The following is a 55,000-nucleotide window of genomic DNA, read 5'->3' on the forward strand; positions in this document are numbered from 1 at the left end:
CTTTGAAAAAAAATGCGTGATTGGAAACTACGTAACTTGATGACTTACTCATAGTTCAGTGCGATGAGAAACGTATTGGACAGGCAAATGCGTAAATAAAACCCGTAAAGTAGACGATCATAACCGAAGGAAAATAAAAAGTGAACAAATACCAGCAAAACCATGATCACATCACACAGTTATCAGTAAATCAATGGGGAGGTACAAAAAAAAAGTTAAATAAGTAAATGAATGCATATAAAGGGGTAAAAATGGATAGAAGAGGAAAGGAGCAGAGTGAAGTGGAGAGCCAAGAGAGGGGAGAGAAGGGAAGAAAGGTGAGGGGAGAGAAGACAAGAAAGGTGAGGGGAGATAAGTGGAGATGCATGTGAAAGGAGTGGAAGAGGATGTGGGAGAGGACAATGCAGCGTGGGAAGGAAAGGAGGAGAAAAGAGTGTAGACAAAGAAAGTGTTTAAATAGAAGCGGATAAAAAACAGAACAAGGAAGATTCTAACAAAGCAGAAGAGGGTAAAAACAAAATGTACACTTTCTTTGTTATCATTGGTCAAGAGCGTCATTTATACTAGCACAGAATGTAAAAAGAATAAAGGAGGATAACAAAACTACAACAAATAATAGGGCGGGGCCGCCGTGGTACAGTGGAACCATGTTTGCTTTGGAGTTCGAGGGTTCTCCAAGCGCACTGGTTCGAATCATGTCCGAGTGTAGGTTGGGCTTCCTCAGTCGGGGCAACGGTTTCTTAGCGGGTGGGCTTTGAGATAGGAGATACCCCAAAAAATATCCCCTTTAGCCCAAAAATTCCCGTGAAAATCCTGCATAGTATAAAAAAAAAAAAATACCAACGGAATACACCAGAACACAATAAATCTAAGAAAACAACTCCTTTGCTATCAGTGGTCAGAGGCATCACTGGTGGCCACGGTGATCACCATACCTGGGCGAGCTTGGCACTGTATACCCACCACTGTGCCAGGCCGAGACACCCGAGTTAGGCCACAAGTGGTGATGGTACTACCCCCGCTCATCCTCTCCCAGTGCCTCGGTGCATTACTGCTTCTTATGCCAGATACTTATGCCTGATATTTTTCTTCAATTGGTCACGCTTTTGTGCACGAGTTGTGTTGTGATTTGCTGCCAGTTACCTATTTTATTTGATTTATTTCATTAGCAAGGTGATTCTCTCTTTCTGTCTGTCTTTCTGTCTGTCTGTCTGCTTGTTTCTCTCTCTCTCTCTCTCTCTCTCTCTCTCTCTCTCTCTCTCTCTCTCTCTCTCTCTCTCTCTCTCTCTCTCTCTCTCTCTCTCTCTCTCCTTACAAGTAAACTAAAAGAAGATATAATATTTTCACTATTTCTTTCACTGTACACTTACAGGTGTGTCTTGGAAAAAAAAAAACTCACTTAAAAGCCAGCAATCAAACAACACTAATACTGCATCACAACACAAAGCACATTAAACCGTACTAACTACAACCCACGTAAGAGTAACAACATCCACCGTGACTCACTGAAACACCAAAGCCAGGATCAAATTAGGACAATATAGGAGGAAAAAATGAGGCAAGGTAAGAGATGAGGGCCGTAATGTTCCCGGCTCGAGATAAGAGACGCATCCTCGCCTTCACCTCACATTTACCTCTTATTTACATGCCGCCTCATTTCCCTAAGAGGAGCCAAATGGGGCAATGAATAGCAGGGGAATGCTGGCTGGCCGGCCGCCGCACACCCCGCCTATCCTCCTTGGGTCCCGAGCAGGCAGCGGCTGTGACTGTTATCTTAATTGGTGCAAAAGACGGCGTTCGAGGCAGAGCTGGTTGAGTCTCTAAGTTTCCCGGCTTTCCTTTCCTCCTTTCCCCTCGCTGATGAGAGAGGAGGATGAAGGGAAGAAGAAAAGATGAGTAGGAGGACTCGCACGAGGAAGTGAGAAATATTTGTGAGAGAGAGAGAGAGAGAGAGAGAGAGAGAGAGAGAGAGAGAGAGAGAGAGAGAGAGAGAGAGAGAGAGAGAGAGAGAGAGAGAGAGAGAGAGAAATGCATGACTGAAGTGGTCGATCAATGAGTTCCTCAGGAGAATTTCTTTCTCTCTCTCTCTCTCTCTCTCTCTCTCTCTCTCTCTCAACAACAAGTCGCGGAAGTTGTATTGATGGCATCGATTATCTGAGTATTCCATGAAGCAACAAACACGCCTGAACACACTCCCACCCACCCACCCACCCACCCACACACACACACACGCACACACGGCTCATCTTCCCAGGTTTAATTAAGTGTGAAACAAGATCTTCCCTCAATTGGTCTCGCTTTCATGTGATGGACTGCCTGCGTGTGCCTTCGTCTGGAATGAACGACCTTGACGGAGACTTCTGGGGTGATGCGGACGGGGTGGGCGGGAAAGGACGCCTCGCCACACCATTACCGCTGCTGGTGGGCGGGATGAACCGAATCGTGAAGCGGCAACAACTCTCCAGCTTCCACCATGATATATTTTTTTTTTCACCTCAGTCCTCACCAATGGCAAAACTTTACATGAATTAATTTTTTCCCCTCAACTTTGTATATATAGTTTTATGCCTACCGCCATTATTAATTATGCTACAGAAAGTTAGTATGGTAAACAGGTGAATTTTCCGCGACGCAAATGGTATCTTTAATTACGGAGGTGTTTTCCCGCCTGGACCTGGCAGGAGCAAAAATCTGAGATGAAGCTGTTAGTGGGCTGACTGATGGCGACCTTCAGGGAACGATGAGATAATGACAGGTATTTATCCTTTTACGAAGTGAGAATGAACTGTTGATGCCGTGGGAAATAGACAGAGAGAGAGAGAGAGAGAGAGAGAGAGAGAGAGAGAGAGAGAGAGAGAGAGAGAGAGAGAGAGAGAGAGAGAGAGAGAGAGAGAGAGAGAGAGATCACCCTCATAAAAGCTACGAGTGTTCTTTTATTTTAGTGTAGGAGGGACACCGCTCAAGAGCAACCATAAAACAACAAAAAAATCAATCAGCAAACAAGCGAATAAACACGCACACACCCAAACACTCACTCACTCACTCACACACACACACACACACACACACACACACACACACACACACACACACACACACACACACACACACACCACGTGCTTGCCTTCCTGAGTGGACGAGCGTGCAACTATAAGAAAAACAAAGCGGGCTCCACTGAACAAGGTTTCCCTCTTACCACTTCCTTCAGCAACCCGGGGGACCTCTCCTTCTCACCACCATCACCACTACCACTACCTCCTCCTCCTCCTCCTCCTCCTCCTCCTCCTCCTCCTCCTCCTCCTCCTCCTGCTGCTGTTGCTGCAGCGACAGTGGGGCTCCAGGGCGCAAGGATGAACGCTCGGGAAGAAAAATCATCCGACCTTTTCTTCTTTTTCATATCAAACTTTCCTTCCAAGGGAATGAAGTTTCACTGCCTCTCGATATACAATAATGGTGGAGTTCACTCGCTTGCTCTTATCAGTTTTGCCGTGTGGCGCGAGGAGTCGAGCGCGAAACAGGATGACTGAGGAAGTTCTTAGAGGAATAGACCAAATAAAACACAAATGAATATAGAAGAAAAACATGTGTATAGGTTAAATGAATAAGAAGTGATGTAAATGAATATGTACACTAATGCATATATTAATAAGAAGATAGATAATTGCATAGATTAATCGATCAAAATAAAAGAAACTAACAAATAAATAAAGCACGTGTCACTATGATTATAATTAACAACAAATGCCCAATATTCACCTAAACCTAATAAACAAATAAATCAATCAATAAATAACATCATATATAATCTTAAATAATTTTCAATAAAATAACTTCCTTACTCCCCTCTACGTAAAAAAAAAAAAAAAAAAAAAAAAAAAACATTCCCTCAGCTACCTCTTTATTCGCCACCACCACCACCACCACCACCACCACCACCACCACAATGACCTACAACGTGAGAAAGCGAAGGCATCCTCCTATGTTAAGAAGGCATTTGCTTAATATTTCTTTTATCGGGAGGTGGAATGGCAGTGAATGATGAACGACGGGAAGAAAAGGAATTAAAACAATGAGGAGACAGGAGGACGGGAGAGAGAGAGAGAGAGAGAGAGAGAGAGAGAGAGAGAGAGAGAGAGAGAGAGAGAGAGAGAGAGAGAGAGAGAGAGAGAGAGAGAGAGAGAGAGAGAGAGAGAGAGAGAGAGAGAGAGAGAGAGAGAGAAGAAGAAAGAGGGTCATGAGGGTAATGTGTGAGCTAAATTTGCAGACCAGGCACGTGGTGAGGATGACAATGATGCGGCCTGTGTGTGTGTGTGTGTGTGTGTGTGTGTGTGTGTGTGTGTGTGTGTGTGTGTGTGTGTGTGTGTGTGTGTGTGTGTGTGTGTGTGTGTGTGTGTGTGTGTGTGTGTGTGTGTGTGTGTGTAAAGTAAAGTAAAGTTTATTACCATCATATACATATACAAATAAATAACAAAATAGAGAATTATTGGCATGATCCGTCGAGCCGAGCCTCCCTGACGGAATATACTTAATTTATAGAAATTTCAGAATGGCTGGGTATGGTTAAATTCTACTTGTATTTTTATCTGCATACACTTATTATATATATACATATCTAAATATATAAACTACTTATTAGGCATATGCATACATACATACATACATCAATACATAAACTTATGCACCCCCATATTTACTCCTATACATATAAGCTACATGGCATACATTTATATATTAACCGGTATATCCCTAAGAACTTTGCAATGTACGTAAATGGTTTTTTTTTACTTTCTTTTTAAATTGATCTGGACTATCTGAAATAATTGTTATATCTACTAGCAAGTTGTTCGCATAGTTGTGGACCCTAAGAGAAGATGCTGTGTTTGAAAAGAGTTGTGTGATACTGTGGACATATTATATTGACATCTTGTTGTCTCGTGCCGTATCTTGATTCTAATAATATGAAAATTGGAGTTCCCTGTCTGTTTACAAAATTTTTAAGGATGAATAAAAGGACGAAAACATTTATGTATAGAATAAAGATTAAGAAGACTGCGTTCTGCGAAAATGTTGCCAGTGGAATCAAATTTTCTCAAGTTAAAAATACATCTTAAAATTTTGTTTTGGGCTATTTTTACCTTGTGTGTGTGTGTGTGTGTGTGTGTGTGTGTGTGTGTGTGTGTGTGTGTGTGTGTGTGTGTGTGTGTGTGTGTGTGTGTGTGTGTGTGTGTGTGTGTGTGTGTGTGTGTATTGTATAGGTATAGCAGAAAGTATGTTATGATAATGGCACTGGCACCTGAACAAGAGTGTCACAGCCAGTCACCAAATCAAAGGAACAACAACAACAGAGAGAGGATCGTATTGTGGCACCGCTTTTTTTGGGAGACATCCACTAATACAAACACTCCTCTGTCACCACAAGACCTCCTCCACTGCTGGCCCCTCAAGCTTTCTTTCTTTTTCCTCATTGTCGTCGCTTTCTTGCTTGTGTCAGTGCCCTATCTGAATTCCTCTTCCCCTCTTCTGTTTATTCATTTCCCAAGCCGCACCTACGTTTATGTTCATATTGTGTGATTCCAGGAGTAGTTTTCATTCATCGTTATTGTTGTATATTATTTCGTTGCATTTGTTATTTTTCTGTACGGGTTTCTTCTCTTCTCTTTTATTCATTTAGTTTTTAAACGGCACTTATAAGGTCCTGTCAAGTTTGTATTGTTCCCAGCTGCTTCCTTCCTTCTTCCTCACTGTTTTTTCTTCTAATATTTTGTTTGTGTTCTTATTCTCTCAAGTTTCTCTTCTCTATTTATTCCATTCTTAAACTCCATTTAGACTGGTGTCCTGTCAACTTTGTATTTTTTTCCCCAGCAGTATTCTTTATTTTTCATTGTAGTTTATTTTCTCTTTCAATATTTGAGCCACTATCCCATAAGAATTCCTCTCCTTCCCTCTTTCTTATTTGCAGGTGCTTCTTATTCTTATATTTCTTATTCACTATGAATAATTTCTATATGTGGTATTTGTTTTTTTCGCCTGTCGTCTTTTACATGGTTGCGCGTGTCACTTTCCTTTAACAATTCATCCTTTTTTCTTTTACTTGTTTAATTTTCAAGCGGCACATATTCTTATGTTCTAAACTAAGTTTGTATAATTCCTACCATATTTCTTGTTCTTTTCAGCTATTATATTTTATTGTAATATTCGTGTCATTGTTCTTTCTATACTCCTTCAACTAATTAATTTTTTCAGGGGCGTTTATTCCCTTTCAAATTTAGATCAATCATCTTTGAACCTATAAGTTTTTTTCACATATATTTTTTGTTCTAATGACTCATCAGTACTTCTTCGGCGTAAGAAGACAAAAAAATTACCTTCAATTTTCCAATATTTTCTCATCTGTGTCAGTGTTTACACAGCTAGAAAGATTGAGGAAGGATAATCCTCGCAACAAAAGAGTTAATGCTTATAGTTGAGTTTGTTTAAGATAGCAATATACATAATTCACTTTTATTCTTATGTTTCTTGCACGTCATCTCTACTTTCCTCACTCATTTATAAATCTTTCATTCTTCTATTTTCAGCGATACTTATTTTCGTATTTCTGTTTAAGTGTCCCTAATTTCTTGTTTTTTTTTTTTTTTTACAGTTCCTTTACGTCATCCCTTCCTTTGCTGCTCATGTCACTGTCCTTTCAAACGTTTATTATCTTTTATTTTATTTTTTTTACTTCTTCCTCTTTTATGTGTAAAGAGTAATTTTGTATAATATATTGCTGCTATTCTTCTTTCATGGTTCATTTACTAAATTGTTATTGTGTTATATTTATTTCTAATTTTTTTTTCTCTATCAGGCTAATTATTCGTTATTTGTGCTAACTCATTTATCATTAGCCTTTCTGTCTTCTCTCTCCCACGTTTGTCTTTTTCCTATTCGCTTCTAGGCAATTAGTATGTATCGTTGTGCGTTCATTCAACTTTCTATAATTGTAATGAGTAGTCTATATATATATCTCTGCCTTTCATCTCTAATAATTGGCACGCCTGCATCCTCTCGGTGATCTCATAATATATTCTTATCTTCCTATCTATCGCTCTACTAATTCTGAATGGTCCGTCGCAATAAATTTCGACAAAAGTTAGATTTTCTTCTGATCTTAAACAGCGTTCCTCAGACTTTTCTGAACGCACCATCACTGTGGTCAAAAGAGGAAGGGAACTCAACACTCCATAGTTGGGTGCTGACTCACCAGCACCCTCTTCACATGCTCATTAAGACCACAGCTGCTTAAACAGTTACGAGGAATAATGAAAAAAGAATATTACTGATTCTTTCTTTGCATTTCTTTGAACTAATCATTCTATTCCTTTTAATTTTGACATATATTTTGAAGTATATTAATTGAATAGATATATTTCTTAATTCATTCTCCAAAATAATATTAGCACGTGAACCACAGAAATTTCACCATCTGAGGATACATGTAAAGACACTCCATCCTTCCAGGCTTCTCCCCACCTCCCAACTCTCTCTCTCTCTCTCTCTCTCTCTCTCTCTCTCTCTCTCTCTCTCTCTCTCTCTCTCTCTCTCTCTCTCTCTCACCGTACTACATCGAAGCACACACTTAAACGCACTTTTTACACGCATTCCTTTACCGTTCACTCTCCCTCTCGCATTCCCACTTCGTGAAAAACACAGCGGTACACCGAGGCTCAAAGCAGAACTTGGGGGATCCAGGAGTGCTTTCAATACAATGTTCGCATGGCACAAACTCTTCTCCCTCGCCTCTTCCCACCTAACAATCACAATCACGTCCAGAGAAACAAAGCGCGACACTTGTGCTCAGTAAAACCAATAGCCGAGAGAGAGAGAGAGAGAGAGAGAGAGAGAGAGAGAGAGAGAGAGAGAGAGAGAGAGAGAGAGAGAGAGAGAGAGAGAGAGAGAGAGGAGAATGGATAACTAAAAATAGGTAAATAAAGCAGTCAATCAGTCAGCCAATCAATTCCTTCTCTCTCTCTCTCTCTCTCTCTCTCTCTCTGGTTCCGACCTACCGCAAGGAGAATGACCCGCTATTTTTTGGTTTATGAAAGAAACAGAGGATGGAAAAGAGAAAGAAAAATGAGAAAGAGAAAAGAAACCTCAAAATCCTAAACCTCTACCACCACCACCACCACCACCACCACCACCACCACCACCACCACTGCGAATACCTCTCGAAACTCAGCGCAAAAAAGAAAGACGAAGAAAAAAAAAAAGAAAAAAGGAAAAATAAAGAAACATTCACAAACTCGGAACGCTCCCGATACTTCCTGCTGCCTGATGGTCTTCTTTCATCTGCCTGGATTACTGGAGGAGGAGGAGGAGGAGGAGGAGGAGGAGGAGGAGGAGGAGGAGGTTGTGGTGGCGGTTGTGGTGGTGAAGGATAAAAGTAAAAGGGAAAGTAAGAGGTGTCCACTAAGCAAACACGGACACGAAAGAGTGACTGAAGGTGTGTGTGTGTGTGTGTGTGTGTGTGTGTGTGTGTGTGTGTGTGTGTGTGTGTGTGTGTGTGTGTGTGTGTGTGTGTGTGTGTGTGTGTGTGTGTGTGTGTGTGTGTGTGTGTGTGTGTGTGTGTGTATGTCAGAACAAACAGTGGTCACAGCTGCATCAACAACACATCGTTTGTCTTGACCATTCTCTGGAGTTCTGTTCTTTTTTTTCTTATTTTTCTCCCAGCCTCTCTCTCTCTCTCTCTCTCTCTCTCTCTCTCTCTCTCTCTCTCTCTCTCTCTCTCTCTCTCTCTGGTTTGTAATCCGTCGTGAACTTCTTCTTTGTCATGTTATATCTTCATTTATCTTTATTGTCCTCTGTTTACATTTTCCTTTTGTGTCTTATTATCGTCTTACTTTTACTGCTCCCTCTCTCTCTCTCTCTCTCTCTCTCTCTCTCTCTCCAGTCGATCCCTGAGACTCGCTTCCCGTTCGCTCATTCTTTCACTCTGCTGTCAGAAAACGGGAAAATCATTAACTTCAAAGCATGAGAGAGAGAGAGAGAGAGAGAGAGAGAGAGAGAGAGAGAGAGAGAGAGAGAGATAAAGAAAGAGGAAAGGGAGGAAGAAATTAGCCTCGGCAACCATCCTATCTCACCCCATACAGTGGTGCGACATTAATGAGTTGAAGAAAATGGAAGAAAATTGCGAGGAAAGGGGAAGAGAGAATCATCTACAAGGGAGGACGGGACAGGGAGACGGAGAGAAGTGGTGTTTGAATTTGGGTCGACTTATCCTGGCTATTCACAGCTTCGTCTGACCCAAAAATGAGACAGACAAGCTAACGGATGCGCTTTCTTGTATACTACACGCAGAGGTGGAGAGGAACAGCACCAACACGAGTGGGAGGAATTCATAAGGGAAGGAAGGCACGAGATCATTTGGGAGGTTGGAGGGGAAAGGGAACGGAAGGTGAAGAGCAAGGTAACACGGTAATAATAGACCGAAGGGTGCCTGGAAATATCAAGAGTATTTCGAAGAAGTGTAAATGTGAAGATGTTTGCATCTTCGTGGCTCTCGATTCGTAAGGTGTCTGTGCTGCGTGCCAAGTGGTGGTGGTGGTGGTGGTGGTGGTGGTGGTGGTGGTGGTGGTGGTGGTGGTGGTGGTGGTGGTGGTGGTGGTGGTAGAGAGAAGAGAGAGAGAAAGAGAGAGAGAGAGAGAGAGAGAGAGAGAGAGAGAGAGAGAGAGAGAGAGAGAGAGAGAGAGAGAGAGAGAGAGAGAGAGAGAGAGAGAGAGAGAGAGAGAGAGAGAGAGAGAGAGAGAGAGAGAGCAACACTTCATGATATAAATACACGTAACACTGACCTAAGTAGGATCTCTATAAATAACCTCCCCCAAAAAAAAAAAAAAAAGATGCACAATGTCCCTGTTTTCCTTCATCTTCTCCGGGTTTTTTCTCCCTTCCTTCCCTGACATCATTCCACAGCAAGTTACGATCATCAAGTTAACACGTAAAAAGAATAACTAAATGCCTGTTGGTACATATATACGCTGAACGAGCAATGATAAAGAGGATAAACCCTCATTTTTTTTCCCCTTCTATTATATATATTCCCCATGTCAGTAGGTACTAACATCTGACGTCACACAGTAATCTCCTCAATGAACACATCAAAGGCCGACGCTCATAGGCAACTAAAGGAACATTCTGAAAATTCCGACCATTATTTAGGAGACTATAAATTGTAAACCTTATCCTACTGACCTCGCTTTGGAGAGAGAGAGAGAGAGAGAGAGAGAGAGAGAGAGAGAGAGAGAGAGAGAGAGAGAGAGAGAGAGAGAGAGAGAGAGAGAGAGAGAGAGAGAGAGAGAGAGAGAGAGTGAGAAAGGTTCCCACGCATACATTAAGCAGGATCCGGCAAATCACTTAAGGCAGACATCTGGGAGCCGACCACCTTCTTAGCCTCAACCACCTGTAACGCTCACCACACACACACACACACACACACACACACACACACACACACACACACACACACACACACACACACACACACACAGCCTGCCCAGCTCATCACCACATCACTAGTCGCCTGCACTTCAAAACCTCACTTTACTCTGCCAACCCTCTTCCTCTTTTTCCTCAACAGCCTACCCAGCACTCTTTTCGTCCCGTCTCGTCTCGTCTCTTCGCCTCCCCTCGCCTCCTAAGCCTTCAACTCACGTCCTCTACTCCGCACTCCACACGGCAGACTCCAGCACTCCACCTCGCACCGCCTCTTGCAAAATACATGCACGCACACTTCCCTTGCCATGCACGTGTCCACTGGAAGCAAGCACCCTTACTTCCACTACGCCACTTACTTTCACTTCTCCCCTGCACACCCACACACTCGTCTCTTAACCCTCTCCGTTATTGCTTGTGCAGGACGCGGGTAACTTTCCAGGTAAATGATGCTAAATCCACGGATACACTTACTCCAGTCTCCCTGATGAATTCTAGGCACGGGGCAGATTGAATGAATTGAATAATAAAAAAGAAAATTGTGTTGAAATGTTGTATCTCTTTAGGTACAGTCGCTAACCCGATTATCTTGCATGTATATCTGGATGTAAAGTGATTATATATATATTTTATTCCACGGTTTGCACAGACACACCGCCTCTCCCCCCCAAACCTACACACTTTTTTTTTTACAACTAATCTCTTTGTAATTCTTTCGAAATAATTCCATAGCGTTCCCTCGAGCTGTCACTCTGTATTTTGTGTTTCAAATCTGATTATAGTTTCCTTTTATATCTGGCTATCATTTAAGCGCTAATCTCCTTAACGTTGAATAACCCAAAGAGAAAGAGAGGAAACGCAGAGAGAGAGAGAGAGAGAGAGAGAGAGAGAGAGAGAGAGAGAGAGAGAGAGAGAGAGAGAGAGAGAGAGAGAGAGAGAGAAACTTTCGTTCTCCTCCGGGCAATCTGTTCTCCTCGGCCACTCCCTCCTGCAGCGTTTCCTCAACCTGTCAATAATCCCTCTCCCTTCAAGCTGCAAAACCCTCGTCTGCTGGCGCCCAAAGGAAACTGCCTCATTCGCTCCAATTCCAATCCAATCTAACAACACAGCGGTTCACAGCAGGAGGGCAACAGGTACAAATCCACGGCTACATATACATATACAGTATACACACACACACACACACACACACACACACACACACACACACACACACACACACACAAGATCTCCAGTGACAGTTGGTGCATGCTGTATCATTCCAATTAGATACATGAGAAGTGTTTGATTGTGAAGCATGACGATGAGAGAGAGAGAGAGAGAGAGAGAGAGAGAGAGAGAGAGAGAGAGAGAGAGAGAGAGAGAGAGAGAGAGAGAGAGAGAGAGAGAGAGAGAGAGAGAATCACATAACCTTCTCAGAATTTTAATGTTAGTTGACTGTGTTTACTTCTAACTTAAAATTTCAGTGTTTGATTTTGATTGAATTTTTGTATGTGTATCTCTCTCTCTCTCTCTCTCTCTCTCTCTCTCTCTCTCTCACACACACACACACACACACACACACACACACACACACACAAGACACACATATGCGTATCAAAGTTCCGTAAAATGAATATAAAAGAAAGAAAAGTCATGTTCCTGAGGCAATCTATACACCCTCCCCGGCCTCCACACACGCGCAGATTAAAATAGTATTTAAGAACAATGTTCCCTAGGCGACTAATAAAATTTCACAACCAGATACTAAAGACTCTCCTTTTTTTTTAGTATACATTTTTGTGGTAGTTTTATATGTATGATTTTTTTTTTCTATCTCTGTCTATTCCTCTTTTTTTATTTTCCCTTCAGGCGTTTTCCTTCGAAGCAAGAGTAGCAGAGTGATAGTTTTACCACTCTATTGAAATTAAAAGTAATTTTCTTGTTTTTTTCCTCAATAATGAAACGGTTGATGGATTGACAGATTGAAGGAGAGATTGAGACCAACTGACTAATTGACTGATTGATAAGTTCCCTAAATAACTGACTAATAAATCACAGGGAAACACCTAAAACAAAAAGACTGTACTGCATGAGTTTTTAACCTCTTCGCTTAGGATTGCTAATAGTAACAAAAATATTTGAGTAAAATAACGACAACGAAACAGCAACAAAACTTTAAACACGTCCGGAAAATCATTATTGCACAACAACTCAAGGGAAACAGTGACATATTTCATTTTATCTTATCTATTTCTTTTTTAATTTGACATACCACGAATTCCAAGTCACCGCGTTCCGTCACAGCTGAGCTAATCTTGGACGCGTTACTTGCCATCCACGTAGCGCCAGTAGCGAGATGTGCTGCCCACTGAACCCCTAGAAATTTTTCGTATGCCTCTCCCATAACCTCTCTCTCTCTCTCTCTCTCTCTCTCTCTCTCTCTCTCTCTCTCTCTCTCTCGTTTTATCTCTTTTCAGCTATATCTCGCATTACGTAAGCTTCTTTGTCATGTTATATCTTCTTTTATCTTTATTATTCATTGTTTGTATTTATATTTTCTTTTGTGTATTGGAATATCTCTTTTCCCCTCACTGTTCTCTCTGTTTCTCTCTCTCTCTCTCTCTCTCTCTTGTTCGCTCGCCACGTGTCACCAAAGCCTTTCTTTCTTACACAATTTTACAAGAATCCTTCCCTCTGCAATCTTCGCCCTCCCAGGCATCTTTCCAATCCCCTCCACTCTTACCGGCTCTCCTTCCACTTCTTACCAGCATCCCCTATTTCACAATAAATCCCCCTTCTGTCTCTTTACTCTCTTCCTTTCCATCTCTATTTGAACAACACTGCAATTCCCCTTTCCCTTTCCATCTCTTCCCGCTCTCCTCTCTTCCCTATTAGTGTTCCAAGTCTCCCCTTCCTTCTATCCATGTCATCTTCTCTTCCATCTCCTCCCTGCTTTATTTTTCCTCTTCCCTTCCATCTCTTTCCCAACACAACAATTTCCTTTACTCTCATATAACTTGATCATCTTCTTTTCCTCCCCAAGCTCGGTTTCTTTCCTGCTCTGCCGACATCCATTAATAGGACGAGATGTTACTCAAAGGTATATACATCAGTAGACAAAAGAGTCCGAGTAGGAGGGTTTCTGAGTGTGTTGCCAGATCAATGGAGGCGATTGCTCCATGCTCGCCTGTACAAGTGACGCGCGAACAATGCCGTCTCTGTGTGGTCTTCACTCAGCAATAGATTAATTAAACAAGCGTAGTTGTTTTTAGTTCGAGTCCTGTGTACGTGTATTTTTTTTCTCTATTCGTTTCAATGTTGCTTATGTTTATATTCCGTCTCTATTGTTATAATAATTGTAACGAGTGAAAAAAGGCACTCTAATTGGTCTTAAGTTCCTTACATTCCTGACCTGTGCATACCTGGACTTGTTAATTAAAAGATATGAAATAAAAGTAACAGAGGGATAACACCTACTCTTGATGAAAGTCTAAAAGTAACAGAGAGATAACACTTACTCTTGATGAAAGTGACGCGCCAGTGGAAGCGAGGCACCAGATTCTCTGTAAGGAAGAAAAAAAAAGTAATAGTTCTGAAGATGAAGAAAAAAAACCGTGAATGCAATAGAATTAAGAATAACAAGAAAAAAATAACAAAGAGAAAAAAAAACAACAACACAAGCAAAAGAGAGAAAAGTGAGCCAATAGTTGAAGCACTGGAACAACAAGAATGCATCAGAGTTAAGAGCAAAAACGAAAAATAATATAGAGCAGGAGATCAACAAAACAATAAGCTTGCTACAAATTGTCTTTCACCTGAGGAGACTCATAAAGTGCCTCGCTCATATCCTCGGCAAATACTGAGCCTTCTTCACCCTTGGCCTTGCCTCTCTTCCTCCTCCGCTTCCTCCTCCTCCTCCTCCTCCTCCTGCTTGTCCGTGTCCTCCTCCTTATCTTTTATTTCCTACTCTGTTTCTCCACTTTTAGTCATTGAAAAAAAGTCTGTTAAAATACAACACCTAACTTTGTGTGTGTGTGTGTGTGTGTGTGTGTGTGTGTGTGTGTGTGTGTGTGTGTGTGTGTGTGTGTGTGTGTGTGTGTGTGTGTGTGTGTGTGTGTGTGTTAGGAGAAGGGGAGGTCTTGCAGTTTCAAGGTCGAGCACATAAGTCTTGCCAGGCAGAACGTTTTATCTGTTTAAAATTGGCGATCATTTATTTCTTCATACGTATACAAGGATAGGTGTCGGCGAGCTGCGAAAATGTCCAAATTGTACCATGCTGTGGTTAAAGGATTAGACAACTCCGCAAAAAAGACACATCATTCTCTTTCCTGGTGATAAAACGTTACAAAGAAGAAAAAAAACGAAAGAAAACAAAAACGAGACTAGAAGTTGCATGGAGTCCTTGAGAAAAAAAAAAAAAACTTCAATCATAAGTTATAACACTTAAGTCAAAACAAAGACACTTTTACTTTTAGGGGGACGGGAACACCCACCCCCACAGCACACGAAGGAGGAAAAGACGAGGAAAAAGATAAAACAAGTGGAGGAAAGAAACCAGAAGAAAGAGATAAGACACAAGAAAGACAGAGAGAGAAAGGTCACTGATGAAAAAACAGGCACACACACACACACACACACACACACACACACACACACACACACACACACACACACACACACACACAAGGAAAGCCAGATAAAAAGGGGAACAGGGGAAGGGACGGAAGAGGCTGAAGGAGAATGAGATGAGACATTTGGGAGTGGTGGAGGATAAGAAGGAAAAAAGGCAAGGCTAATGATGTGGTCGTGAGGTTGGACATTGCACCTTGGGGAAGATAATCTGTTTACTTCTTCACTTTTTAAACATGGGTTGGGGAGAGAGAGAGAGAGAGAGAGAGAGAGAGAGAGAGAGAGAGAGAGAGAGAGAGAGAGAGAGAGAGAGAGAGAGAGAGAGAGAGAGAGAGAGAGAGAGAGAGAGAGAGAGAGAGAGAGAGAGAGAGAGTAAAAGGAATGAAAAAAGAATGCTAGTGAAAGAAAGATGATATAAAAAAAAGTGTCTGAAAGAATGAAAGAAAGAAAAAAAGAGACAACGCAAGTTAAGACAATAATAAGTAAAAATTAAAAATAAACAGGAAACCAAGAGGAGAAAAAGAATGAGGAAGTAAATCAAAACACGTCAATAAATAAAGAAAGCAAATGCAGGAAACTGAAGAGAAAGAAGACAAATGAAAACAATAATGGAATCTTACTTAAAATGGAAACAAATGCATAAAAAAAAAAAAATCGGAGTAAAATAACAGATGAGATGAGGAAGCAAATCACGTAAAAATTTGTCCATTAATGAGGAAAACGACAAGCAAAGGAGAGAAAAGAGAGACAGAAGCGTCGTCAGCAGCCACGGATCATTAAGAGGCAGGAAAATGTTGCGTGAATGTTAGTCTTTCATGGCGACGGGAGGGAAAAGATCAAAGGAAGCAGGAAGTGGCTTTGGTCAGGAAATAAATTACTCCTTTAAGTGTTTTTGTTTTGTCTTTTTATGCCGCAAATGACTCTCTCTCTCTCTCTCTCTCTCTCTCTCTCTCTCTCTCTCTCTCTCTCTCTCTCATTTGCATGTACAAGGTATGCAAATGTGAAACAAAACACGAAGGGAAAGGTGTCAGTAATGTGTCCCAAGTCTCACTCTTCGCCCCACAACGAGGCGACTGACATCACCAAGAGGGACGAGTATTGGAGACACGCCACATCAATAAGCTGCCAGCCAATCATAACTAAGACCCTCGCCTTCCTACTATCCCTTGTCACATTGCACAAATCTACCTACTTCCCTGCCTCTCAGCTCCCCTTCTCTCTCTCTCTCTCTCTCTCTCTCTCTCTCTCTCTCTCTGCTCCCGTGCTTCTCTCCGCATCTCTCTCTCCACGCATCGTCACTGGAGGGTTAGTGTGTAAAAATTCTCCCCTCCTGCATCCATTGCCACGCTCCCTCGCTACCCTGCATCAGCTGACACACGCGCCGCCCCTTCGCCTCGCGAGGCCAGGCCACCCTACTCAGCTAGTCTATTTTGAGCAGGAAACAATACAGTGAGCATATGCATCGAGTTCAAAATATCAGCCATCATGAGATATTAATGGGCCAGGTTATGTATGGTAGAGAAAAATGTTTGGGATTCATACACACACACATACACACACACACACACACACACACACACACACACACACACACACACACACACACACAACTAAAGTATCCCAGATTATCCTCTATTAAATTAGATGTTATTCGTCAATGCTTTCTTGCCTACATTGCATTACATATTAGGTATTTATTGAAGGGTAATTGATTCATTGTTATAAAAAAAGAGAAAAAAACGACGCCTACTTCGCAATGTAGGGTGGAGGGAAAACAAGTCTCGGGTGACAAGTGTCTTAGTGACGCAAGCAACACGTGACGCTGAGAGTGTTTATGGTGGAGCGGCCAAAAAAAAAAAAAAGGCGTTGTTAAGATGAGGCTTGAATAAACTAAGTATAGTCATCAACCATCGCCCCTCGCTATACTAGTCCATTCTATACTCTGACGCAGTGTTGTTGTCTTTATCTATTTATTTATTCGTTTATTCTAATGACTTTAGGCTTCATTTATAGAATACTGATCCGTGTTTCTTGTAATGGTGTAATGAAATATAATGATTAGTTTTGCTGTATTTTCAAAACATGTCAGGAATACAAACGCAAATAGAAAAATTAACTTCACTTGATTTTTCACCATCTTCTCCAAGTCTACATATATAAGATATATAATAAATAAAATCATGTCTGTTGTCATGTGGTAGTCTGTGCGCGGCTCCTCGTACCGTCCTGCACAAATACCGTCAATTCCCCGCTTCGGTGGCCGCCAAGAAAGCCTCACAGGATGGCCCTCGTCGACTCTCCACAATAAGGACTTTCCGTTCGCTTTAACGAGTTTGTTGACTCGAGGAACGAAACTTGTCGACCATGGAGGACGTCACATTCCGAGTATCTTCAATTTCTCAAGCTTTTCAGCAACATCAGCAAGAGATAGCGACGTCACGCGAGTACAAAAATGAAATATGAAACACTTTCTGATTTCCTAGAAATTCAACTGAGAGAAAACAAAACTTTATTTGCGCTTTCGAATGAGTTTCGAAGTTGTGATGGAGGAGAAAAGTAGGACGAAGGATCAGCCGCGAGAGAGAAGACAACAGTGAAATTGAGACGGCACGGCGCGCACTCCCCGAGGAAAAATAAACCAGGGGAATGTCTTGTGCGGCCAATACTCTCTCATAATTGTGCCTGGATATTGCCCTCGGTCACGTCCTGCTGCAAACACCACCACGCACCTTCGCAACACTGACGAACAAATCCTGCCAAGATATTTATGCCAAAACCCAAGATTTCTCAGTTTCGTCACATCTGTCATGATGTTACACGTGACAAACACTACTTTTCCCTCATCACTGACACGTCCACCAGATTTCAAAGCCAGATAGATCTTTTCCCACTACCCCTCGTCTTGTCTTGACTTACTCCTCTACAGAACCGTCAAGCTACGCCCCTGTAACGCCAGTTCTAATTATGCAGAACTGTCATGCACATCCCACCTCACCTCTCTGAGCAGCTAAAGTGCATTAGTGAGTCAGCTTCACTCCATTCTTGACATCTTTCCTTGGTGCGTTGGTGCAAGTAGGTGTTTCCTTTTTTTTCTTTCCTCTTTTTTTTATCAATGACTCTACAACACTTCATTTCTAGCCAGGTGCCCCTCTACTAACCATGTTCTTTCTCTCTCTCTCCCTCGCTTTCTCTAACTCTTCCTTTCATCCACATCCTCCACCAGCATCCCCGTCACCCAGATCTCCTCCCCTCACCCTCTCCATCCACATTTCATCCCCACCACAACTGTTGTATCACATTTATCTTTGTTTTCCTTCCCCTCATGCGCTTACGATTGTTTCCCCATCACTATCTTTTTAACAAGTTGCCTTTCCGCTTCCTCAGACTGATTATTATTAGTCTTTGTTTTAAACTCCTGAAAGTGTTTGACATCTGCTACACTTCCCTTGCATCTTTACGTACATATACATTAAAGGAAAACAAATGTTAACATTAAAATTCATGTGTGCATGTACGTCACTTATCTCCCCTCTCTCTTCCCCCCCATCTCTCTCTCTCTCTCTCTCTCTCTCTCTCTCTCTCTCTCTCTCTCTCTCTCTCTCTCTCTCTATCTATCTATCTATCTATCTATCTTTCTACTATGCATACATCCACACACGGTGTCAAAAGTCGGTATCCATCGTTTCCACCGCGCAGCCGCCAAGGAAACTAAAACCTAGATAAGCCCCTGTAAGTCTGGCGCTTCCTCGGATGTTGACGCCAAGAAATATATGCCAAAGGGATTAGAATTCACATCTGGAATATTCCCATATCTCGATCTATGGAGTGAGCATGGCGCCTCAGCTGCTGCGGGTGGAAGGAGCAAGCAGAGATCAGCTATTCCTACCATACTCAGATCAGGTACTGCTGTTACACTATTATCAATTCAAAACCCTATAAGGCATCCCCTTTTGCATATATCTTCTATACAAACAGTTGAATCAATATCAACTTTCGACGCAGCATGTTTGACACCGTTCTCTAATTCATAACACAACAGTGTACTGCCAAACGAGATTAACCACTTCAGTACCATGACACGTTTTCATTTTGATTTTACTTATTATCTGGTGATTTTATACAGCTTCAGAAACTTACGTGAGGATTGAATATAGTGAAGGCTCTAGCCATTAATCTTCTGTCTTTTCCTAATGTCTATATAACCGTCAAATCATACCCAAAACTCGTGATAAAAATGCGTCCCAGTACTGAAGGGGTTAATTAAAGAGTATACTCTCGGCTTTTAGGGTAAATTGGTAAGAGCCGGATAGACATTTGGACATACAAGATTTTGCGTGAAGTAGTCATGACGTGTATCACTTCACTCCCGTCTTCCGTTTCATCTACAACGTATTTCAAATGAAAAATATCAGGTAAAACGCAAAGCACTGGGTCATGCATTGACTGGAAGATAACGATACGCAAAGGGCTGGATAAGGCACTGATGTAAATTCAGAAATCCTTTGAATTTCAACCATCATATGCGGCATCTAGCAGGGCACGTCCAATACTTTGCACCTTGTGGAGGGGAAGGAAGTGCGGGGAGGGAGGGAAGGCAGGTAGGCAGATAGCAAGGCTGTTCTTTGAGCAGTAACAAGCACTGAAACATAGTGTGTCTTCAACACGATAAATAACACGATAACAGAGATGTGGGAATGGTAAAAGCCACAAGGAATAAGCAGGAGGAAAGATCCCCCGCTAACACTGCTCCTGTCTGGCCTTCGAATTACTGCTATAGTTCTACTGATCATTACTAGCTATAAGCTCCCTTCCTCCACACTCACCATGTTGCGGCGCCTTATTCTAACATCCCCCCCCCATACACTCACCTTTCCCTCCAATGTCATATAACACACATGGAAAACTCACCGCCTTTCTAGAGAGCCAGAGTACTTAAAAAATCCTCAGGTATCACTGTTAAAAGCAACATGAAGAGAGTCACGTAGACAAGCACACACTTCCACACCACCGCATCACTGTCTCACTGCCTATGGTCAGTGGTCAATCACTGGTTATCCCTTTGGAATAAGTATAATGACTTAGAAATACATACAATATGATTGGAAAATAGAAAGTTATAACAATTATAATAAGTAAAGGAAGGAAGAGAGGTGGGCGGGGCCTCCTGACTTGGTGCTATGGTGACAAGACGGCACGGTATTTAAATGTTTGATTACTGAAAACTTCTTCCATTCCATTTCCTACTTAGAATGTTGTAAGATAGAAGACTTACGGGTAGAATTATTTGTCTCCTTGCATAATCTAGATGAGAGAATCACTATCGCTAATATCATCACCACTGCTACAGTACTACAGTATGCTACATCTACTTATACTGCCATCACCACCACCACCATCACTACTCATACTGTTACTTCTACTACTACTACTACTACTACTACTACTACTACTTCTTCTATTACTACTATCTCTACCACCATTACTACCATCACTCTTATCAATATACTGTACTACTGTTATTTCTGTTACCATTATTACCACCACAACTACTACCAATATCATTACTTCTGCTGTTACTACAAGTTAACAACAACAACAATAACAACAATAACTACTATTATTACTACTACTTCTACTACTACTACTACTACTACTACTACTACTTCTACTATTACTACTACTATGACTACTTTCCTGTATCTTATCCACATTTTTTGTACCATGCAAAGTCATTAAGACATCTTTTGGAAACTGTCATAAAGGATTTGTTTTCATAGTCGGTTCGTACAATCATACAAGTTACTCCCCTTGATATGTTTTGATGAGTTAGTCAGTGGTTTGCCGAGGCAGTCATTCTGTTACCTACGAACCAAGAGACTCACGGCATAGCAATCACGGTTAACATATCTTCAGTCCCACACGTCCATAAGTAAATCAATATGAGCATCAAGAAATAGACGAGGAAAAATGAAGACGGCGGACATGTACTGATTTGTAAATGTTTGCCCAGGCTTCATTCATCAAGGGAAGAGATAGTAAGTTATTGGTCTTCTGCCACTAGATTCTAAAAGGGATATATCTGTAGAAAGGAAGTAAGAGAAGTACATACTTTTAAGTTTCCCTGTGCCTCTCTCTGGTAAATGAACAAAGGAAAGACTGGATAAGGTAGATTAGATGTAGTTGTGTCGAGCCACGTTCATGACTTTTCTTGTTACCGTTAGTATTAGTCTTATTTGTTAACGGATAATTTGCGTCGTCATTCACATTAAAGTTTTGTTAATCATGCCCTGGTCATTTACAAATCAATACATGAATACATATATTGTATATTATATTTAATGAAAGCAAGCAAGTATTTATTTTATTTGAGAGATAACATCATTTACATTCGTGCTTAGGCAAACCTCATTCATTACAATAGTGTCTTTGAAGTGGCGGATCTGCCTTACACCATGTACACCGTAAGAGTGAAGACATTTAGTGTGCGTGGGTCGCTGGTGAACACGTCAGTCTGTAGCAGATCACGAGCTTGATCCGTTGGATTTCACTAATGGCAGCGACGTGCGATCGTGTGCTGCGATAGAAAGAGACTGTATCTATCTATCTATCTATTCATCTACCGTTCCTGTCAACCAATCCATCACTGCACTAGTTGGCCGGAGCAGCTCTGCGCCACTCGATACGATGATAAGACGTTTCTACTGAGAGAAGTGTAGCTCTCCTGTAATCCAGACAGTGAGCCCAGTTGTTGGGCCGGAGGAAAAATGGTTTCTCTAGCGACGCACATCAAGCGCGAGTCTTCCCGGAATAAATATGAAAATTGAATACATATAAAACATTAAATATTCCCGAAAGGTATAAAATATCGAGTATTACGAGTATATAAATATTCCGCACGTGAAACAGTTCCATGAAATAGCAATTCACCACAATATCATTTAATGCAGCCTACTTTTTGAAACTGCTCACCATTCTTTTTAATGGTGGCGGGAACAAAAAGAACTCGTTAGCATGACAAACACATGCGTCACTACTGCACCGCCATTGATTCAGTGCACCACTCCCCTGCTCGTCATCACTGAACTTTTGTGTTTCTTTAGTGTTTCTGAGTGCGCCTTTGTTACTTGCCTTGGCAACTACACACACACACACACACACACACACACACACACACACACACACACACACACACACACACACACACACACACACAAACAAACACACACACACACACACACACACACACACACACACACACACACACACACACACACACACACACACACACACACACACACACACCGTACCTCCGTTTCTTAGAGACTGTCATCTTGCCTGAAACACCTTTGTGACAGGCGTTTCCCTTGTACCCTTTTACCTCTCCCTTAACGTCGCAGGGAGGAGGAGGAGGAGGAGGAGGAGGAGGAGGAGGAGGAGGAGGAGGAGGAGGAGGAGGAGGAGGAGGAGGAGGAGGAGGAGGAGGAGGAGGAGGGGGAGAAAGGAACTGCGGCAACACACGTCCCAAGTGGAAAAAAAATACAGCACTCCCAGTACTAAAAAAAAAAAAAAAAAAAAAAACAACGCTTCTAGAAATATAATAATGAAAATAGTAACAGCAAAACTCCAGCCGGTGAAAAAAACTCCTCGGTAAAAATTAAACTGTGTAGTATTTTGCGTTTTATCTATTTATTTATCTATTCATTTATCTATCGGCGATTCTAGACATAATGTGCGCGATGTTTTCTTTCTCCATTTTTCTTTTCTAACTGTTGATTGTCTTTACTTTTTCGTCTACACAGGAAGAAAAAAAATATAGTGTAGCAGAGTGGCTGACATATCACCTATCACCCAGGAGAGAGGGAAGGAGGAGGGAAGGAAGGAGGGATGGAGGGAGGGAGGGAAGGAGTGGGGGAGTGAGGGAAGGACGAAAAAGAAGCCATTCACTTAAGGCTCCAAGACAACACACGCGAAGCTTAAACATTTAGACATCCAACTCAGGAAAAAGGGAAAAATAGAAGGCATCTGAGGTGGTGGTAGTGGTGGTGGTAGTCGTATTGGAGGTCACGTAGACAAGGTGGTGACAGTGTTTTTATGGTAATGGTCTCAGCGGTGCATTCAAGAACTCACTGAATAAAACTGTATGGCGGGGAAAATGTGAACAGGGAGAAAAGTTGAACTGTATGTATTATTGGGGAAGGAAAGGATGTGGAAAGTATGAAGGGGAAGGAAATAGAAGGAAGAGAGAGAGAGAGAGAGAGAGAGAGAGAGAGAGAGAGAGAGAGAGAGAGAGAGAGAGAGAGAGAGAGAGAGAGAAGGGAAAGGAGAAATGGTCAGATAGGAAAAGGAAAGGGAATGTGAAGAAAGGGAAGAATAAGGCAAGGAAGGGAATGAAATATAAGATAAGGTAAGGGAAGGCAAGAAAAGGGAAGGGTATAACACGGAGAACAGGAAAAGAAAGCCGAAAGTAAAAGAATAAAGAAAAGAAAGGAGAAGCGGACACACTGAAGATAAAAGTAAAGGTGATGAAGAAAAGGAAGCAATTTTACACAAGTGGGGGAAAAAGGAAAAAAAAAAAAGAATTACTCTTGAATGAGGGAGGTAAGTGGTAGGGAGGAAACAGGAGTGCGCGGTGGAGTGCAGTGGGACGGAAGGAGGAACTATAATGACAAGCTCAGTGTTTTCCTCGTACTCGCTGAGCCGCAGTGTATGCAGGAGTATGATATATGTATAATGTATAATGTCATGCGTCCTCTGCCTCACTATCATGCATTGTTTTACCCTTGAGGCCATTAACGTGAACACCAGTGCAGAGCAATAAAACAATTGATGCATACGATAATGACAGTGGCGGTGATGAGGGACTGATGATATATATTTGGTGTTGCAGGTGTGGCTGACGCAAGGAAAGAGGATTGCTGACGCGGTGCACCTGCAGGGAGCATCGTCACCACCGCCTCTTTTCTCACCCGTGTGTCACGAGTGAGGGGCCCTTCTGTGCTGCTACGTCATCGCTTAGTGGCCGCCACTTGGCCAGCAGCAACACAGCCTCAGGAGCAACAACAGTACAGCGTCCAGCCATCCAGCAGATTTTATTCCGTAGATCAACACATATGGTGTAGATATCTAACGATGGAAGTGCGAAGAAGACTAGTGGTCCTTAGGAGGCCATAATGGAAGTGTCGTGTGCCCCCTGCCCTCCTGGACCCACTTCTCTCCCTTTGTCGTCGTCTGCCCCCGATTCTGTCACCACCTGCGCCACCACTACCATCACCACAACAACAGCTGCCGGCAAACAAAAAAACACAAACCTTACTGAGGTGTCACCAGACTCCGGCAATGGAGAGGACCTGGATGAGTTTGACCCTTTGAAGTCCCCTGTCAAGATATTGGCCACGGAGTGCGAGCCTGAGATACAAGTGCTTGAAGCAGCCGTTAGTGGCCTTTGACAACAGGAGGAGAATCACCTTCCACTTTGTGGCGGAGGAAACACGGGAAGCAAGGCATCACCCTCCGCTGCTCACGATGCAAGCGGACAAGGGCAAGCAGAAGAGAAACACTGTAAAACTGACAAAAGTGAAAAACAGGAATCAGAAATGACTGCTTGTATGACGGAAAAGCCAGAGTTGTTTCGACTCAGTCCTCAACCTGAACAACCCAGCGGTGACAGGGCTGAGTGGCAGAGTGCCAAGCAGCCGGACCTTCTTGGCGGAGGTGTAAGTCCACGACCTATCAGAGGTACATATTATTCTCCAGCCTTTAATCTAAGACCACTTCACTCATCCCTCCTAGTGTCGTGTGGCCAGCCTTTTCAATGTGGACCTTTCTCCACTCCTTGCGGCGCCATTGGGAATCCTAGGCGAGGAGCAGAGGAGAACGGGGTCTTTAGTCTGCCTGAAGGAGGAGAGAATATGTTAGACGCAAGTCTCTTCAGCAAATCTTACCTTTTAGGAGACAACGGCAGGACTTGTATCAAACCCTTCAGTCTTGTCTCCAAAGGGGAAACAGAACACTTTCGTAAACACACGTCAAACTGCTGTGATACTACTTATTCCTTAGGGACGCCACACCAAGTGAAAACGGTGAGAAACCCCGAATACCCAAGATGCCTCCGTAGTCGCCCTGCTCGGAGGTACACCAATCCAGAAGTGGTACGAAAACAACCGACCTCTGGAGGACTATTGACGACTTCCTGTGACCTCATGACTTCTCCTCTTGGTCAGTGCGCGTGTGTCAACCCCGGTACAAGCCACGCGTGCGCACCCAGACTGTCAAGCAAGTCCTCTATGGGAATGCTTAATCCCATGTTTGAGGCTGATTTTAGCAGCAAGCAGGAGAACCACACCGCGGTGCCTTCATCACCCAGGAAACTTTCTCTGGATCACGGGTCAAAAGCAAAATGTTCCGGGAATGCGGACATTTGCGGATCACATCCATCTAAGCCGTGCATTTTTCCTTTGCATGAAGAATCTCCTATTGCCACACAAAGTCTTTCAAGAAATGCACGCGATCATTTCAGGAGAGCCTCGGAATCTTCCTCTGGCAGTAGCGGTCACGGTCACCAACCTTTGTCCAGCGCGTCATCTGAGGACGGCGCTTCCAAGAGTTCAGGATCAGGAAAGAAAACGTCTTTACCCGCAAAACTTGAATATCTGGGCAGCACCACTCAGCCACAAAATAGAAAACCGGTTTCTAAGCCAGAAAGTTTTGTTCCAGAAAGTGTTCTTCGAAGTCTAGATGCTATCACCTGCACCACACAGGGAGATGGTTCAGCCAAGAGCAAAACGAGGCCGCCGATGGTAACGTCTCCCGATTGGATCGACTTCCTAACGCCTCCGCAAGACGCTTACACTCAAAGGTTATTCACACCAGATAACCTTCACGATGAACTGTTCTACCCAGCACCCTACGGTCTCAAATCTGAAGTATATCAAAATCTAAACGCTAGAGAGGCGGATTTCGTGCTTCAAAAACCTAACAGAAAGCCAAGGACGGAGCCACTGCCTTCCCCGCGTGTCACAGCCACTGCACCTCAGAGGGCAGAGTCCCCAGACGTACAGGATGGAATTATTCCACCACTCGCGACTGAGGATGAGGAAGCGCTGAAGGAAGGAGCACGTGAGAGCAGAAAAGCCAGTTTAAAAGAGCGTAGAAAGAGCAGCTTGGAAAAGTTATTCATTCCCAAGCCAAGTGAAGCCACAGATCCTATTTTAAACGTTAAAATTGATAACTTTGATAGGGAGGAGTATGTCAAGTATAAGAAAACGCTTAGCGAGACTGATTCGCTTATAGCAGAGCGTCTCAAGTTTGCAACAAAAGGCAAGCAGAATTCTCAAGATTCTGATTCATCTAATAAGTCAGATAATCGTTTATTATCTTCCAGCCAAGAACTCCTCAAACCCGAGACATTACATGCTAACAAGAGTGTCGAGGAACCAACAACAACCAAATTATCTCCTGTCGATAAGACACACGAGAACCTTCAGGAAAGCAAGGATAAGATTCATGGTACCGCTCCACAAAATGCAATATCCAATTCCCAAATGGACACATTCCTTATAAATGAAATTTTTGATGTGAAACCAAGATCACGTAAACAAACTCTTCCACGGCAACGCTCCCTAGAAGAGAATCAAACCGCCAACAAGGACAACTCTCAGAAGAGAATTCGTAAACAGTCACTGCCAACAGAAGAACTGTTTGGAATCAGGAGGAACCAGAACACCAAGAAATACAGTCTGCACCAGCTGGTGAGCTACTCGGCGAAGGTGAGCACCGCGGCGGTGGGAACAGTATTCTCTCCTTTGAATGAGACTAACGAGCCACACACAATTACGACTAAAGTGACAAAGAAGAAAGCCAATAGCATTTCATTACCCGAACGAGAAAGGCTTAAGATTGACACGAAATTCCGTAGCAAGAGTTCAGAGACACGACTACCAAGGAAAGTCTGGCAACCAGATAAAGGCGAGGCTTTCTTAGCCACTTCTCCAAGGCGCCTCTCCAGTGAATTGTGTCCCTCTCCTTACAAGGGAACTTCCGCTCAAATGAAGAAAAGCAGGAATTTCCCGAGACAAAAAGATAGGCAAAGTGACTCATCCCACCATCACCACCACCACCATCACCACCACCATAACCATCGTCATCACAGCAGGGAGGGCGCTCACCGCCGCCCTCACAGAACAGAACACCTGCGTCGCCGCCCACGTAAAAGTTCTTCCTCACCTGCTAATGACAGGGAGAGGAGACAAAAGCCAGCCAGTCACAGGTCCCCGAGGAAGGTCCCAAGGGAGATGCGCAGGCCGGCAGAGTCCCATATTAACCTGGGGGCGCCGCTCAGCCCCTCGGAGCAGGATAGTGGCGGAGACCTCTTCACCAATGCTGGATGCAGTCTTCAGGGTTTGCAGACCTGCGAGGGACGGCCTGTAGTTCCCTACGAGCCTCTTCTGGATGCACTTACGCCCGATGACCCGCCGGCAGCCTCAGGAGCCACCAGGTAAGAGTTGGTCACTACAGCATATGAGACTGAAGGGAATGAGCGGGTCAATATTGCTGGAGAAGGTTGAGGGTTGGGGGGGGGGGCTGGCCGGTTGGGTTAAAGAAGAAACACTACATTCGGCGGCTTCGTGACATTCCGAACATGGCTTAGGCTCGGCACACCGTGCTGGTGCTGACTCGAGTAATCAACACGGAAGGCAGTCAGCGTGAGGCAAAGGACCAGCCAGGCACTGCACGAAGCTCGGGAACATGACGCATATGCCGGGCTAATTAATTGAATTTTGGAAAATCAAATATGACTTTTCACCAATAAAAATCCACAAGGAAATAGTACCCCATTCTCTCTCTCTCTCTCTCTCTCTCTCTCTCTCTCTCTCTCTCTCTCTCTCTCTCTCTCTCTCTCTTTCTCACCACACACACACACACACACACACACACACACACACACACACACACACACACACACACACACACACACACACACACACACACACACACACACACACACACACACACACACACATTCGAAGCACAAGATCGCATAGTAAAAAGCTGAGAAAGGGAAGATGTCTGAGAGATGTTAAAAAATATAGTTTCTCGCAAAGATGTATTGAGACGTGGAACAGTTTAAATGAAGAAGTAGTGTCTGCAACGAGTGTACATACTTATAAAGTAAGATTAGATAAGTGTAGATATGGAGACGGGGCCACACGAGCATAAAGCCCAGGCCCTGTAAAACTACAACTAGGTAAATACAACTAGGTAAATACACACACACACACACACACACACACACACACACACACACACACACACACACACACACACACACACACACACACACACACACACACACACACACACCTGCAAGATTTCCCTCTGCTTCCCATCGCCACAACCCACACAGCTGGTCCTTCTCTCTCACTGCTCCTCATGTATAACTGACAGCGCGGAGGAGTTCTGAAACTTGGCTGTGGCTTACAGGTCGAAGCCCTCGAACGCCCACCGCGGACTCTCGCCCTTAACATTGCGGGTGTGAGTATGAGGTGCATTATGGATCTGGCAGCCGACAAGCTTATTCGGTATCGGGAGACCCTGCTGCCTCCTGGGACAGTAATGCAGCTCAGATCGATTTCCTCAGCTAGCGCCGGTGATCAGGTGCACCTCAGTCACAGGGCTTCGTGTGTCGTGGCCCACAGATGCACAAAATATTTCCTGTATTTCCTTATTAGATTTTTTTTGTTCTTGAGCTCTCTTTATTGAGTTCCTTTCCTCTTTTACGTAATTGTCTTACATTTGTTACTTTTGTCTCCCTTTTACATGATTGGCTTATTTTTGTAAACACTTTTATTAGCTTTTACTCCCTTGTTACACACAAACACACACACACACACACACACACACACACACACACACACACACACACACACACACACACATATATATATATATATATATATATAGAGAGAGAGAGAGAGAGAGAGAGAGAGAGAGAGAGAGAGAGAGAGAGAGAGAGAGAGAGAGAGAGAGAGAGAGAGAGAGAGAGAGAGAGAGAGAGAGAGAGAGAGAGAGAGAGAGAGAGACAGAGAGGATAGTGCAGGCAAAGAGAAGTGAGTGGCAAAGAGACAAAGATGGTCGGAATAACGAGGGACAGAGAAGAAGAAGAGGGAAGGAAGTGGCAAGCGACACGCCCGGCAAAGTGCAGGAAAGGAGGAGAGTAAACACGGAAGGGAATAGAAAGCGAAATGAGAAGGTGAGAAATCGAGGCAATGAAAGGGAAGAGAGAGAGAGAGAGAGAGAGAGAGAGAGAGAGAGAGAGAGAGAGAGAGAGAGAGAGAGAGAGAGAGAGAGAGAGAGAGAGAGAGAGAGAGAGAGAGAGAGAGAGAGAGAGAGAGAGAGAAATAAGAGTTTGAATATAAATGAGGATAGGAGGTAGGAATGAAGAGGGTTTAATAGAAGGAGGAGGAGGAGAAGGAGGAGGCAGGAAAAGCCGAAAGGTGGATAACACACGAGTTAATTATGGATGTGTACACTCATTAACTCAGGTCAAAGGTCAAATAGGCTTAATTCTTCATGAAAAGGGATGTGCCACAGGACAAAACTTCAGTCGTGGAATGAAAAGGAACTCAGTCAGTCTGGTTTAGTTATGTACGGGAGCCACGAGGGAAGGGAGCCGAGATGGTATATAAAAGAACGTCTTGTTAGCACTGCCCAAACCGCACAAAATCCTGTAAAATATGGGAAAGTGCTGCCGATTCGCTGGAGTCTTACTGAATGCGGGTGACGTCTCCCCGGCAACACCTTGCATCGCAGCTCTGCCTCTCCTGTACATGCTAAACATTATTAACACATCAGTGCTCGCCTACAGCGCACCCGTGGTGAAGGGAACTGAATTAAGGTCAACCTTCTCAGCCACAAGACTCGTCGATCTCCAAAGCATTACCTCCAAACGATCCCGATACTCGTACTCCCAAGCGAGGAGCACCCCATCAGTAGTCCCGCAGCACACCCCGCCACCCAACCGCCGCCGCCGCCTGGCCCTGATGACACCCGCAATAACATTCTTGTCATTTCGGGAATCTGCCGCAGTCAATATCAGACATCTGGCCCCCCACGCCAACCATTAGCATATGACTCGCGCCTCCCACCTTGCGTCGCGATACGTTTACCCGGATGCCGCTGCTGCTGGGAGAGGCGGCAATACACTCACGTCGAGAAAACTCCATCGATATAAATGGATGAAAAGGGACATGCTATTGATACATCATTAAGATCTCGAGTGATGCTGACGGCATCATGTTATCACTAATCCTTCCTAGCTTTATTTTCTCGTGTATTGTAATAATTGTTTTCACATTGATTCCTTTGACGGCCATGGCTTCTCAGCTTCACACAATGGTTATGGTTATGTGCACATTTTGATTATAATTTAGGAAGAAGACACGCATGTCAAAGCAGGGAGAGGGAAAAGCTAATATTCTGATTTTCGTTCATACATTCATATATTGTCAATAAAACACAATAAACAGTGTCTTTAATAGTAAAAGGAAAAACTAGGAGGACATCTTGCAATTTCCCGCCAACTGGTTCCTTTGCACGACACTTCCTCACTTTCTCCTGGCATTACCTGGTGCGCGTACTCAGCCGTGTCCTGCCGCCTGGCCTGCTTCATATCCGCATGTCCTGCGCCGAACTAGGACAGCCTATGCATAATGGAACACCTCTCCCCACCTCGTCCCTTGACGCCATGAGTGCATCCCCTCACCCTCTCCCCCGATACCCTCCATCTTCCCATCACCTCCCTACTGGTGACCGCGCCTCACCCTTTGTTCTCTAACCTAACCCTCATCTTCCTCCGTCATCCTTGACCCCTATCGGCTCACCCTTGTCTTCCTCCTTCACTCTGGCTCCTTGTCTCACATTTTCTCATCCAGCTTTCATGAATGTCTGTCAGTCTCACTCTTATTTCCTCTTGTCTTCCTCCATCATCAGTCCTCTTTATCACTGTGCTCCGCGTTCGCCAACTTGTTCCGTACCTCATCCTTATCTTTCTCCCTCATCCCTGTCACACATAATCCTGTTTCATCTTTGTCAACACTCTTACACTACGTAGTCATCTTAGTTTTACTCTTATCACTCTATAGTTGACCTACCTAGCCTTTGTCACCAGTCTTATACTTCCCTCTCTGTGCTTTTCTTATCCCCTAACCTCACCCTCTTTTCACTACTTTTCTCTCACATCCAACCAGTCACTCAAACTCCCTCCCTTCTTAACGTCACTCCACAGACACATCTAAACCTTCAACGAAAAAAAAAAAAGCGAATACAACGCTGCATTAGATAAAGCTGCTAATTGATAAAGATAAAAATACACGATCTATTATACACCCCAGCAACCACCAGTGCCGCGGAGGTAATGAGGCACTGCTGAGGAGGAGAATGGTGTAAATGGTCCATTACTGGAGGAATAGGGCACCTGAGCAGAAGGACGCGTCGTGATTGGCTGTTACCTGCACGATTGGATGGGTGTGTCGACGAGGGACAGGTGACGAGAGATAGAGGGAGAAGATGAAAGGAAGATTGGATTAGAGGATGTAACAGAAATAGCATGGATGGAGATTACATGGATCATCTAGAGAGAGGGAGGAAGAAAAGAGAAAGAAGAAAGAAGAGAGGGTATGTAAGATGGCCAAATACAGCAGAGAGGAAGAAAATGCAAAGTCTGCGTATAGGAAAAGGAAAAGATACGAATAAAAGAGAAATGAAGAACGGGAGACAAAAGATAAGGAGAGTGGAAAGAAGAGAAGATATTGGAGGCAGGCAAGGGCGAGGTGATGGAGGAAGAAGCATTGAGGGTGTGGATGGTGAGGAGAGGATAGGAAGAGAGAGAGAGACGGGGAGAGAGGGAGAGGGAAGAAAGGTATGGGAGACAGGCAAGTGTGGTGGTGTGAGATTTTATGGTTATTCTTTTCAAATAACATAACCATAAAAAATAATGTTCTCTCTCTCTCTCTCTCTCTCTCTCTACAAACAAACAAACACACACACACACACACACACACACACACACACACACACACACACACACACACACACACACACACACACACACACACACACACACACACACACACACACAAACACACACACACACACACACACCTGAAATGTAATTATACATCCAAGCTGAACCATTTACCGATACATAAATAAACTGACGGACGTTGTTGCCTTAATTAACCTTGGACAAACACAGTGAGACAACTCAAGATAAAATAACACCAACACCAGTAATGAAAATAATAGTTAGAAAATAAACATACCTGCTAACGTTTCTCTCCAACATGTAACACTTTTCAATTAAATTTCAGAAACCGACTTAACAAATGGCTTGGAAGTGGAGTGAGGCGAAAGTTGAGAAGGTTGAGGTGAAGGTTGAGGCTGACACTGCGAATGAGGAGAAGTCGTGTTTACCATTAGCCTTTAGCAGGGTGTAGCGGCGGCTTGCAGTGCGGGAAGGAGCGAAAGGGGAATGGAAAAGGAGTGGAGGTGTGTGGGCGTAAGAGGAAGGCAAGGCGGATGGCGCAAGGTAGGCGTGGGGGCAATGTATCGCAGTAGGCAGGTGGGCAGGAAGGGCGTGGGATACGAGGAAGTAATATTTACATACTGTTAGTGAGGCCATTAAGTTTACCGATGTTTACCCTTCGTGAATACCAGCCGTGGCAAGGAGGTCGGGGCGGGGCGGCACAGTGGTGGTGGTGGTGGTGGTGGTGGTGGTGGTTCACGAGAAGAGAGGGAAAATAACAACTTGAACGAAGAACGGGTAGGCAAAGGCAAGTACAACAAAGAGAAGGAAGAACACGATGAAAAGAATAAAAAGGAAAGGAAAAAGAAAGTAAATAGAATACGAAGCTGTGTAAAAAGAATAGATGCAGGAAGAGCAGGATACAAGTTTCTGGGGCACGGAAAGATAAGGGAAGCTTACCAAAATATTTTGAAGTATAAGCGAAGAGAGAAAAAAAAACACACAAGGAAAGAGAAAAGAGGATATTAAAAGTTTAAAAGGATGCAAGAAACTTAACTGAAAAAGAATATGAAACACACACACACACACACACACACACACACACACACACACACACACACACACACACACACACACACACACACACACACACACACACACACACACGCATATTAAAAAGTCAGCATAAAGTCACAATAGAAATTCTTGCTTTTGTCCCTTTAATAGTTAGCCCAAGAAAATGCAGCCACTTAAGTCAAAGATGTTGCCACAGTTAAAAGAGTGGTGGAAGTTTTATCTTTAGTTCTAAGAATGTTTGCCCTTTCAAGACGAGGTGCGGGTCGAGGAAGGAGCCACGGCACTACAAAGCTCCGCCTAGAGAATACTTCCGGGCGCCGTGCCATTCACGGCCCTGTACGTCAGTGTTCTACAGAAATTGTACCGACAGCTGGCGCTCTGCCCGGGAGGCTATTCAGGGGAACAATTGCTCTCTCAGCGGTGCAGACTGAGAATGTTCACTGTGACCTTGACCTCACGTCTAATACCAAGGAAGAAATTCAGGATATTCATTTTACTATTCAACGTATCGTATAACATTAAATTTTCTTCAAAGTTTGTAAATCTCAATAGTTTCATATCTTTTCTCGCAAACTAAAAGCACTTTTTGTTAACGAAAAATGGAAAGGTTAAAGATGTACCGACATTTCTATGATCTTCCACCTAAAGAACAACAAAAACAAAAAACAATGTCAAAACGCTACAATTAAGTAAAAAAAAAATGTATATGAAAGAAACACAAATAAAACGCAGCAGAGACAGTGAGTGAAAGCAAATGGCTGCTTTAACGGTGAAAAAGATCTGCTATCTTATCACGTCCAGTAACGCCAAATCAAAGGCAGCGTTATGGCAGAGTTCTTTGTAAAGTGGATAAAAAAAAAAATTGTAAAAATAATAAGATGCAGTTTAAGATAATCCTCTACCTTTTTTTGTTCTTTTTATTTATTTATTTATTTTTTTTTTTTTTCAGGACGGTCAGTTTATTCATTTATTTTTTTCTGGTCACGTCAGTTTTATGAAAAAAAGTCATGTGATGGCTTTTAAAAATTCAGGCGTCAAGTTAATCCGAATAAAAATGGAACGAACAATTATGGACAATAAAAAATAGGACAAAATCATAGCACAACACACACACACACACACACACACACACACACACGCGCGCGCGCGTGTAAAAACTAACCTCTAAAAAGCTTCAATCCGTGCAGGTCGTGAAGGTCTCATTAACTTCCCCATGTATTTTTTTTCCTTTTTTTTTTCAACGTCACTCCCTTTTTTCGGATTTCATGACGGTATAATTCCGAGCATACCATCCTCACCCCCTTCCCTTCCCTCTCACTCTCTCCCTCCCTCTCCCCCTTTGCCCATGTGATGATTAAAAAAGAAAAAAAGGGAAAAAATGAGTCTGGTTTCATAACACGGTGGAAAGTTCACCATTTTTCGTGTGCCTTTTGGTAATATCCCGGAGACTCCCTTCCAAACATTTTCTTTTATATCCTCCAGTTTTTTTTTTTTTTTTTTTTTTATGTTCATTCATATTCATGTTGTGCATATTTCCTGTAACACGTGTGCTTCTGTCGTCCTCTGAATAGTGTAAAGCCAGCGCATGTACCTTTCTTTTATTGTTCTTTTTGTTTGCTGGACATGGAAGAAGAAGAAGGAGAGAGAGAGAGAGAGAGAGAGAGAGAGAGAGAGAGAGAGAGAGAGAGAGAGAGAGAGAGAGAGAGAGAGAGAGAGAGAGAAACTCGCACGGGGCACATTGTTTCTCATTTCAGCGATGCGAAATATAGCGTAATCAAAACTACTTAAAGTTGAAACTACTTAATCAGAAACAATTTCGACAAACCGATTTCACGGTGCCCTTCTATATTATTGATGGAAGGATTTTCACTTCCTCACACGCACGCACACACCCACCCACCCACCCACACACACACACACACCCACCCACCCACACACACACACACACACACACACACACACACACACACACACACACACACACACACCTTAAGCTACACAAGTTTTTTTTTTTTTCCTTCATGTATATAAGCCGGCAGCTAGAAAATTAATGATATTCAATAAAATTTTAAAAAATCACGATGATGCCAAAAAAAAGGAAGAAATATTAAACAGGAGCCAGAATCACGTACATTCAATACATTTCCCGCCTTGAAATCCCCAGAGATATATAAAACTCTACCCGAAAAGAAAAGAAAATAGAAAACAAAATAATTACAACAAAATAAAAATAAAACAGAACAAAAAAAAAACAAGACGTCTTCAAATTAAAGATTCCCCCCCCAAAAAAAAAAATCATGTGCAAAAAAAAAAAAAAAAAGAAATATGAACTAGAGCCACGTGTAAACCTGAAATCCCACAAAAAAAAAAAAAAATCTTCAAAGCTGTGTAAAAAAGCAACCAGGAATCTCAAACCGATTAATCCCCATCACACAGCAGCGCGTCCTTCATTCTTCATTCCTGCCGCGCCTTCGTGAAAGTCAGTCGTGACATTAATGAAGTTAAGTCAAAATTAGTTTACCACTATGAAGGGACAGAAAAGGGTACGCAGGTCTTTTTTTTTTTCATTTCTATTTTCTTGCACCTGGATTTCTTTCATTGATTTACACGCAATGACTATGTTTCTTTCTTCTTTTCCTAAATATTTTCTTTACGTAGTCTATTTCCTTGAAGTGCCTGCCGGTATAAGATAGTAGTAGTAGTAGTAGTAGTAGTAGTAGTAGTAGTTGTTGTTGTTGTTGTTGTTGTTGTTGTTGTTGTTGTTGTTGTTGTTGTTGTTGTTGTTGTTGTTGTTGTTGTTGTTGTTGTTGTTGTTGTTGTTGTTGTTGTTGTTGTTGTTGTTGTTGTTGTTGTTGTTGTTGTTGTTGTTGTTGTTGTTGTTGTTGTTGTTGTTGTCGTTGTTGTTGTTGTTGTTGTTGTTGTTGTTGTTGTTGTTGTTGTTGTTGTTGTTGTAGTAGTAGTAGTAGTAGTAGTAGTAGTAGTAGTAGTAGTAGTAGTAGTAGTAGTAGTAGTAGTAGTAATAGTCGTACCAGCAGCATCAGTAGTAGAATCTAAAAATGGGAACTGGTCAAACGTTGCAAAAGGAATAAAGAGGAAAGAAAAAAAAACAGTTTAATTGCCACTCCCTAAAAGTTTGTATAGAAAGAGATCTGAAAGGGTTGGCCACTTTAGTTTTGGGGGCGTCTTGATACTCCATTGTGAAAAGTGTTCAAGTTGTAGAAAGGAGGAAGATTGAATTTGGTAATTGGAATAGTAGGAGTACGAGTAGGAGGAGGAGGAGGAGGGAGAAGGAGCAGGAACAAGAGAAGGAAGAGGACTATTATTGCTACACCATACTTAAATAACGAAAAATAAAAAAAAAATGTGTAGAGAAAAATAATAATAATGAAATGAAACTAATGAAAATTCATCAATAAATATCAACAATCTTCTCCGAAACAATAAAATAAGAAATGATTAGTGCGCTAAAAAAAAATATATTGCCAACTAACTGTTACGTTCACCGGTTAAACTGGTAAGATTGGCATCGGAGAGCCGGTGAACAATAACAATAAAAAAAAACACTGCAGGTTCAACTGGTGAGGAAATGCAAAGGGGTCACTTTAAAAGCTACTTTAATAACCCATAATGAAATTGACACATATATAACAAGAAACATGAAACACAGATATATAACATGAAACACAGGAAAATGACATACACATATACATATAACACAGTAATAAATACAACAATAAAGAACCCAACTTAATACCTAACAATAATCCTAATCCTATATAGAGGCAATGTGGAAAACACGGACGAGGGAAGTGATACTTATGCGGTGTCGCAGTGGTGAAATGCTGGGTGATGGTTGATCCCACGGCAGAACCAAGAGGCGTTGTGTTCACTGGTTGAGGCTTGGATCTCAACTGCCAATCCAGAAAACCAAGAGCTGGCTCAACACTTTCGGTTGAGTCGAAAGGGCCGCGTGAATCCAACTTCGGGACAGTAGCGGGCTTCATGAAACGGTGACGTGGAAGGTTCACGAGACGGTGGCGTGGAAGGTTCACGAGACGGTGACGTGGAAGGGGAGGCGGAGAGGTGGCGAACGAGGTAACAAGCGGAGGAGGTGATGGTAGTAATGCATGTTACGGGCGGGCCGTAACATTTCCTCCCCCCTAAGACCTCCGTAATGGCCCATGAAGGAGGTGAGACAGGAGATCTTGATAAGGCGTCGGCGATGATGTTGTCCACCCCCTTGATATGATGGACTTCCAGGTTGAAAGGTTGAGTTAACAAGGCCCACCTAAGAATGCGTTGGTTTCGGTTCCTCATGGCGTACAGGAAGGCCAGAGGATTGTGGTCCGTGAAGACCTTGGTGATGTGCGGACCAGGATGAAGATAGCACTCAAAACGTTGGAGCGCCAGCACGAGTGCCAGAGCCTCCTTTTCGATGGTGGAGTAGTTGAGTTGATGGTGTTTCAGTTTTGCAGAGTGGTAAGCGATGGGATGGAGGATGCCGCTTGTGGGGTCCGGTTGTAGTAGGACAGCACCACTCCAACTCCACTCGCGTCAACTTGTAGATGGAAGGGTCGGGAGTGATCCGGCGTCCAGACCACTGGTTCCGAGGAGAAACGCCTTGAGGTGTTTGAAGGCTTGGTCACAGGCCGGGGTCCAGTGGAAGGGGACGGAAGTGCTGAGAAGGTCCGTCAGGGGCGGCCAGGGTGGAGAAGTTTTACAGAAGCGTCTGTAAAACCCAGCCATCCCAAGAACCTCATGAGAGCTTTCCTGGTGGTAGGAACAGGAAGCCAAGGATGGCCTCAACGTTAGCTCTCTTGGGGTGAACCTTGCCGTTCCCCACCACATGTCCCAGGTAGACCACCGTAGACTTCCCGAAGGTGGACTTGGCCAGGTTGATGGTAAGCCCGGCTTCCTGCAACCGACCCATCAGCCTCCGAAGACGGGTCAGATGTGTTGCCCAGTCGTCTGCAGTCACCACCAGGTCGTCCAGATACGCGGATGTTCCCTCCAAGTCCTGAGTTATGTAATTTATAGCCCTCTGGAAGGTGGCGGGAGCATTAGACAATCCAAAGGGCATCACTGTGTATTGGTATAGTCCGAAGGGGTGATGAAGGCGGATATTATTTGGGCCTCGTCCGAGAGGGAATCTGGTAGTAACCTTTAAGCAAGTCTATAGTGGTTACAAATTTGGCTACTCCTATACTATCTATAAGGTCCTCTATCAAGGGCAATGGGTAGGAGTCTGGCACCGTCACTTTATTTAATTTCCGGTAGTCGGTGCAAAATCGACTACTACCATCTGGCTTAGATGTTAACAGGCAGGAGAAGCCCAGGAGATATACTAGGTTCTGCAAGGTGATGACAGAGCAGATAGTCTACCTCTTTTTTCATCAAGTCTCTTTTAATGGGTGAAATGCGATAGGCTGGTTGTCTTATAGGCTTGATGTCATTAGATGTTAATGTTATGTCATGTTGGATAGTATTACAAACTCCTGGAAGGTCACCTGTGATTTCAGAAAAGTCTAGCAATAACTTTTTAAGATCAGACTGTTGTGAAGGTGTTAAGGAAACAAACACCTCATCAAGGTTGGACATGATTTGGCTGTTTGAGGGCGTCCTTTAGGTGACGAGAAGAGGAATTCGATGTCGGACTCTTCCTCGGGGGCACAGGACCAGACTCCTTCCTACCAGACATACAGGTACAGCGCGAGACAAGTCGTCCTCTGGTTCTCTGGAGTGGTAAGGTTTCATTAGATTAATATGAACAAGTTGGGAATCCTTACGACGGTCAGGAGTGTGGACCACATAATTTAATGGACTTAGTTTTTGAGCCACAACATAAGGTCCCATGAACTTACTGTGAAGAGCATTGCCTGGAGTGGGAGAAAAAGTAAAACCTTGTCTCCTGGTTTGAAACTTCTCATGACAGATTTGGGAAGAGAATTCTGTTGCATTTTAGTTTGAGATTTGAGGAAGTTTGATTTAGCAAAGATCTGACTTCACTGATTTTATTCTTAAGGTTACTGATGTAGTCAGACACACTGGGGCTTGAAGGAGTATTTTGAGTAAACCATTGATCCTTTAATATTTTGAGAGGCCCCTGATCTGTCTACCATAGAGTAATTCAAAGGGAGTAACCTAAAGAATCTTGAGGAGATTCTCTTAAAGCGAAGAGAAGGAAAGAAATACTTTCATCCCAGTCTCCTTGATGCTCCAAGCAATACTTCTTCATCATGGATTTTAATGTTTGGTGAAACCGCTCCAGACAGCCTTGGGATTGGGGTGGTAAGCCGAGGAGGTAACATGGTCGATGTTTAGCTCATTCACTATCTGTTGGAAAAAATGGCTAGTGAAATTGCTACCCTTGTCAGACTGAATTTGTTTTGGAATTCCTACCGAGGTGAAAAAATGTATTAGATGTTTTACAATGGTCTTTGATGTGATGTTCTTAAGAGGAATGCTTCAGGGTACCTGGTAGTGGGATCCATGAGGGTTAACAAATACTGATTCCCTCGTTTGGTTTTGGGTAAGGGCCCTACGCAGTCTAGTATGATCTTTTCGAAGGGCTCCGTCTGAACTGGAATAGGCGTCAGAGGAGCTGGCACAAGGCGTTCGTTAGGCTTACCCACAATTTGACATATGTGACATGTTTTTACATAGTGTGACACATCCTTTTTCATTCCTGGCCAAAAAATGTTGAAGAGCCTTCTTGTAGGTTTTTTGGATGCCTAGATGACCTGACAATCCATCATGAGCTAGTTCTATAATGGCTGGTCTTACAGACAAGGGATGACAACTTGATGTGTTTCTGACCAGGTGTCTAGTTGTTTCAGTTCAGGAGGTCTGTAGGCACGCATCAGGACTCCTTCCTGATAATAAAAACAAGGCAATTTAGACATATCCTTTGTCTCACTGGCAACATGTCTGATCTTAGCCAAAGTGAGATCCTGTTCCTGAGCATTAATCAAATTCTCCTTTGAAATGATGTTATTATACAAGTTGTCAGTAGAGGCAATCATTGGTGGAGGAGGTGATGAAAGGGCAGGGGACTTGGACTGAGACCTGGTGACTGCACACACTGGGAAGAAGTGAGGGATGTTTCGTCCAGGGTCTTAGTGGGACTTTCTGTTAAGGGAGAATCAAGAACAATTAAGTTTGGAACAGCCAAGTTACCCGCAAGATCATTACCCAGTACAAGATGTACCCCGGTACTGGCAGTTCACCAGGTTTAATGGCTACCTCAACCTCTCCTGAAATGAACGGGCACTGTAAGCTAATATTAGCCAAGGGATAGGAGAGCTGTGATTCGAGACCTGTAAGGATCACCTTCTCCCCAGTGAAAGCCTGTTTGATGTTAGGGATGACATCTTCCCTTAAGATGGATTGGGCAGCACCTGTATCACGCAGAACCTTGATATTTATTGCCTTGTCTTTACCATCAGTCAGGGACACTTTACCTTGATACATGTACGAGTCATAAAGTTCTAGAGGAGAGTTGACAGGGTTAGCTAGGGCCACTGGTTTCTTGTTCTCAAATGTGTTAGGTCTAGGGGCCACAAAAGAAAATTGACGTTGAGAACCCTTGCAATTTGGGTGTCTACATTTCTGGATCGTGTGACCTGGCTTCTTACAGTATGTACACCAGGGGGAATTATATGCATTTGGCGAGAATCCGGTTGGCTTACCACCCGCGCCCCAAAACCTTCCCCAAAGGAGGACCTAACATTAGACAGTGAACCACGACCTCTACTACCCAGGGATCCCATCAACAAAGCAAACGCATCAGCCACTTTAGCGGCAGACATAAGATCACTCTCTCCCCGTTCTTCCACATGCCTCAGAATATTAAATGGTAACTTGTTCTTCCATTCTTCCAGGACCATTAGATTGAGCAACTCCGAAAAGGTGGTAATGTTAAGGGCGGCTAACCATTTCTTAAATTGTCTTAGTTTCTCACTAGCGAATTCAACATAGGTGTGAGACTCTGGTTTCACATACTTTCGAAACTGTTGTCTGTATCCATCAGAAGTGATAGAGTAGGCGTCTAGAATGTTACCTTTGATCTCTTCATATTCTACCTCATCACTAAGGCCGTTGTATACCCTATAAGCTTTTCCTACTAGCTTAGGGACAAGGAGAGACACCCACTGATCCTTGGGCCATTTATTCCTATTAGCAATGCTCTCAAAAGCGCGAAATGACCCGTCAACATCAGATTCATCAAAAGGGGGAACTAGCGGAGCAGCTGTAGCAGGATTAAAGCTTGCTAACTGTTTCTTTATATCTATTTCTTCCCTCTAAACTTAGCGTCATTTCGTAGGGCTAACTCCTGAATTTCTAACTCTTTCTCCTGCCTTCTAAGTTGTAACTGAAATTCTCTCTCTGTAGTTCATTTTTCTTTTTGCCTGTAGTTGCATTTCTTTTTCTGCCTGTAGTTGCATTTCTTTTCTTCTTTTTCTGCCTGTAGTTGCATTTCTTTGCTTCTTTTCTGCCTGTAGTTGCATTTGTTTTCATGCATCCGGTATTCTAGTTTAAGCTTCTCAATTTCCCATTGACTTATCCTACTCTTATCCTGTTCTTCCTGGGGACTGTGTATTATAGTCCTCGTAGAGGCTGACATGGGAGTTAACTCTTCTATGGCATTTCCTAGCAACTGACCTTCTTGCACTAGATGTTCAACAACTACATTCTTAATGACCTCTTTAGTCATCTGAGACGTGATGGGAACATCAAAATGTTTAGCGATGGTCTTCCATTGGTCCTTCTTTATATTAGCATATTTAAGTTGTTCCAGAGAAGGGTCGGCACAAAAATCTTCAACGTTAAACTGAGCGGAAGCCATATTAAATAGATGTTAAACCACAACAAAAAAAATGATAAGCGAATTACTTAAGTGAGGAACTTGGCAGAGTGATAATAAAGGCAACCTTGGAAATTACCTAGATTATACTTAAGTAAACACTTATGAGTACAATCACTAATGAGGGGTAAACTAGAGAGTTACGGCATTAAGAGGGATCCGGATTACTCTAGTTACGAGACTTGAGAGTGAGGAGCGAATTGTACTGAGACTTGTTATTGATAAGGAGGCGGATTAGTCTGAGAGACTAGTTAAAATGGCCGATTCTAACTAGCGAGAAAAATGATCCGCGAAGTGAGGGATTGAGGGTTCGCATGAACATATGATGATCCCAACACTTGGATAACACTTATTACACACCTGCCTATGTGCAAAAATAGAGATAAGTGCTATCGGTGAACACGCCTTTCTACCTGGTTTCCTGCTCTACCACTGCTATGCGATACCAATGAAAGTCACGAAGCACGTTTAACCCAAAAGGAGCCACTTGATCGCACAAAGGTAAATTTAAACCACACGCAGAGTAAGTCACAGAAAAAAACACATCAGAGTCACAACACCACAGAAACACAAGCAATCACAGAAAAAAGTCACTGGAAAAATGGAACACTGAACATGGGTTATAATGGTCCTGTCACGGTCGCCAATTGTTACGTTCACCGGTTAAACTGGTAAGATTGGCATCGGAGAGCCGGTGAACAATAACAATAAAAAAAACACTGCAGGTTCAACTGGTGAGGAAATGCAAAGGGGTCACTTTAAAAGCTATTTTAATAACCCATAATGAAATTGACACATATATAACAAGAAACATGAAACACAGATATATAACATGAAACACAGGAAAATGACATACACATATACATATAACACAGTAATAAATACAACAATAAAGAACCCAACTTAATACCTAACAATAATCCTAATCCTATATAGAGGCAATGTGGAAAACACGGACGAGGGAAGTGATACTTATGCGGTGTCGCAGTGGTGAAATGCTGGGTGATGGTTGATCCCACGGCAGAACCAAGAGGCGTTGTGTTCACTGGTTGAGGCTTGGATCTCAACTGCCAATCCAGAAAACCAAGAGCTGGCTCAACACTTTCGGTTGAGTCGAAAGGGGCCGCGTGAATCCAACTTCGGGACAGTAGCCGGGCTTCATGAAACGGTGACGTGGAAGGTTCACGAGACGGTGGCGTGGAAGGTTCACGAGACGGTGACGTGGAAGGGAGGCGGAGAGGTGGCGAACGAGGTAACAAGCGGAGGAGGTGATGGTAGTAATGCATGTTACGGGCGGGCCGTAACATCAGTCATGACTTGTAGCTTGTCGTATGGTCACCGATTTTGGTTGGTTGGTGTGAAGTAGTTTACTCTTCTATGTAGGTTTTCTATTCTTTATAAATATCAGACCACTTTTTATTCGTTGCTATACCGATTAAAGCAACTACCATTTTCTCTATCATTCAGTTTCTGGAGTTCATGGCAACTTTGTTTTTTTTCTTTTTTATTGTGACAAGATATTTATATCTTCTCGTTCTTAGAACAAGGCAGTGATCAAGGGCCTCATCCAATCCCTCCTTCTCCCCCAGGAAAGAGTGGCACAGACGGAGGCACCGCAGAGCGAGGAGGCGAGACTTGAGCGATGATGAGCTGGACTCTGACGATGTATCATCGTCATGGTCGTCGTCTACCCTTACATCCATCTCAGGGGGATCAAATAAGGGCTTGTCGTCATCATCGTCGTCGTCGTCATCGTCATCCTCCTCGTCGTCATCTGGCTCAGACTCGTCATCGTCGTGTTCCAGCTCCTCGTCATCAGAATCATCGACGTCTTCTTCATCAGACTCATCGGACATCGAGGATCTGATTCCTTGATGCGGCGGAGAGTGCACGGCGAGAGGCGGGCACGTCACTCCTACTGCATCTTATTTTTCTATGAAAACTGATGTAAAACTGGAGAGTACAAGTCGCGAAAGGCTTGTCAAGCTGCTTTATGAACTTCCTGTGACTCTTGACCCCATGGGAGGGCGCGTTTCTTTCATTCTTTTGAAAACATGATTGTGTTTTTTCATTGACAGCTGGTGCGTACCAACCGAATCATGGCTTTCATATATATATATATATATATATATATATATATATATATATATATATATATATATATATATATATATATATATATATATATATTTGCAACACTGCAGATTCACTCCTATCATGACTTAAGTCTTCATCGGCGACTATAAGCACGGACTCGCATATATAAATATACCTCATATTCACTCACTATCAAAACTTGGGTACTTTTAACATTAACAATGATAATCTGATAACATTAGATTCCTAAACAGCCCATATTAAGACGTTTCACATGTACTTGTTATATATCTAGTATTAGATTAAATTTATCCCTTATAAATATATAATGAGGGCTTTAAAATTAATTAAGGAGGATGGTGGGCTGGGTGGGGGGAGGGCAGTAGGGATTGGGAAAGGCGTCTCTAACCACAGCACAGCCTTGGTGGAGCTGCTGAGCCATAGTGGAAGCGCATGACAGTGTTGATTAGAAGAGCCAGGACATATTCTGATTCAAACAAACCTTTGGTTTGGTCACGACTATAAACCGAACCTTAAGATTCATATGATAGTGAAAACAGTCAAGAAATGTGTATTGAAGGATTCAGTAGTTTAAAGAGCAATGACTGCACACAGGTGCCATTTTGTACACGCTGCGGAGGGAACTAACTGCCGTTTACCAACATGTGACGAGCTGAGGGAACACTGTGATGCCTGCAGGAGATCGTGGCCATCAGCAATGTTCCCTTACAGCTCATGAAGTTAGTGTCATGAAAGCAACAAATATTCACACGCAGCAACTCAACACACACAATACAAGCGCAGTCACAGCTGCAGGAAAGTTCTGTTTTCTTTCTTTTTGTCTCGACTTTCCACAGACCACCGCCGCCTTCTGTCTGCGGCTCCCCAGGCTGGCCTTCAGGCGCCAAGGCCTCACACCTTCAGGCGTCGTTGCACTGACGGCGCTTAGAGATCCTCCCTTTGTATATATATGCTATATGAAATAAAAAAAAAAATTCTGTTGCACTTGGTTTTCACTTCCATTCGAAGCAGTGAGTATGATACACAGGATCTGAATTACAGTAAACCTATGTCGGTGCACATCTTGAACATTCAGGTTGGTGTATGCAACGCGATCTCTCCACACATACTAAATACACGTTTCTTCACATGCTTGAAAATCATATCTATTTACCAACCAGATAAGTCCATTTACATTACAAGCATGTGTGTGTGTGTGTGTGTGTGTGTGTGTGTGTGTGTGTGTGTGTGTGTGTGTGTGTGTGTGTGTGTGTGTGTGTGTAATTCACCTCCTCGGTCGCCTGCTGGTCACCCAGCCAGTCTTCCCCATTACGGAGCGAGCTCAGAGCTCATAGACCGATCTTCGGGTAGGACTGAGACCACATCAACACACTCCACACACCGAGAAAGCGAGGCCACAACCCCTCGAGTTACATCCAGTACCTATTTACTGCTAGGTGAACAGGGGCCACACATTAAGAGGCTTGCCCATTTGCCTCGCCGCTTACCGGGACTCGAACCCGGCCCTCTCGATTGTGAGTCGAGCGTGCTAACCAATACACTACGCGATGTGTGTGTGTGTGTGTGTGTGTGTGTGTGTGTGTGTGTGTGTGTGTGTGTGTGTGTGTGTGTGCGCGTCTATGAGCTCTGAGCTCGCTCCGTAATGGGGAAGACTGGCTGGGTGACCAGCAGGCGACCGAGGAGGTGAACTACACACACACACACGGTTAGAGCACTGGCTTCACAAGCCAGAGGACCGGGGTTCGATTCCCCGGCCGGGTGGAGATATTTGGGTGTGTCTCCTTTCACGTGTAGCCCCTGTTCACCTAGCAGTGAGTAGGTACGGGATGTAAATCGAGAAGTTGTGACCTTGTTGTCCCGGTGTGTGTGCCTGGTCTCAGGCCTATCCGAAGATCGGAAGTAATGGGTAACGTCTGGCTGTCTCGTCAGAGACTGCAGCAGATCAAACAGTGAAACACACACACACACACACACACACACACACACACACACACACACGTAAGGCGAGGTGTCATAGCTCCTGCGGAGGCGTTGAGTTAGCTACTGACGAAACTTTCTCATTAGATTCTTAAAAAATACAAATGTTTAATTAAGATTTGTTATCCCACTAATGAAAACGATTTACAGAAGGAAAGAGCTATCAAGAGAGAGAGGAAAGAAGAGAAAGAAGGTACATGAAGGTAAAAGGGAGAACTGTAAAGCAAGGCAACATGAATTAACTGGTGTGAACAGGACTAAATGTATAGCTATCTTGGTAATGACAGACAGCAACACCCTAAAACACGTTCATCCCAACGACCTCAGAAGAAAAATGCAATGAACTTGACGTTTCAGTTAATTACACAATGCCAAAGAAACACACATCTCTCTCATGTCCCTGGGAAACGAAAACTAGACTTAGGCACTAAACGGAGAATATATCTTGCCACTGTTTTCCTTGATTCATCTCGGTAAAGGTAATCCATGACAGCCCCTGGCTCACTCCCGCCCCAAGCTCCTGGCGCCGCCACCTTGCAAGACAATACTTCCATTAAGCTGCACCTCCCACGGAGTTTCCAATTTCCTAAAACAAATATTAAATCTGTTCTAAGAGCCGCGACACCAACTTCCTCTTTCGTCATCTCCTCCTCCTCCTTCTCCTCCTCCTCCTCCACTTCTTTCTTTTCCTCCTTTAATTTTTCTTTGCTCTCTTGTTTTTTACTTCTTTTAGTCCTTTTTTTCACCACGTATTTCAGCTTTGTGGCCCTCCCGGCATATCCGTAAAAAGGAAAAGAAAAAACATTTTACCTTCAGTAAACAATAAAGTCGTATCCGGCTTTATTCATGAACCATCCAGTAATAAGGCCTGACAGTGACAGAGGACTCATGTTTAATTAATCAATGCAAATATTAAGGCGAATGAGGCAAATTAGACATTGGAAAACAAAAAGAATGAACTTATATTTATCTATTCTACACAAATTACTTAAAAAAAAAAAATTTTGCTAGCAATGTATACCCAGTTTTACTTCCTTTGCCAAAGATTTCATTCATCTTTACTTTCTTTTAAATACTACAAAGGGAAATTAATTTAATTTTCCACTGAATGGACAGAGAAACACATTGTCATGACTAACAAAGAGTCACCTCCATCCCTCCTTCTTTACTATTCGCCTCCTCCCTGGCCTTGTGACCTCCTGCTCCAGACTCAGAGAATGCATTACCTCAGGCGTGGTAGATCAGGTAAGATTATTCTCAATTTTAGCTCATGACTTCCAAGTCATGGTGTATATTTCATTATTTATAACATAAGGTAATTCATGTCCAGAGCTAAACCAGGTGTGAGTCATGAGACGTAACATTAGTACCACCCAGGTAAATCCAAAGCAGCAATGCAGGGCCAGGTGTGAGAGTCAAGAGCCATAACATTAGCAGGTAAGTGGTGCTGGAGACCATGAGGCAAGTGGTGGTGTGTTTGTTGCCTTCTTCTCATGATGGTCAATTAGTGAATGTTGAATACATGTTAGTTGAATCTGTTCCGAAGGCTCTTTAGTCTTACTGAAAATTTATATAGTAAGGTATAGAAAGGAATGGAAAGGCCAAATGTGATGTGTAAAGCCTCAATCTGAGTTTATGGACGCTAGTGTGTGTGTGTGTGTGTGTGTGTGTGTGTGTGTGTGTGTGTGTGTGTGTGTGTGTGTGTGTGTGTGTGTGTGTGTGTGTGTGTGTGTGTTGTATTCACGGTCTCTTGCTGGTCATCCAGCCAGTCTTCCCCATTACGGACCGAGCTCAGAGCTGTGTGTGTGTGTGTGTGTGTGTGTGTGTGTGTGTGTGTGTGTGTGTGTGTGTGTGTGTGTGTGTGTGTGCGTGTGTGTATGTGTCTGTGTGCGTGTGTGTGTGTGTGTGTAAGGAATGTGTGCAGTAACAAACTTAGTTGATTGCATGTTCCTTTCCAGATAAAAATTTCTTCAGAGTAAACAGAAGGAGAGGGAGAGCGCTAGAGGTTGTTGTAAGCGAGAACCTGGAAAAAAAAAAAATCAAACATGCTGGTAAACTGAGACGAGGTAGAGCCTTTCCTTCCTGTGGTGGTGGTGGTGGTGGTAGTGGTGCTTTTGTACTTGATCTGTGTCTGAAGACCTGCAGATATTCTACGAGTAGCCATTCAATTTACACATGATAATTAGTAGGAACAGACTCTGCCACGTTCCTCTTGGGCAGGACAACCTAAAGCATTTAGCCTCTACCTTTAAATTTGTAAAGTAGTGATATTAAATAATATAATCTCAACCTGTACTGTAATTAATTGATCTCTCATTTTAGAATACAAAAGTTCCCCAATTACGTAAACTATTCATACTTTCTGGAACTCTCTGTCGGTGTGAAAGAAAACAAGTCTTTGTGGTGGTGGTGGTGGTGGTGGTGGTGGTGGTGGTGGTGATGACCTTGAATGTTTTCGCAGAATGACTGATTAATTACGGTCTCACGCGTCACCTGCAGCAGTTTAGGAAAGAAATGCAGCAGGAAGTGTCTGGGACGCTGTTCTTGGCTTGTGCTTCACTTCCTAATATTCAAGACACTCCTGGCAGGAAGTTTGTGTTGTTAATGCTCTGGAAAAATATCATGTTTTTAATACTTAGGGCTGCCACAAGTCTACAGGATTCGTCTTTAATTCATCCCAACACACACACACACACACACACACACACACACACACACACACACACACACACACACACACACACACACACACCTCGTAGTGTATTGGTTAGCACGCTCAACTCACAATCGAGAGAGCCGGGTTCGAGTCCCGGGAAGTGACGAGGCAAATGGGCAAGCCTCTTAATGTGTGGCCCCTGTTCACCTGGCAGTAAATAGGTACGGGATGTAACTCGAAGAGTTGTGGCCTCAATTTCCCGGTGTGTTTTGTGTGTGATGTGGTCTCAGTCCTACCCGAAGATCGGTCTATGAGCTCTGAGCTTGCTCCGTAATGGGGAAGACTGGCTGGGTGACCAGCAGGCGACCGAGGTGAATCACACACACACACACACACACACACACACACACACACACACACACACACACACACACATACACACACAAACACAAACACAAACACACACACACACACACACACACACACACACACGTAATCAGTAGTTTCCGAACCTGCGTAGTAAATCAGGTTACTACAGCCTTGAGGAAAGCGTTCAACAGGTGGAGATGTTTATGAGACAAGATATGATTCAAGGCGCCGTCCACCACTCCGCCACAAGGGTAGAGACATGAAACACTGGAATAATGTCATAAACGTGCCACTTTTCAGCTACTCCGGCACGCTGCTCCACATGAGTCTGGGCTTTATTTTTTTTTCTTATAATTAATCACCGTTCCCAGAAACTTTGGCAATTATCTCTCCAAGTTTTCACATTAAAACCTTCCCTTTCTGATGTGACACATGAAGCCTTCGTCATCATGCTCTCGAAAATGAAGCATTGATTCTCCGTTTTTAATTCCGGGAAGTTTTTTGTTATGTTGTGTTTGTTTCCCACAACTAACTGCCGCATGTTATCGTGGAGGGGAGAGACCTTACCCGTTCTCTGCATGTATTGTACATAGCACTAATACATACCCATCACGGCACCTAGCACTGAGCAGCGGTGAAACACGTGGCCACGGCTGCCACACAGATATTGGTGATTTGAGTGTGCGTTAGCACATTTTATTACTCAGATCCTTAATCAGGAAGAGAATGTAAATTACTTTACGATGTAAATGGAGAAGTGTAAATATTTTATGAATTTAAATCAATAAAAAATCGCAATCAAAATTAGACACGACAATTATCACAAAAAGTAAAACGATACTTTAAAAATTAATTTGGCATAGAAAATAAACATCTTTTAAAATAATTAAGAGAAAAAACGAACACAGTTTCTGATTGAGAAAAGCAGGACTAGTACGTTGCATGGTGTGCAAGGAGCAGAGCTGAGTAATGAGTCCATCCTTTCAATAGAAGGCAGCAAGAACTTTTAGGAGCAGTTTTGTCGTTATTTATCCTGCGCTGAACGATTGCGAAACAAACTTCAACACGGAGCTTGCCATCCCATTGCAGGGTCTCCATTACCGGCTCAGGCACGGAAGCAGGAGCTTTACATACCCTAACCTTCAGAAAAAAAAAGGAAAAAAAAAATAAGATAACTAGGAAAAAAAACACCGTATCTTTCTCTACCCTTCTTCTCTCTCTCTCTCTCTCTCTCTCTCTCTCTCTCTCTCTCTCTCTCAGTGGTAGTGGTAGTAGTGCCGCCCAAGAGGCCAGGGAGGCGCCCCAGCCCTTCACTGTTGCCTGGGAGAAAACTGCAACACATTGTAAATTTCGCCCCACCAGCCACAGGAGGAATGGCTTCGTTTGCCTTTTTATGGCTCAGACAGCGTCCTTCATGGGCAGACGTATGCGCCAGGGGAGAGATAGAAAAAATAAACAGCAAACATAAGTAAATAAACAAAGAAAAAAAAAGATCATTGTCCTTATAAATGTAGTTGTTACCGTACCTAACAGCTTCATAAACATGTACAAACAGTCGTGTTGGATTTTCGTATCACGTACATTTTCCATACTTAATTATATCTGGCGAGTGTGCCCCGTCAAACCACTCGTATTTATGCCAAGCAGATACTTTGCTTTTATCAAATTAGTTGGCAAACATCCTCTTTAAGCCACGCACACACTGCAGTTACGAGTACTTCCGCAGTGAACAATATTCGAACGGTTCGCGCGGGAAAAATTTGTTTAAGCTATTCATTATTTGCCATTAGCTTGTTGACATTACTGCAGCTCAGCCAGGATGTGTAGCCAGTGTTCCTTTCATTTATGTGTACCTGAGCGTGACACCTGTGATTGAGCGGCGATGCGGGGACAGACAGCTGACAGGTTTTGTTACGCTTACATAATTACTTTGTTATCTTGGACAACAGATTTTTTGTGTTTTGTGATTACACCTACAATTAGTGTGTGTGTATTGGGAGTCCTTGTACACGATATTGCATTGCGACATAGCCAACACTAAGTCATAATTCTTTAACACTCAATATTTCTAAAAAGGATTAGGTGTGGGATCTGAACTGTCATAGTATGTTATCCCCATCGGCAACAGAGTACAAAGCCTCAACTATTTCAACCCACATTCCTTCCTGCCTTACCTGTGCACCGAAACCAACACTACACCTGCTTGCCTGCGTGCCTCTCTCTCTCTCTCTCTCTCTCTCTCTCTCTCTCTCTCTCTCTCTCTCTCTCTCTCTCTCTCTCTGCACCCGGCAATGCACACAACAAAACCTCTAATTTCCGTTATGATCAAACTTGGAATGGAAACACATGACTGTACTGGCAGCTGTGAGAATCCAGTATGCCTATAAAAGAAAAAAAAATGGCAGTCCCTTTATAAAACATTTATGCCTATGCCAGCCTATCAGTCCAGCCCATAAACATGCCTAATATTCTCTTAAAATCCCTTATTGTCTTCATCGAAACTGTACCATATGATAAATTGTGAAAATTAACCAACGAAAATAAAAAGAGACGAACAAAAAATTAACAATTACAAATAAGGATACAAGGAAAGAGAGAGAGAGAGAGAGAGAGAGAGAGAGAGAGAGAGAGAGAGAGAGAGAGAGAGAGAGAGAGAGAGAGAGAGAGAGATTAACCTTTACGTAAATTTCCGATATCATAAAGTGCTCCCACCGTGGCGTCTTCATTATGGTGGAGGAAGTATGGACCGTTGGGATGCCAAGTAGTAATATGCGGCGATGAATATATTACCAGAGAGAGAGAGAGAGAGAGAGAGAGAGAGTGGGTGTCCCTGTGCTATTACGACTAGTAGTATCAGAGGTTTGCACACAGCTATCAAGTTTAATCACCCAGTAAACCTGCAGTCTAATACGAGAAATTCCTTCCATGCAATGTTCCTTGCTAAACTATGCACACCTTACCGCACCTGGGGACACACACACACACACACACACACACACACACACACACACACACACACACACACACACACACAGAGAGAGAGAGAGAGAGAGAGAGAGAGAGAGAGAGAGAGAGAGAGAGAGAGAGAGAGAGAGAGAGAGAGAGAGAGAGAGAGAGAGAGAGAGAGAGAGAGAGAATCTATGCAATAAAACATAGAACAATAAAAAAGAACATGCTCTATTGCCACGTAAATATAAGAAGCATTGCACAACATTTCTATTTCATTTTCTCCACCAATTTTCTCTTTTTTTTTTTTTCTTTCCTCGCCAGCCACCCAAAGTCTCTTCTGAATACCCGTCACTCCGGGGGCAGTACTCAGCAAAGCTCCTTCTTTTTCCCGGCCTGAGGTTGAGCTGCACGGGGCGGTAAAAGTGGGATCATTTTAAGGCGATTGTGAAACTTTATATATAAAATTCGTAATGGTGAAAAGTGAGTCCCTGCGGACGCCAAGTGATTTATTACTTGTACATTGCGCAACCTGAATTAAAGTGATTCTCTCTCTCTCTCTCTCTCTCTCTCTCTCTCTCTCTCTCTCTCTCTCTCTCTCTCTCTCTCTCTCTCTTGGTCTCTGTGTGTGTGTGTGTGTGTGTGTGTGTGTGTGTGTGTGTGTGTGTGTGTGTGTGTGTGTGTGTGTGTGTGTGTGCGCGCGCATAATCCTTCGTAACTACGGCTTGTTAAATGAAAATATGAGACGACTTAAGCAATGCTCACACACACACACACACACACACACACACACACACACACACACACTGGTAGAAAATAAAACTCACCATAAACAATTAAAAAGAACCACATATATATTCCCTTATCTACGTCCCTGCCATGCTTCTTCCCTCCTGCGGCGCGTATCTTCTCGACGGTGGCTAATAATGTAAAGTTTGAGGCCGCGGATCCGAATTGAGTACCTTCCCATCCTTAGCTCGCGGTTGATTAACCCAAAATTGCTTTATGAGACACCGAAACAAAGACGTCAAACTCTCTCGCGCTGGAAGTGAGAAAAACACGTTAAAACTGAGAGCGGCGGGATTTACCTAAAGCCTTGGAAATCTCTCCGAACTCAAATGCCTGTGTCTTAGCACCTCCAAGATCACCGCCCGCTGAGACTCAATATTCCCAAGAGACGCGACTCGGCCAGACCCCTCCCCGTGCTGCAATGCTCTCCTTCTCACCCCAAAGCACAAAGGAGTATAAAGGAGAAAAAAAGGAGTTATCTTCATTTTTTTCTTCACCCCATCCTTCGTCTTTTCTCCTTCACTTTCTTCTCTTCTTCCACTCTTCTCTTTCTCCTGCCCTGTGATAATTTCTTTACAAGAAAGTACAATGGAAGGATCTTCTTTCGTTCTCCTATTTTTCTCCTCCTCCTCCTCCTCCTCCTCCTCCTCCTCCTCCTCCTCCTCCTCCTCCTCCTCCTTCTAAAGCATTTTATTCTCCTTCTAACTCTACAAAACATCAAAATGGAAGATAAACGAACACCGACATTTTGATTCTTATGAGGCCGTATAAGATAAGCTACACCATTATAATTTATTATTTATAAGGTAACCAAAAAGTACTATTCTTATCATCATTCACCTTATCGCTTCACACTCGCTCCAGAGCGCCTCTCCATTCCAAACAAGACACCGTGCTACCAAATACCAACACAACCAGCTCACGAGATGCACGTCTGCTATCCCTCGTAACCAACACTAGGCAGATGGCGACACAATGCATTAAAAAGTGGCAATGGTAAAAGACCGAGAAGTCCGTTTCATCACTTAATGCTCTTCTCTCTGTCTCACTTCCCCCAGTCCTCGTCCCAAAGCCTACTCGTGTGCATCAAGGCCCCACACCCACCCTCCTAATTCTGCCCCGCCCCAATTCTTCCCATCCCTCCCCTTTCCCCTCCTGCTTCTCCATGCCTCATCCCATCCTGCCCCGCCCACCTGGTCCGTAACGGGATCGCTTCTCAGGCTCTACTTCACTCTAACGTCTCCCTGAATGTCCGCTTAAAGGTGGTAATTGGATTTCAGAGAAGAAAATCAAAACCTGGCAGTTCTATCACCAACAAGTAGTACAAGCAAAGTGGCGTATTTACTAAGGAAAATATACGTACACGACAGAAGGGAGAGATACTCGTAAAGGTCCCCTTATAAATGCAGAAGCTGAATAGGTAGTTTTTAAAGTAAAGAGATGAATCTCTGGAAAGACGCATAAATGGATATGTGAGTAAGCTTCCTTGATCGAGATGAAAGACATCTCTGAAGTAATCCCTGCCCTTCCTCTACCCCTCCTCCCCACTAGTATTCGTGACCTCCAGACGCCCCTCGCTGGCAGCGCCGAGGACCAGCAAGTGGAACCAATTAGGCCGTTGAGGACTGCCTCGAGGGCTAAAGAGAGCCGGGTAAGACGTACCGCTGCTGCCGGACACTGTGGCTCCCTTCCTCTCATATATGTGGTCTATATTAAGCCATAGTGATAAAAAATATAGATTAAAGCAGCAGTACATCTTTCCTTTCTATCCTCATGTGTAGTAATGAACAGTGATGAATCTTGATGGTGACAAGTTTAGTAACTGTCACTTCATGTGACTGGCACCTCGACAGCTCCCTCAAGCCAATAAGCCTGACCCTGTCGTGGAACACTGTGGACTTGGGACGTCCGAACCCATTACATGGCTGACGGTCCTGTCTTCGGTCACGTGGCTAATCTTTTATTGTTTTTTTTTAGCTCAATGTCTCTCCGAGCACTTGTCAATCTTCTTCCTTTCTGTATCAGTTTGTTATGCCTTAAAGGGATTCCATTTGTCATATATGGATTAAAATCGCAGATCTTGTGATACATTTTCTTAAAATTGAAAACA

The 55,000-nt window shown here is 43.2% G+C and overlaps 2 protein-coding genes and 1 long non-coding RNA gene across 3 annotated transcripts in view; 2 read left to right on the forward strand and 1 right to left on the reverse strand.

Moving 5' to 3' along the window:
* The window catches only part of LOC123518794, a 69,852-nt gene extending 54,811 nt beyond the window's left edge, over positions 1-15,041 (reverse strand). The window contains exon 1 of the long non-coding RNA XR_006678877.1: positions 13,965-15,041. This is a non-coding gene — a long non-coding RNA (uncharacterized LOC123518794). The remainder of the gene's footprint in view (positions 1-13,964) is intronic.
* Positions 15,042-24,245: 9,204 nt separating this feature from the next.
* Positions 24,246-24,639, forward strand: LOC123518793. The gene has a single exon (XM_045279796.1). It carries the CDS (start codon positions 24,246-24,248, stop codon positions 24,519-24,521), a length of 276 nt encoding a protein of 91 aa, XP_045135731.1. The 3' UTR covers positions 24,522-24,639.
* Positions 24,640-24,661: 22 nt separating this feature from the next.
* LOC123518792 lies at positions 24,662-45,135 on the forward strand. Its single transcript, XM_045279795.1, has 2 exons — positions 24,662-27,568; positions 43,625-45,135. The coding sequence occupies exons 1-2, from the start codon at positions 24,669-24,671 to the stop codon at positions 43,908-43,910; spliced, it is 3,186 nt and encodes a 1,061-aa protein (XP_045135730.1). The 5' UTR covers positions 24,662-24,668; the 3' UTR covers positions 43,911-45,135.
* Positions 45,136-55,000: the final 9,865 nt, after the last annotated feature.

Source organism: Portunus trituberculatus, chromosome 44, assembly GCF_017591435.1.
Source record: "Portunus trituberculatus isolate SZX2019 chromosome 44, ASM1759143v1, whole genome shotgun sequence".
NCBI lineage: Eukaryota > Metazoa > Arthropoda > Malacostraca > Decapoda > Portunidae > Portunus > Portunus trituberculatus.

Excerpts from the sequence above, each read along its gene's own strand:
- LOC123518792 (XM_045279795.1), top strand. The coding sequence starts at position 24,669 with ATGACTGCTTGTATGACGGAAAAGCCAGAGTTGTTTCGACTCAGTCCT. Across the intron at positions 27,569-43,624 it reads GCAGCCTCAGGAGCCACCAG|GAAAGAGTGGCACAGACGGA; the intron begins GTAAGAGTTGGT and ends CTTCTCCCCCAG.
- LOC123518793 (XM_045279796.1), top strand. The coding sequence starts at position 24,246 with ATGGAAGTGTCGTGTGCCCCCTGCCCTCCTGGACCCACTTCTCTCCCT.